Source organism: Zingiber officinale, chromosome 1A (assembly GCF_018446385.1).
Source record: "Zingiber officinale cultivar Zhangliang chromosome 1A, Zo_v1.1, whole genome shotgun sequence".
Lineage (NCBI taxonomy): Eukaryota > Viridiplantae > Streptophyta > Magnoliopsida > Zingiberales > Zingiberaceae > Zingiber > Zingiber officinale.
The window spans coordinates 2,649,575-2,720,734 of record NC_055987.1 but is presented as its reverse complement, the minus strand read 5'-3'; the positions used below and the strand labels follow the sequence as shown (position 1 = coordinate 2,720,734).

General features: G+C 39.1%; 5 protein-coding genes across 5 annotated transcripts; 3 read left to right on the top strand and 2 right to left on the bottom strand.

Moving 5' to 3' along the window:
- Positions 1 to 38,326: 38,326 nt before the first annotated feature.
- Positions 38,327 to 45,561, top strand: LOC122015511 (AT-rich interactive domain-containing protein 2-like). Its single transcript, XM_042572450.1, has 3 exons — positions 38,327 to 39,016; positions 43,294 to 44,079; positions 45,129 to 45,561. The coding sequence occupies exons 1-3, from the start codon at positions 38,405 to 38,407 to the stop codon at positions 45,162 to 45,164; spliced, it is 1,434 nt and encodes a 477-aa protein (XP_042428384.1). The 5' UTR covers positions 38,327 to 38,404; the 3' UTR covers positions 45,165 to 45,561.
- Positions 45,562 to 46,733: 1,172 nt separating this feature from the next.
- On the top strand, positions 46,734 to 54,878 carry LOC122015509 (alpha-glucan phosphorylase, H isozyme-like). The gene is made up of 16 exons (XM_042572434.1): positions 46,734 to 46,962; positions 47,210 to 47,421; positions 47,514 to 47,693; positions 48,253 to 48,429; positions 48,513 to 48,598; positions 49,212 to 49,401; positions 49,862 to 49,954; positions 50,959 to 51,143; positions 51,276 to 51,393; positions 51,466 to 51,597; positions 51,830 to 52,048; positions 52,133 to 52,336; positions 52,701 to 52,859; positions 53,241 to 53,504; positions 53,797 to 53,987; positions 54,489 to 54,878. Exons 2-16 carry the CDS (start codon positions 47,215 to 47,217, stop codon positions 54,613 to 54,615), a joined length of 2,532 nt encoding a protein of 843 aa, XP_042428368.1. The 5' UTR covers positions 46,734 to 46,962; positions 47,210 to 47,214; the 3' UTR covers positions 54,616 to 54,878.
- A 223-nt stretch (positions 54,879 to 55,101) lies between these two features.
- Positions 55,102 to 59,031, bottom strand: LOC122015499 (mitochondrial uncoupling protein 1-like). Its single transcript, XM_042572421.1, has 9 exons — positions 58,773 to 59,031; positions 58,234 to 58,449; positions 58,065 to 58,143; positions 57,797 to 57,930; positions 57,626 to 57,724; positions 57,414 to 57,518; positions 56,321 to 56,395; positions 55,689 to 55,775; positions 55,102 to 55,444 (listed from the first exon to the last, which is right to left on the bottom strand). The coding sequence occupies exons 1-9, from the start codon at positions 58,851 to 58,853 to the stop codon at positions 55,409 to 55,411; spliced, it is 912 nt and encodes a 303-aa protein (XP_042428355.1). The 5' UTR covers positions 58,854 to 59,031; the 3' UTR covers positions 55,102 to 55,408.
- Positions 59,032 to 59,916: 885 nt separating this feature from the next.
- On the bottom strand, positions 59,917 to 61,726 carry LOC122015492 (fructose-1,6-bisphosphatase, chloroplastic-like). Its single transcript, XM_042572410.1, has 4 exons — positions 61,208 to 61,726; positions 60,902 to 61,126; positions 60,298 to 60,804; positions 59,917 to 60,190 (listed from the first exon to the last, which is right to left on the bottom strand). Exons 1-4 carry the CDS (start codon positions 61,640 to 61,642, stop codon positions 60,119 to 60,121), a joined length of 1,239 nt encoding a protein of 412 aa, XP_042428344.1. The 5' UTR covers positions 61,643 to 61,726; the 3' UTR covers positions 59,917 to 60,118.
- Positions 61,727 to 63,200: 1,474 nt separating this feature from the next.
- On the top strand, positions 63,201 to 65,044 carry LOC122015483. Its single transcript, XM_042572396.1, has 3 exons — positions 63,201 to 63,667; positions 63,760 to 64,143; positions 64,238 to 65,044. Exons 1-3 carry the CDS (start codon positions 63,278 to 63,280, stop codon positions 64,886 to 64,888), a joined length of 1,425 nt encoding a protein of 474 aa, XP_042428330.1. The 5' UTR covers positions 63,201 to 63,277; the 3' UTR covers positions 64,889 to 65,044.
- The last annotated feature ends 6,116 nt before the right edge of the window (positions 65,045 to 71,160 follow it).

Below are 71,160 nucleotides of genomic sequence, written 5' to 3'. Positions count from 1 at the left end.
GGAGATAGGGGCCTCATCCAAACCATCATCGATCCCCTGAGTAGTAGTGGCACGTCGACATGCACGACCCCGACCGCGACCACTATCACTATTGCAACCACGGTTGCGACTACGAGCACGGCTACTGCCCCAACTGCGACCACGGGCTCGTGGCATTTCCTATAAAATCAAATGAAATTTTCAATAATCAATTATAATCAAGATAATTAAAACGAAGAATGACCCTTAAATCCTATAGCTCAGAGATACAACTCGACTTGTATAAAAATTCCTTTGCTCGAGAACTACATAAACCGAAAATAAAAATCTCGAAATAAAGCCAAAATCCACGAACAGAAAATGAAAAATCGGGCTCTGATACCAATAAAATTGTCACGCCCTGGGGGTCTAGTTCCCGGTACCCCACTCGGTGACAATATAATATAAGAAACCCTAAAAACCATCTAAACAACATAACCAAGAAATGTATCAACTTTATATCTATGTCATAGTTTTCGTAGACTACAATTATGTTGGACCCCGTGGTAGTTTTGATGTGATCAACCAAGTTGGTTAGGTCCTGCGTTTTATCTGAACCCTGTGTCTGAGTGTGCAGGAACTTAGGAGCGCAGGAAGTCGAGCGGAAGACGCAGCTAGCGAGAAGGGCGGCACGGGAAGGGAGCCGACAGGCTCGGTGCGTCCGAAGGACGAGAGAGCTGCGGAAGAGTATTCCGGTGGAGCGAGAAGAACGTGCACGGCATTCGAGGGACGAGAAGCCGGACGGAAGCCTGCTCGAGGAGAAGGCCGGGAACTGGGTTCGGGTGAGCCCTATTCCGGATGGCCACAATCACCCAAGGAGCCGAACTGGAGCAAGTCAACTAGAAGTTGACTTGTCAACGATTCGGTCGACCGAACCTATTGATCGGTCGACCGAACCCTTCATAACCCAAGACAGCCGTTGGTGACACGTCAGCATCACACTTGCCAGCGGTGAAGTGATCGATCGACCGAACCCAAGTTTATCCAGAGACTGAGTCGAGCGTTTTCATCGGGCCAGCGCAGAGGAAGACCGTTGGCCTATCGGTCGACCGAACACAAGGATCGGTCGACCGAACCTGAGCTCGATCCACAGAGACTGCACCTGGACGGAAAGCTGGGCAGGTACAGCAGGTTCTGTCGACTGAACCTAGGGATCAGTCGACCGATCCCTCTCGAGTCAAAACCTGATCCCGAAGATCAGGTCATCCGATAAGCTCTAGAACCCCTATATAAAGGAGGGTCTCAGGCAGCTTTAGAACAACAACGAATATGAACGAAATTCAACTCTTGTACTCTCTAGTTAAGCAATAGTTCTGTGCTCTGCAAAGTGTAAAAAGTTTCTTCGCCTTTAGAGAAGGAGTTTCTTACTGAGCTTTTCATCGCCCTGGATTAACAACCCTCTTGGTTGTAACCAGGTTAAAATAGCTGAGTCTTTCTTTTCTGTTCATACTTTAGTTCTGTTTAATCTTGTAGCTATTGCATCTATTTGAGTTTGAATTGGTTGAGGAGGGTTGAGTTTGAATTTATTTCATCACGCTAGATTAGTTAGGGTGTGCCAACCTTACTTGAATAGGTAGTTAACCTTATCATGGCAAAAGGTGGCACTTTAGGATTTTTCAAGGTATAATCAAGCCTTGAAAATGAAATTAAAAATTATTCCTAAGGTGATTAGAATGTGCCAATCAAATTTGAGGAGTTTTCTAGAGTCAATCTAATTGGCACATAGTGATCTAAAAATCTTTGGTATAAGATGCTAGGTCTATTACACTTAGGAATATAGAACCTATGGCAAAATGATCAAAATTATCAAAAATGGCAACTAAGGCTAGAATTAGGTATTTACTATACCTTTACATGTTATTTGTCATATATTGTTTGTCATCTGTCATGTCATGATATCATATTTAATTTAGTATCATTTGAAATGTCATGATAATGCTTAGGTTATTTATATGTCATGCCTTAGTTAGAGTTTCACACTTTATGCCATGACATCATGACATTGGCACATGTTCCATTTATGATACTATTTTATGCCATGTCATCATCTCTTGCATTTATAATCAATGAAATTGATTTAAGGACTAAAACACAATTTGATATGGAGATCAAATTGTTGTTTAGAAAATGCATGAGAACCTAGTTAAGATGACCTAAATCCATATCTCACATCAAAATTGACTTGGATGTGTTGATAAACCTTAGATGTGTGTGAAATATTAGGATGATGAGTTAGGATCAAGGTGCATAGTTCTTGTACCTAGATGAGCCTAATTCGAAATTGAGGATCATAGGGAAAGCTTGTGTACAAGTCATGTACATTTAGCCCTAAGATTGTGGTCCTAAATTAAATGGTTTAAAATCATTTCAAAGTTGATTTGAAAAACCTTGATGAAGCTTTTCTAGTGATAGCATTCATCATTGAACAAGGTGATACAAAGATGAGTTAACTTTGAGCTATTTCAAAGACTTGTGAACTTTGTATCAAGATTGAAAAATGGAAGCTATTTTCAAAGAAAAACTATTTTTCCATGATAGTATATGTTATGAGGAATGTATCCTCAAAATTTTACAATTTTTCGAATTTTCTGTGATTTTCTAGAGGTTTCTGAATTTCGGGAAGGAAAAATTCAGAAATCTGTCCATCAGTGTCTGGATCGGTCACTGGACCGATCCAGGGCTTTCCTGATCGGTCACTGGACTGATCCAGAGGGAGCCTGATCGGTCTGGTGACCGATCAGGGCGTGCCAAGTTGCTGAAATTCGACTGGTTGTTTGAAATTTCAGCTCGGGAGTTGGTATTTTGAAGGTTTGAAACTCTCCAAGACATTGTTGGTGCAATGGTCAAGGGGGAGTTGACTTTTAGGGGGAATTTTACCTATTAGTCAAGGGGAGTTGACTTTTAGGGGGAGTTTTTACTCCTAAAAACTTGAGTGATATGGGATTATCACTAAGTTAATTGTTGACCTTAGTATCAAGGGGGAAATTAAGGGTTTCAATGAAAGGTATGGGACCTTCATTAGAAAGAAACTCTTGACCTTGATTCACTCTTTTTGATGTGTGTCAAAAAGGGGGAGAGTGTAGGTTTGGGGAGAATGTTCAAGGAAGAACATTAGAAAATCTAAGTTAGATTATGGTTTTGTCAAACATCAAAAAGGGGGAGATTGTTGGTGCAACCTTAGGTCAAGGTTGACCTGGTTGACCCGACTCGAGTTGACCTGACTCGAGTTGTATTTTGATGTTTGACGAGAACAGAAGAGTTGTATTTTGATGGGAGATTGTTGGTGCAACCTTAGGTCAAGGTTGACCTGACTCGAGTTGACCTGACTCAAGTTGTATCTTGATGTTTGACAAGAACAGAAACTTGGGAGGTTGTGGGTGCAACCCTTGGTCAAGGTTGACCTGGTTGACCCGAGGTGAGTTGACTTGGCACAAAAAAGTCCAAGTATGGAGACTTGGCACGGAGAAGTCCAAGTATGGGAACTTGGCAAGTGGGAGTCGGAGAGGGCTCGGTAGCTCGTTCTCCGGACTAGGTCAGAGAGGGCTCGGTAGCTCGTTCTCTAGATCAGGAAGGCAAATGGAAAATCCTGGTGAGTGAAGCCAGGTGAAAGTCCTGGTGAGTGAAGACAGGCAGATGGAAAGTCCTGGTGAGTGAAGCCAGGCAGACGGAAAAGTCCTGGTGAGTGAAGCCAGGCAGATTGGAAATCCTGGTGAGTGAAGCCAGGTGAAAACCCTAGTGAGTGAAGCTAGGTGAAAGTGAAAGTCCTGGTGAGTGAAGCCAGGCAATTGGTGAAAGTCCTGGTGAGTGAAGCCAGGCAAGGGAAAATCCTGGTGAGTGAAGCCAGGCAGTTGTGAAAGTCCTGGTGAGTGAAGCCGGACAAGGGAAAAATCCAGATGGATCAAGGGTGATCCGACATCTGGTGTTGGAAAGACCAAGTGGGTCAAAGGGATTGACCGGACACTTGGTGGGGAGTCTTAGCAGGTCAAGGGAGTGACCGGATGCTAAGCATGATGTACCAACAGGTCAAGGTTGACCGGATGTTGGTGTAGGAGACTTGGGACTTGGTTTGGGCAAAAACCAAGCTCTGGATCGATCAGTGTATCGATCCAGTGATACACTGGGGATCTGGATCGGTCTGGTGACCGATCAGTAACCAAACAGTAGCCTACTGAGTGTTATCTGATCGGTCTGTAGACCGATCAGGAAACAACGATCAGAAGGCAAGAAGTTCGGGAGAAAAAGGAAGGGACATGCATGCTGATCGGTCCCTGGACCGATCAGAGGAAGCTCTGATCGGTCCCCAGGACCAATCAGGGTCTTCCTGGACCGATTAGGATATGTCCTGATCGGTCCAGGTATATCCGTTGAGATTCAACGGCTATCTCCGTCTTCTTCGCTGTCTACTTTGCAGGTGCAGTTGCAGGTTCAGGCCATATAAAGGAGATCGAGGGCTGCTACAGAACTTCTTCTTCTTCCTCTCCTCAGCTGCTACCTCTTGCTTCTGTAAGAGCTTGCTGTTGCTGAGCTTTGCGGAGCTCTTCTTAGCTGAAGCTTCGCGTGAGCTTCCTCGGCTGGGGTCTCCAACAGTTGCTGCTGTATTTGGCCCGTGAAGTTGCTGCTTCATCAACAGCCAACGAGAAGGCAAGATTGTTTGTTTTTACATTCATATTGTTGCTTCTTCTTGTGTATTCTTGTACTCCTGTTCTTGCTGGTGCAAGAAAGATTGTGGCGAGGTTTCTCCACCCAGAAGGAGTATATATATTAGCCGGTTCTCCGGGGACTCATCCACCGACGGATTGATAGGCTTCGTCCACCTTACAGACACGCCGAGGAGTAGGAGTATATCTCCGAACCTCGTTACATCGACGCGTGTTGAGGTTTGATTTCTCCGCTTTCGTTTCTATTATTTTTATTTCCGCTGCGCTAACCTTGATTTGTAGAAAGAAACGAAGATTTGGGGGCGGCTATTCACACCCCCCTCTCTAGCCGCAATCCATCGATCCTAACAAGTGGTATCAGAGCAAGGTTGCTCTTCATCGGATTAACACCCGAGGGAGCACAAGCTAGAGATGGATCAACTCGGAGAAGACATCACCATTCCACCTTTCTATGACCGCGACGACTTCACGTATTGGAAGGTAAGAATGAGGTATTTTCTTATGACTAACCTTGAAAATTGGAGTTGTGTTCAATTAGGTTTCAAGCCTCCAATGGATAAGGAAGGAAAACCACTCGAGAAGAAGAAGTGGACAAGGGAACAAATCCACCATTCCACAATCAACGATGAGGTAATGAAAGTATTTGAATTCTCATTACCTAATGACATTCTATGTAAGATAGGTGGATACAACAATGCCAAGGAGTTGTGGAACAACTTGGCTAAGTTCCATGAGGGGAACTCCACTTCAAGCCATGAAGAGGAGTCAAGTGAGCCAAGGAGTTCACATCATGGAGGGATGGATTTAGAAGTTGAGGGCTACTCAACATCTAAAGAAGAAGAGGAGGAGAGTTCCTCTTCAAGTTCGGAGCAAGGAGAAGAAGCTTCTATCTCCGGAAGGGATGAAGAAGAGAGCTCACATCCATCCTCAACCCTAGGTAACTCAAGCCATTTAATTTCAAATAAATTACACATAACGTGCTTTGAGTGTAGGGAATTTGGGCATTACAAGAGTAAGTGTCCAAAGAGGGTTAGGAAGACTCCACCGGCGCCAAAGGTCAAGGAAGCCAGAGTCCCGACACGCAAAGGCAAGGAGCACGTGGTGTGCTTCCAATGCAAGCGAAGGGGACACTATAGGAGCCAATGTCCGAGGGGGAGGCAACCTCACAAGGACAAGAAGACGAGCACATCGATAGGGGGAGCTAAGGCAAACCCTAAGGTAATCTCTAAGGCACATTATTGCAATAATAATAAGACACATGCTAGTAGCCTTATTGCTATTGTTAATAATGGTAAGCATGATAACATTAGAAATCGATACACATGCTTAGGTGCCAAACATGTGAGCCTAGATAAGGATAACACTAGGAAAGCCAACCCTAGAATTAACCCATCTAAGGCTAAGGAAAACCTAGGTAGGAATCCCAAATCAACTAGACACATGCCTAGGAATGCCTCAAAGAAAAATGACAAATCAAGTCTTGAGGTATTAAAGAAGGAAAATCAAGTCTTGAGGTCAAGACTTGACATGTTAGAAAAGACCCTTAAAAATTTAAAAAAGTCAAATATAGGGTCTAAGGGGCAAAAACCAAAGCCCAAGGACATGAAAGGTTTGGGTCACAAACCTAAGTCCCAAGTGGTCAAGCCCACTTATCACAATGTTCCATTAGATTATTGAACAAAATCTAGGGCAAGGAAGACCATCACCAAGGTCACAAGGGGAGTCACCCCTAGAGTTGATCTTGATGAGTCCCAAATGGCCAAGGCTTCAAAGCCTAGGAGGGTCATTAGAAGGGTTGCTAGGGAAGTCATCCCTAGTGAATACTTAGTGAACCCAATGAGCTCCAATAGTTATTGGGTTCCTAGGAGCGTGATTTCATCACGCTAGATTAGTTAGGGTGTGCCAACCTTACTTGAATAGGTAGTTAACCTTATCATGGCAAAAGGTGGCACTTTAGGATTTTTCAAGGTATAATCAAGCCTTGAAAATGAAATTAAGAATTATTCCTAAGGTGATTAGAATGTGCCAATCAAATTTGAGGAGTTTTCTAGAGTCAATCTTGTTAGAGTGTATACTAAAAGCCTAGCTTTTGGTATAAACATTTATCTAGAAATAAGAATCACATTGGTCAAATGTCTATATTTATGATAAATGTAGTTGTTCAATTAATTTATATTGTAGATAACATGGTGTGTGGTGTCACACACAGAGGATCATGTTATCAGTATCTTATAAATTATAAACAGTAGCTCACGACCATAATGGAAAGGAACAAACCATTGGAAGGTCGTAGTGTAATTAGGTATCAGTTTATCTTGACTGTATAATTACACTAGTACACTCAGAGTGTATTGAGTAGGACCATTTGAGGTCGTTTCTTTTATACTGACTTTATAAAGAAACAAAGACCTCGGTTATTATGGAAGTGTGTGCTCTTAATCCTAATATAATAACAAGCACATATATTTGATATTTATTTCTTTAATTTATCAATGGGTGAGATTTAGTTCGATAAATCAATAAGCCCGATAAGTTGGGAAATGGTATCACTTATAGTGTGTGTTGTTGATTATAGAAGAAAACTGTGTCCTAGAGATAATAGGTTGATAATGTCCTCAAGAGGAGCTAATAAGGATTGTCATGTTAAACCCTGCAGGTGGACTTAGTCCGACATGATAATAAGGTTGAGTGGTACTACTCTTGGACTAAGATATTAATTAAATGAGTTGTCAGTAACTCACTTAATTAGTGGACATTCGATATCTTAAACACAGGGAGACTAACATGCTCATAATAAGAAGGAGCCCAAAAATGTAATTTGGGATTGGTGCGGTAGTTCAATAATAGTTCTCTAGTGGAATGAATTATTATTGATAAAATTAAGTTGTGTGTTCGGGGCAAACACGGGATGCTTAATTTTATCGGGAGACCAAAACCAATTCCTCCTCTCGGTCCCTATCGTAGCCTCTTATTTATAGAGTTCTATACCCACCTATACCCACCTTCTATACCCACCTATAAGGGGCCGGCCAAGCTAGCTTGGGAACCAAGCTAGGGCCGGCCTAGGTATAAAATTGGGTGGCCGGCCCTAGCTTGAACCCAAGCTAGTGGGGGCCGGCCACATTAAATTAAAAAAAGATTTTAATTTTAATTTTTATTATGTGGAAGAAATAATTTATTAAAGAGAATTAAAATAAAAATATCTCTCTTGTAAAAGATCTACAAAAGATTAAAGAAAGAGATTAAATCTCTTTCCTTATTTGTAGATTGGTGAGATATTTTATTTTCTCTTTAAAATTATCCACATGTTGATAAAATTAAAATTATAGAAATTTCCTTTTATCAACCATGAAGAGATTTTTAAAGAGAAATTTTATTTTTAAAATTTCCGGAAACAAATTAGGAAGTTTTAATTTGTTGATTAAAACTTGTCTAATTTATTTCCTCTTGATGTGGCCGGCCATTAGAGATTAATTGGGGAAATATTATTTTATTTTTCTCAATTAAATCATGTCAAGGGAATTAAGGAAATTTTATTGTAATTAAATTTCCTAATTTGCCTAGGCCAAGGAATATAAAAGAAGGGGTGAGGGTGCCTTCACAAGATACAACCTCTATTATTCTCCCTCTCCTATTCTTTGGTGTGGCCGGCCAACATCTTCTCCTTTTCTTCTTCTTTGTGGTGGCCGAAATTCTCTATTGCTTGGAGCTCTTGTGGAGGCCGGATACTACTTGGAGAAGAAGAAGAAGAAAGAGAGAAAGCTTGCATCTCTTGGAGCTTGGTTGGTGTTTTTCTTCTTCCTTGGTGAAGCTTTATTTTTTTGTGGCCGAACCTAGCTAGGAGGAGAAGAAGGTGCTTGGTGGTTCTCATCTCGGAAGATCGTTGCCCACACAACGTCCGAGGTTAGAAGAGGAATACGGTAGAAGATCAAGAGGTTTTTCTAAAAGGTATAACTAGTACTTTTTTTTTCCGCATCATACTAGTTATTTTTGGAAATAATACTAAATACAAGAGGCATACGATTCTAGAGTTTCGAATTTGTTTTCGATATAGTGTTCTTTTGTTTTTCTTTTTCTTGTGATTTGATTGTTCTTTTCGGTTAACCTAAAGTTATTTTAGGAAATTAAATATTAGCTTTCTATAAAAGGTTTTGTCTAGTCGGTGGTGGTTGCTCCCATATCCAAGAAGGCCATGTGCCTCACCACGTCAGTACTGGGAACCGATTATGGAAATTAATATTTAATGGAATTAATAACTTAAGGTGACTTGGGTCGAACGTGTTAAGTTCCGCAGGAGATCCAAGTCAAAACCTAAAAGAACAAATAGATTAAGTTTTGGATCAAACGTGTTAAGTTCCGCAGGCGATCCAAAATTTAATTTAAAAGAACACATGGTAGCTAGGAAAAGGTTCAGACCTTTGTACAAAATTTTTGTACAGTGGAACCTCTAGGCTTTCCGAGTAGCAACTAACAAATCTAATTGGCACATAGTGATCTAAAAATCTTTGGTATAAGATGCTAGGTCTATTACACTTAGGAATATAGAACCTATGGCAAAATGATCAAAATTATCAAAAATGGCAACTAAGGCTAGAATTAGGTATTTACTATACCTTTACATGTTATTTGCCATATATTGTTTGTCATATGCCATGTCATGACATCATATTTAATTTAGTATCATTTGAAATGTCATGATAATGCTTAGGTTATTTATATGTCATGCCTTAGTTAGAGTTTCACACTTTATGCCATGACATCATGACATTGGCACATGTTCCATTTATGATACTATTTTATGCCATGTCATCATCTCTTGCATTTATAATCAATGAAATTGATTTAAGGACTAAAACACAATTTGATATGGAGATCAAATTGTTGTTTAGAAAATGCATGAGAACCTAGTTAAGATGACCTAAATCCATATCTCACATCAAAATTGACTTGGATGTGTTAATACACCTTAGATGTGTGTGAGATATTAGGATGATGAGTTAGGATCAAAGTGCATAGTTCTTGTACCTAGATGAGCCTAATTCGAAATTGAGGATCATAGGGAAAGCTTGTGTACAAGTCATGTACATTTAGCCCTAAGATTGCGGTCCTAAATTAAATGGTTTAAAATCATTTCAAAGTTGATTTGAAAAACCTTGATGAAGCTTTTCTAGTGATAGCATTCATCATTGAACAAGGTGATACAAAGATGAGTTAACTTTGAGCTATTTCAAAGACTTGTGAACTTTGTATCAAGATTGAAAAATGGAAGCTATTTTCATAGAAAACTATTTATCCATGATAGTATATGTTATGAGAAATGTATCCTCAAAATTTTACAATTTTTCGAATTTTCTGTGATTTTCTAGAGGTTTCTAAATTTCGGGAAGGAAAAATTCAGAAATCTGTCCATCAGTGTCTGGATCGGTCACTGGACGAATCCAGGGCTTTCCTGATCGGTCACTGGACCGATCCAGAGGGAGCCTGATCAGTCTGGTGACCGATCAGGGCGTGTCAAGTTGCTGAAATTCGACTGGTTGTCTGAAATTTCAGCTCGGGAGTTGGTATTTTGAAGGTTTGAAACTCTCCAAGACATTGTTGGTGCAATGGTCAAGGGGGAGTTGACCTTTAGGGGGAATTTTACCTATTAGTCAAGGGGAGTTGACTTTTAGGGGGAGTTTTTACTCCTAAAGACTTGAGTGATATGGGATTATCACTAAGTTAATTGTTGACCTTAGTATCAAGGGGAAAATTAAGGGTTTCAATGAAAGGTATGGGACCTTCATTAGAAAGAAACTCTTGACCTTGATTCACTCTTTTTGATGTGTGTCAAAAAGGGGGAGAGTGTAGGTTTGGGGAGAATGTTCAAGGAAGAACATTAGAAAATCTAAGTTAGGTTATGGTTTTGTCAAACATCAAAAAGGGGGAGATTGTTGGTGCAACCTTAGGTCAAGGTTGACCTGATTGACCCGACTCGAGTTGACCTGACTCGAGTTGTATTTTGATGTTTGACGAGAACAGAAGAGTTGTATTTTGATGGGAGATTGTTGGTGCAACCTTAGGTCAAGGTTGACCTGGTTGACCTGACTCAAGTTGTATCTTGATGTTTGACAAGAACAGAAACTTGGGAGGTTGTGGGTGCAACCCTTGGTCAAGGTTGACCTGGTTGACCCGAGGTGAGTTGACTTGGCACAGAAAAGTCCAAGTATGGAGACTTGGCACGGAGAAGTCCAAGTATGGGAACTTGGCAAGTGGGAGTCGGAGAGGGCTCGGTAGCTCGTTCTCCGGACTAGGTCAGAGAGGGCTCGGTAGCTCGTTCTCTAGATCAGGAAGGCAGATGGAAAATCCTGGTGAGTGAAGCCAGGTGAAAGTCCTGGTGAGTGAAGCCAGGCAGATGGAAAGTCCTGGTGAGTGAAGCCAGGCAGACGGAAAAGTCCTGGTGAGTGAAGCCAGGCAGATTGGAAATCCTGGTGAGTGAAGCCAGGTGAAAACCCTAGTGAGTGAAGCTAGGTGAAAGTGAAAGTCCTGGTGAGTGAAGCCAGGCAATTGGTGAAAGTCCTGGTGAGTGAAGCCAGGCAAGGGAAAGTCCTGGTGAGTGAAGCCAAGCAGTTGTGAAAGTCCTGGTGAGTGAAGCCGGGCAAGGGAAAAATCCAAATGGATCAAGGGTGATCGGACATCTGGTGTTGGAAAGACCAAGTGGGTCAAAGGGATTGACCGGACACTTGGTGGGGAGTCTTAGCAGGTCAAGGGAGTGACCGGATGCTAAGCATGATGTACCAACAGGTCAAGGTTGACCGGATGTTGGTGTGGGAGACTTGGGACTTGGTTTGGGCAAAAACCAAGCTCTGGATCGATCAGTGGATCGATCCAGTGATACACTGGGGATCTGGATCGGTCTGGTGACCGATCAGTAACCAAATAGTAGCTTACTGAGTGTTATCTGATCAGTCTGCATACCGATCAGGAAACAACGATCAGAAGGCAAGAAGTTCGGGAGAAAAAGGAAGGGACATGCATGCTGATCGGTCCCTGGACCGATCAGAGGAAGCTCTGATCGGTCCCCAGGACCGATTAGGGTCTTCCTAGACCGATCAGGATATGTCCTGATCGGTCCAGGTATATCCGTTGAGATTCAACGGCTATCTCCGTCTTCTTCGCTGTCTGCTTTGCAGGTGCAGTTGCAGGTTCAGGCCATATAAAGGAGATCGAGGGCTGCTACAGAACTTCTTCTTCTTCCTCCTCAGCTGCTACCTCTTGCTTCTGTAAGAGCTTGCTGTTACTGAGCTTTGCGGAGCTCTTCTTAGCTGAAGCTTCGCGTGAGCTTCCTCGGCTGGGGTCTCCAACAGTTGCTGCTGTATTTGGCCCGTGAAGTTGCTGCTTCATCAACAGCCGACGAGAAGGCAAGATTGTTTGTTTTTACATTCATATTGTTGCTTCTTCTTGTGTATTCTTGTACTCCTGTTCTTGCTGGTGCAAGAAAGATTGTGGCGAGGTTTCTCCACCCAGAAGGAGTATATATATTAGCCGGTTCTCCGGAGACTCATCCACCGACGGATTGATAGGCTTCGTCCACCTTACGGACACGCCGAGGAGTAGGAGTATATCTCCGAACCTCGTTACATCGACGCGTGTTGAGGTTTGATTTCTCCGCTTTCGTTTCTATTATTTTTATTTCCGCTGCGCTAACCTTGATTTGTAGAAAGAAACGAAGATTTGGGGGCGGCTATTCACACCCCTCTCTCTAGCCGCAATCCATCGATCCTAACACTGATAACGCAACTAACGAACCTTGGAGAAGAAGTAACCAACCGGGATTTCATCCGATACACGCTCAATGCCTTCCCGAGGAATTCAGAATGGGCGTCCTTAGTAGATGCTTACTACATCTCTAAGGACTTTGAGGTATGTAGTTTAGAAAACTTATTTTCAACTTTCGAACTTCACGAGTCTCGACTTGCAGAAAAATCAGTAGAAAAGACGAACCTCAACGTTGCCCTACGAGCTGAAAAGGACAATCCCGACTCTGAAGCGTTAATCGACGAAGACGAAGCTGCGTTAATGGTAAGGCGTTTTAATAAGTTTTTTAAATCTAACAAGTTTAGATCGCAGTCAAGTAAGCGTCATCAAAAAGGAAGGACAGTCCGGTGCTACAATTGCAACGAAGAAGGGCACATCAAGGATGATTGCCCAAAATTGAAGAGCAAACAGAAAGATAAGGAAAGAAGCAAGAAGCCAACTCGACCCAAGCACAAAAATCTGAAGGCAACATGGGACGACTCTTCATCCTCCGAGTCAGAAGTCGAAGAATTCGCAGGATTAGCTCTACTAGCTAACCATCAGCTAGAAGAAGCGTCAAGCTCAGAGATGAGCATCAATGAAGGAGGAGGAACATCAGAAGAGGAAAGTTGCAGTGAAGGGGGAGCCTCTCCAAATCAGGTAAGTCAGGTACGCAATCTTACCCCTACTCAGTCCTTTCGTTTTATTAAAGCACTTTCTAAAGAGTTAGATAAATTTGAAAAGGAAAATGAAAATTTGAAATTAGAAAATGCAAAGTTAAAAAATGGAATTCAATAACTGAAATCTGATGCATGTTTAAAAGTAAATATTTTTTCAAAATAAAAAATAAAGTTATATGGAAAATTAAACTGGTATGTCAAACATCATCAGGGTCAAATTAGGAAAATACCAAGAAACTATGTACCACCTAACTTCCAGATTAATTCAGTAGGAAGGAACCTCTATTGGGTTCCAAAATCTGTGCTAAACTAATCATTTAAAATTAAAAGCTTTATAGAGAGAAAATTAAGCATTTTCTTTATGAAGGCTTTGATTAAGGAAGTGGTTGTTGCTCCAATAACCAAGAAGGCCTAGTGCCTCGCCACGACCTGGAAGCTGAAATATTGAAACAAAAATGTTTAATTAACTTTCTGAAAAAAGTAATTATTTTGCTTAGAAATTTTTGCTATCTTAAGAACTTGCTTCCCTGATTTTTTGCTGTGATCAAAGGGGGAGAGAAAAGTACAAGTTTAGGGGGAATTAGGAAAATTAAAATATATCTGTTTTCTCTCTAAACTATGTTGTAATTTATTTATTGCAAATTTATGCTATATTTGTTAGTTTAGTAATTTTCTTAAAATTATGTTTGTCTATTCTTAACCCTAACTTGAACTTGGGTTGATGCACATCAAAAAGGAGGAGATTGTTGGACCCGTGGTAGTTTTGATGTGATCAACCAAGTTGGTTAGGTCCTGCGTTTTGTCTGAACCCTGTGTCTGAGTGTGCAGGAACTTAGGAGCGCAGGAAGTCGAGCGGAAAACGCAGCTAGCGAAAAGGGTGGCACGGGAAGGGAGTCGACGGGCTCGGTGCGTCCGAAGGACGAGAGAGCTGCGGAAGAGTACTCCGGTGGAGCGAGAAGAACGTGCGCGGCGTTCGAGGGACGAGAAGTCGGACGGAAGCCTGCTCGAGGAGAAGCCCGGGAACTGGGTTCGGGTGAGCCATATTCCGGATGGCCGCAATCACCCAAGGAGCCGAACCGGAGCAAGTCAACTGGAAGTTGACCTGTCTATTGATCGGTCGACCGAACCTATTGATCGGTCGACCGAACCCTTCATTAACCGAAGACAGCCGTTGGTGACACGTCAGAATCACATCTGCCAGCGGTGAAGTGATCGGTCGACCGAACCTCATGATCAGTCGACCAAACCCAAGTTTATCCAGGGACTGAGTCGAGCATTTTCATCGGGCCAGCGCAGAGGAAGACCGTTGGTCGATCGGTCGACCAAACCTGAGCTTGATCCACAGAGACTGCACCTGGACGAAAAGCTGGGCAGGTACAGCAGGTTCGATCGACCGAACCTGGGGATCAGTCGACCGATCCCTCTCGAGTCAAAACCTGATCCCGAAGATCAGGTTATTCGATAAGCTCTAGAACCCCTATATAAAGGAGGGTCTCAGGCAGCTTTAGAACAACAACGAATACGAACAAAATTTGACTCTTGTACTCTCTAATTAAGCAATAGTTCTGTGCTCTTCGAAGTGTAAAAGGCTTCTCTGCCTTTAGAGAAGGAGTTTCTTAATGAGCTTTTCATCGCCCTGGATTAACAACCCTCTTGGTTGTAACCAGGTTAAAATAGCTGAGTCTTTCTTTTCTATTCATACTTTAGTTCTGTTTAATCTTGTAGCTATTGCATCTATTGAGTTTGAATTGGTTGAGGAGGGTTTTGTAAAATATCGGAAATAGGCGAATATTAATAAGGGAATTTTCCGGAATTTTTGGAAATTTTTCGGGAATTTTTCGGAGCTCGTATGGACGAGTTAACGGGGACAAGAATGGGGTTCGGAAAAGCCTATTTAGGCTACCCGATTTAAGCGAGGAAAAGATTATATTTATATATCCTTTTCCTTTTTATTTCTTTATTTCTTTTCCCTTGCTTTTGTCGCCGAACCCGAGCCAACCCCGCACCCTTTCCTTCTTCTCCCCGACGCCGCCGCGCACCTTCACCTTCGGTGCCCTAACCGCCGGCCGAGCAGTTTTCTCCTCCTCTTCTCAACCCTTTCTTTCCTCCCGACGCCACCCCGGTGCCCTAGCATTTTCCCCGACGCCACTGACACCTCTCGGTCACTTCTCTGTGCCGGCGCCCGAGCTCTAGCACCGCCGCCTTCTTTTGCCGACACTGCCGGTCTACCGCAGGCGCCAGCCACGCCCTAGATTCACCGCCGACCACCTCTGCCTTAGCCTCTTCACCGCTGCACACTGCCGGCCCCAGTTGCTGTGTCCTAGGTATTTGTCACGGGCCACTACGAGTTCTAGCCGTTTTCACGGCTGTATTTCCTACCTCTCTGCCGAACTCCAGTGCCAACGCCACCTTGCCTGCTAAGTTTGATCTCTGCCCTTTACCGAGTCTTGGCTCCTCCTCACTGATTTGTGGTGATCTTGAAGGTGAGTGTTGATCTCAGTTATGTTTTGGGCTTGGATATTCCTCTATGCTCACTGTCCTGCACTTGTGCCCTAGATTCTACCTTTGATTCTGATCAAATTCCAGCAAGGTGCTATTCTGTGGATTGATTAGTTCCAGCATCACCAGTGGTTGGATCAAGAGCAGAGGTTTGAATCAAGGTAAGAAGTAGAGTAATTGTTACGTGTTGATGAGTTGGATTCATGTATTGGATTAGGAAAATATTGGATTAATCCATGTTTAGGTATAATCTTGATACCTATTGATAATTTATTCATCATTAGGTAGTGTAGAATCATTATGTTATATGGATTTAGGTTTTTGGATTTTTATCAAAAAGGTTGTTTGGGGTTAAGGTAATTAACCCTAATTAACCGTTAGAAAGGTCGAGGGAAATGGTTTAGGGTTTATCCCTAAATTTCTATTTAGGATTTATTTAGCTGTTTATTTGTATTCTAGCTAAATAAAAGTAAAGGTATTTTTGTTTACACAGGGCTCTGATTCGAGACGGTATCTCGACGTCGGATTTGGACCATTTTGTCGGAGGCGGGTACTTTTGACTTTTTTTGTCTTTGATATGCTTAGTAATGAAATTAACATATTGCATTAATTATGTCCTTTATTTGTTTCGGTTAGTCACTACCCAATATCTGATACATGATTGATTGATTGCTTGATTTGCATCCCATGTATATTTTACCTGTTTATACATGCTTATAGGGGGTAGTGATATACCATGCTTCACCATGTTCAGGACCTAGGTTTTTATACCTTCTGTGTACCTTTGATTCGATATGATTCATTTACCTAGGGTGCACTTTTATATATATATGGATTAGGTCAGGATGTTTATATGGTTATTGCCATGCATCATTTGCATGATTGCATGCTGTGCGATAGTCCGCTCCATTATTGTTGAGCACATCGCCAGTTACATGGATCTGCACACACCACCACTCATGGGTTAGTGGTCGATTCAGGTAGAGTGTGTTGCAGCAGGGACTCTGTTAGGCACCGTTGGTCCGCTCATGGGGAGTGTGACACAACGTGTTATCCGGCAGGGATTCCTCCCCGTCTTTGAGTACAGGGAGATGAGAGCATTGCGCTCCCCCATTTATGATTTGGGGTAGGAGGATAGGTGTACTCCGACAGCATCCCGTCCACTCGGTCATCGGGAGTAGTGACGACAGAGTTGTCACAACCCTACCCACTCGGCCTCACTTTTGTATGAGATGATCGTCAGGCGTGGGTGACCAGGACTCATCATTGGCATCATATGCATGATGCATTTATTGCTTGTGTTTGTGGTTGCTGCATTTATATCTGCATATTGTTTGGATACCTATGTTTGACATGCATCAGATTCCTATACCACTTGTTTGACCTTATACTCGGGACTGGTTAGTCTGACATTCTCCTGTTTACTTGGATGCATTTTATCTTTCTTATCAGGAGACCGCATGATTAGTGCTAGGTGTTGTTTCTTTACTTTGCATATCAATTGTACCTGCTGAGTGTTGGACTCACCCCGCCTCCATTGTTGTTATTTTCAGGTTGATGCTGTCAGGAGGGAGTTCCAGTCGCTGGTCCCCACAGCACGTAGTGCTACTCCTCTGCTGGTTTTTGAGTTGTTGTTTTATTCTAGCTTTTCGCTATCAGACTTTGTTTTAGTTTTGTTTTGGACTTTACATATGGATATTGTATGGAATCTTTCCGTTTGATGGACTTTTGGTATGATTTGGATTTATTCTACTACATGCCTGCCTGGACGGCAGAAGAGGTGAGTTCGTCGGATTTGAGCTTTACGAGTGTAGTGGAGTAGGGTTGATTTCGAGTCAGGGTATAATCTATCTGTTTACTTATATAAACTGCGTGGTGATGCTTTATTTTGTTGTTATTATTCCAGCCGCATGTGGCTGAGGTATATGTGAGATGTAGAAAAGTTTCAGATTGTCCACCGTACAGGGGAGATGCTGCCGAAATTTTCTCGGACAGGGACTCCTCTGGGCGTGACAATTTAATGGTATCAGTGCACAGTTTTACGATCTTTGTTTTTGTATTTTGGATATTTTGGGATAACCTGATACCAATTTATTTACTTGGTATCAGAGCGCCAAGTTTGGCGATACTTGTTGGATTTTTGTATTATGGATTTTTCGAGATTTATCTGATACCAATTTATTGGTATCAGAGCGGGTTATGATACCTGCTTTTGGTGTTCTGGAGATTTATCGGATACCTGTTGTTGGTATTCTGGATATTTGGTTAGCCAGGTTTGCGAGTCAAACTGGGCATTTTCGGATTTTCGATATGGTTATGTTTCGGATTTCCGTTTCGGATTTATTTGGATTTCCGGCGATATTTACGTTCGGAATTTTGAGGTCAGAAGTTGGGGACTGGACAGCGATGGAACATCTCCAGACGGCAAATAGGTATGATGTTTATTTTATGATAGTTAGGACATCTATTAGCACTTTATCTTTACACATATTACATGTGATGGGTTAGCCATTGAGCAGGGTTGACCTTAATAGAGATCAAGGATTATAGTCTCTGATGATTTTTTTTCCATCATACCATAAGTAGTTTTAGCTGCTGTTACTACTAGTAGGTGATGGAGGCACATACCAGCCTCTGCTATTGTTAGCTGGGTAATGGATGATACCTATATATTCCTGTGGACTTAGCCAGTAGAGTTTTTATACTCGTATCTTTTGGATATTAAGGTATCCGATACGATGAAAATTGGTCATTGGAGAGTTATCATGTTTGATCATTGTTGAGAATGATTTGAGGTTGAGGGATATTGGGAGATCAAATATTGTGATGTGTTGATTTCTAATGAATTATGAGAGTAAATGTTATGTGGTTGTTTGATGATCTATTAGTGGATAACTATTTTGATGATCTATTATTTGGGTTGTTGTTGATGGTGACATAGTGAGTGTCATGTATGATATTCACAGGTTTGATGTTTATAGTTGGTGATCAGATTATAAATCGGATGTTAGAGAGTTTATGGTTTAGAGTGCCTATGAGATTTTAATAAATCTGGTTAGTTGTGGTTAGTTAACAGGATGATAAAATTGAGGTTTACTTCCTCTGATATTGGACTATGTTGATAAATAATGATTTGATGTTTAGAATGTTAACTTGCTCTCATGGGGAGTAGAGACTTATTCATCTGATATTATGTGGGCTGATAATTTTGAGGATAAAAAATGAGAGTGTCTTGATGTTCTTGAATTCTGACTTTATCTTTTGGGTCGTATACCTTTATACATATGATTATTGTGGGTTTCTAGTAGATTATACCCTAGTGATTAGATATACATGTCTGATTGTTTATTGGAGGTATTTGTCAATTAAAAACTATGTTGTGAAATGTGCACATATGTTTGAGTGTTTTATTGGATGTATCTTATTGTTTTAATGTGAGTTGTGATATGTGCAGATGTGTTCGGTGTAATATTCGAGGTATTTTATTGATTATATTTGATTTGTGGATGCACTTGTGTCTATTAGGTTTTGTTGGAAGTATTACGTTGATTATACTCTTGGCATAGGTGTATATATGACATGTGAGGTTGTTTGAGGTGTATTGTCGATTATACCTATGTTGATATATGCACATGGGTTCGGTAGGTATTGTTGGAGGTATCATATTGATTTATACCTGTGCTATGAGTGTGTTTGGTGTGTACAAATGGGAGGATTATGTCGATCACACATATGTTGTGTGAGCAAGTGTGTCAGGTGTACTGTTGGTAGCAGCATGATTTTACTTATGTTGAATGCAGGATGTAGAGTGTCTGCATTATGTTATTTGTTGGATTACCCTGTCAACCCATATTCTTATCAGTGAGTGATTCACTACGATGTTGATAGATTTGAGGATGAGTTTGATTTGTTTACTAGGTTGTTTATACCTTTGGCTGCCCACAATGATATGTGGTTGAGTGATCTCGTGCAGCCTCTAGTTGGATAGTTAGGTACCTTGGACACTTATGGATCGTTTGTGGTGGAGCGGAGTTCCCACATATACATATTTCGGATTGCTGGTAGCGGAGCATTGCTCCCATATCTATTGTAGATACATGTTAGAGATTATTTGTAGTGGAGTGTTACTCCTACATATTGAGGATTTCTTGTGGTAGAGCGTTGCTCCCACATATGTGGTATTTTCTGTGATGGAGCGTTGCTCTCACACTGGAGGATCTATGCTTAGATGATTTATATCGTTGGTGATCATATTTCAGACTTATTGTCAGGGATCTTATGGTTAGAAATGTCTGTGATATGGACATTATGGGTCATGATTTTACCACTAGGGTTTGGGAAGCCTTAGAGGTTTTCAGAGACTTGATGATTTTGGTATTCCCAGGATGTTTGGATCGGTTTCCATTGTCTTTGTTGACGGTGTTGTGATCTATTTCGGATCCACGGTGAGTTACGCACTTCATCTTTGTATAGTTCTAGAGATGCTTCGATGGAAACGTCTAGATGTGAAGATCAGTAGTGCGTATTTTGGTTGTCTTCTGTGAGATGTTTGAGACATACGGGCATCAGTAGGAGTATACCGTGGTTCCACAGGAGATCGAGGTTGTTACCGTTGGGAGTAGACGGAGTCTATAGAAGAGGCTCGCAACTTCCTTTGTTTGGCTCGATATTTCCGGAGATACGTTGAGGGTTTCTCTCGGATAGCTATATCACTGACACGTTTGACCTAGAAAGGCGTGAAGTTCACTTGGACTGAAGATGACAAGACCAGCTTCTAGGAGCTGAAGCGGAGACTAGTGTCGGCTCCGATTTTGAATTTTTACCTTCTGGAGAGGACGGATATGTCCTCTACACCGACGCATCTAATCAAGGTTTGAACGCTGTTTTGATGCAGCACGGCAGGGTAGTCTCCTACTTCTCGGTAGTTGAAGGAGCATGAGGAGAACGACCTAGTACATGACTTGTGGCTGGCCGCCATTATTTTTGCCTTGAAGATTTGGTAGTGTTATCTGAACGGTGTTACATTTGAGATTCTCACTGACCATAAGAGTCTCAAATATCTGTTCACTTAGAAAGAAACTTAATCTCCGACTGAGGAGATGGAGGAAGTTCCTGAAGGATTATGATTGTACCATTAGCTATCACCCGGGAGAGCTAATGTGTTGCCGATGCACTTAGCAGGAAGTCTAGAGGGACTTTAGTTTGCCACCGAGTTGTGGTCACAGACTTGATTTAAGGTATCTCCGATTTGGGCCTTGAGGGGTAAGGACAGACAGAGCAGGGTACTCTGGTTACCATGGTTGCTCAGTCGTTGATCAGGACAAGGATACGAGAGTCATAGGCTGCGGATCAGTATTTGCAGTTTATTTGCAGCCAGATAGCTTCCGGCAACAGACTGAGTTCACACGAGACGAGAAAGGTGTTATACACTTCCGAGGCAGATTATGCGTACTTCAGTCTCGTCCGGTCTTTCAGGAGTTACTTCAGGAAGCTCATCGCTCTCGATTTACGATCCACCCAGGCGGGATCCGCATGTATCGAGATTTGAGGTGTTCCTACTGGTGGAACGGTATGAAGAAAGACATCGCGGAATATGTGGTTAGATGTCTTGTCTGTCAGCAGGTGAAGGCTGAGCACTAGAGACCTACCGGCTTACTTCGGCAGATTCCTAATCCTGAGTGGAAATGAGAACACATTACTATGGATTTTGTGGTAGGTTTGCCGAGAACACAACGAGACCATGACGCGATTTGGGTAATCGTTGATCGATTAATCAAATCCGCGTACTCGTTAGCGATCTGGAAGACTGATTTCCTGGATCGATTGGTAGATCTGTTTTGCCGGGAGATTATCAGATTACGTGGTATTCTGTTGACTATTATTTCGGATAGAGACCCTGGTTCATGTCTCATTTTTGACAGAGTCTGCAGCAGGCCTTGGGCACGCAGCTCTGTTTAGTATAGTTTTCCATCCTCAGACAGATGGATAGTCAAAGCGGACCATTCAGACTCTAGAGGACATACTAAGGTCATGTGTATTGGATTTTGGAAGCAGTTGGGAGAACCATTTGCCATTGGTAGAGTTCGCCTACAACAACAGTTTGCATTCGACTATCCAGTTGACACTGTTTGAGGCGTTGTATGGTAGGTCTTGTCGGACACCCCCCTCTGGGATGAGGTTGGGGAGGCCCAATTGTGGGACCTCATAGAGCTCAGCATGACGGAGGATGTCAGAGGCGCAGGACCGCCAAAAGAGTTATGCTGATCGGAGACGCAGACCCCTAGCGTTCTCTATTGGCGACCATGTATTTCTGCAAGTTTCACCCACGAAAGGGGTGAAGGGATTTGACCTCAGATGCAAGCTAGCTCTGCGATATGTTGGACCTTTCCAAATCTTGGAGAGGATTGGAGCGGTAGCTTACTATCTGGCACTACCACCGTTCCTGTCAGGCGTGCATGATGTATTTTACGTATCGATGCTGAGGAGATACGTGCCTGATCCGACACATGTGTTGGCAAATATTCCAGTTCCAGTTCAGCCTGACATTACATATGAGAGGTTCCGGTACGGATTCTCGACCGGAAAGAGCGTCAGTTGCGGAACAAAACTATCCGGCTAGTTAAAGTCGGATGGCAGAATCATTCGGATGAGGAAGCTACTTGGGAGCTCGAGGATACTATCTGAGTTCGATATCCCCATCTTTTCACTTGAGGTATGTGATTTAGTTTACCGTTCAGCATTTATACTTTATGTCTGTTGTTGGTACTTGCTGATGGTAGATAACAAAATTTGGGGACCAAATTTTTATTAGTGGGGGAGAATGTAAAATACCGGAAATAGGCGAATATTAATAAGGGAATTTTCCAGAATTTTTGGAAATTTTTCGGGAATTTTTCGGAGCTCGTATGGACGAGTTAACGGGGACAAGAATGGGGTTCGGAAAAGCCTATTTAGGCTACCCGATTTAAGCGAGGAAAAGATTATATTTATATATCTTTTTCCTTTTTATTTCTTTATTTCTTTTCCCTTGCTTTTGTCGCCGAACCCGAGCCAACCCCGCACCCTTTCCTTCTTCTCCCCGACGCCGCCGCGCACCTTCACCTTCGGTGCCCTAACCGCCGGCCGAGCAGTTTTCTCATCCTCTTCTCAACCCTTTCTTTCCTCCCGACGCCACCCCGGTGCCCCGGCGCCCGAGCTCTAGCACCGCCGCCTTCTTTTGCCGACACTGCCGGTCTACCGCAGGCGCCAGCCACGCCCTAGATTCACCGCCGACCACCTCTGCCTTAGCCTCTTCACCGCTGCACACTGCCGGCCCCAGTTGCTGTGCCCTAGGTATTTGTCACGGGCCACTACGAGTTCTAGCCGTTTTCACGGCTGTATTTCCTTCCTCTCTACCGAACTCCAGTGCCAACGCCACCTTGCCTGCTGAGTTTGATCTCTGCCCTTTACCGAGTCTTGGCTCCTCCTCACTGATTTGTGGTGATCTTGAAGGTGAGTGTTGATCTCAGTTATGTTTTGGGCTTGGATATTCCTCTATGCTCACTGTCCTGCACTTGTGCCCTAGATTCTACCTTTGATTCTGATCAAATTCCAGCAAGGTGCTATTCTGTGGATTGATTGGTTCCAGCATCACCAGTGGTTGGATCAAGAGCAGAGGTTTGAATCAAGGTAAGAAGTAGAGTAATTGTTACGTGTTGATGAGTTGGATTCATGTATTGGATTAGGAAAACATTGGATTAATCCATGTTTAGGTATAATCTTGATACCTATTGATAATTTATTCATCATTAGGTAGTGTAGAATCATTATGTTATATGGATTTAGGTTTTTGGATTTTTATCAAAAAGGTTGTTTGGGGTTAAGGTAATTAACCCTAATTAACCGTTAGAAAGGTCGAGGGAAATGGTTTAGGGTTTATCCCTAAATTTCTATTTAGGATTTATTTAGCTGTTTATTTGTATTCTAGCTAAATAAAAGTAAAGGTATTTTTGTTTACATAGGGCTCTGATTCGAGACGGTATCTCGACGTCGGATTTGGACCATTTTGTCGGAGGCGGGTACTTTTGACTTTTTTTGTCTTTGATATGCTTAGTAATGAAATTAACATATTGCATTAATTATGTCCTTTATTTGTTTCGGTTAGTCACTACCCAATATCTGATACATGATTGATTGATTGCTTGATTTGCATCCCATGTATATTTTACCTGTTTATACATGCTTATAGGGGGTAGTGATATACCATGCTTCACCATGTTCAGGACCTAGGTTTTTATACCTTCTGTGTACCTTTGATTCGATATGATTCATTTACCTAGGGTGCACTTTTCTATATATATGGATTAGGTCAGGATGTTTATATGGTTATTGCCATGCATCATTTGCATGATTGCATGCTGTGCGATAGTCCGCTCCATTATTGTTGAGCACATCGCCAGTTACATGGATCTGCACACACCACCACTCATGGGTTAGTGGTCGATTCAGGCAGAGTGTGTTGCAGCAGGGACTCTGTTAGGCACCGTTGGTCCGCTCATGGGTAGTGTGACACAACGTGTTATCCGGCAGGGATTCCTCCCCGTCTTTGAGTACCGGGAGATGAGAGCATTGCGCTCCCCCATTTATGATTTGGGGTAGGAGGATAGGTGTACTCCGACAGCATCCCGTCCACTCGGTCACTCATCAGGAGTAGTGACGACAGAGTGCACGGTTGTCACAGCCCTACCCACTCGGCCTCACTTTTGTATGAGATGATCGACTGGCGTCAGGGGTGACCAGGACGCATCATTGGCATCATATGCATGATGCATTTATTGCTTGTGTTTGTGGTTGCTGCATTTATATGCTGCATATTGTTTGGATACCTATGTTTGACATGCATACAGGATTCCTATACCACTCGGACTGTTTGACCTTATACTCAGGACCTGGTTAGTACAGCATTCTCCTGTTTACTTCAGATGCATTTTTATCTTTCTTATATCAGGAGACTGTTATTTCTTTACTTTGCATATCAATTGTACCTGCTGAGTGTTGGACTCACCCCGCCTCCATTGTTGTTATTTTCAGGTTGATGCTGTCAAGAGGGAGTTCCAGTCGCTGGTCCCCACAGCACGTAGTGCTACTCCTCTGCTGGTTTTTGAGTTGTTGTTTTATTCTAGCTTTTCGCTATCAGACTTTGTTTTAGTTTTGTTTTGGACTTTACATATGGATATTGTATGGAATCTTTCCGTTTGATGGACTTTTGGTATGATTTGGATTTATTCTACTACATGCCTGCCTGGACGGTAGAAGAGGTGAGTTCGTCGGATTTGAGCTTTACGAGTGTAGTGGAGTAGGGTTGATTTCGAGTCAGGGTATAATCTATCTGTTTACTTATATAAACTGCGTGGTGATGCTTTATTTTGTTGTTATTATTCCAGCCGCCTGTGGCTGAGGTATATGTGAGATGTAGAAAAGTTTCAGATTGTCCACCGTACAGGGGAGATGCTGCCGAAATTTTCTCGGACAGGGACTCCTCTGGGGCGTGACAGGTTTGGTTTTTACTTGCAGGCAATTCACCCCCCTCTTGCCGGTCCCCGCTACACCAACAAAAAAATACAGAACCAGAAAAAATTAACCCTATTGGTTTTTATTTGCTATTAGTTTGAATTAGTTAATCCTATGGGGTATTGTTAGTTAATCCTATACAGATAAACGACATCTGTAACAAAATTCCAAAATGTAAATACAACGAAACAAAAGTAAAACAAACCAGAAAATCAGCACGTCGAAATCTCTGAGCAACTCTATGAAAGTGCAAAATCAACTATAATATCAAAAGGATTCCGGTGTCTGCAAAACTGGAGACCAAGTGTTGGTTAGTCCTAGGAAAACGTACCGGTTCCACTGTACAAAATTTTTGTACAAGTGTCGAACCTTTCCTTAAATAACCTATTGTGTTCTTTAGAAGTTAAATTAGGAATCGCAGATGGAACTTAACATCATTGATTCCAAATTTAACTTATCCGTTCTTAATGGTTTATATTTGAATCACAAGCGGAACTAAACACTATTGATTCAAATCCACCTATGTTATTAATTTCATTAAATATTAATTTCCAAAATTGGCTTCCAGGACTGCATGGTGAGGCACATGACCTTCTTGGATATGGGAGCAACCACCACCGCCTAGTCAAAGCCTTTTAAGGAAAGCTAATATTTAATTTCCTTAAATAACTCTAGGTTAACCAAAAAGAACAATCAAATCACAAATTCGAAAAAGAAGAAAACACAAACTCGAAAAACTAGATCTAATGTCTCTTGTGTTTGGAATTCTTACAAAGAAAAATAACTAGCATGATGCGGAAAACAATTGCTAATTATACTTTCTCTTTGTAAACTAATGACCTCGAGATCTTCTGTCGTATTCCTCGCCTCGCCTTGGACGTCGTGTGGGCGACGAATCTCCAAGATGATCACCACCCAAAAGCTTCCTTCCTCTTCCTCTAAAAACCGGCCACCACCACCACCAAGGAGAAGAGAGCAAAAGAGAAAAGAGAGGGGAGAGGGAGAGCCGACCACTTGAGGTTCTCCAAGCAAGAGAATAAGAATTGTGTCTCATGAAGCCTCCTCATTCCTTCTTTTATATTACTTGCCCAAGGCAAATAAGGAAAAACTTTTTACAAAAAATAAAATCATCCTCTAGTTTTTCCTTTTTCCTTTTTATTTTTCCTTTTCTTTCCTCTTGATTGAATAAATCACCAATTTTAATTTTGTGATTAATTTTAATTATGGCCGACCCCTTGCTTGGGCACCAAGCAAGGTGGTCGACCACCTCATCAAAAGAAAAAAGGAAAATATATTTTTAAAATTTTACAAGAAAAAAATCTTCTTATAAAATTTACAAGCTCTTTTTCCTAAAGTAGGAGTTAAAAAAAAAGAAAGTTCTAAAAATTAAAACCATGTTTTAAAATTTAAAACTTCTCTTATAAAATTTTCTTTTTTAACAGGATGATAGAAAATTTTAATTTTAAAACTTATTTTCCTTTTTTTCTTAAACCATGAGGATGATTAAAAAAGGAAAGTTTTAAAACTTTTAAAACTCTCTATTAAAACATGTGGCCAAATTCAAATAAGGAAAGTTTTTAAAATTAAAATCTCTCTTTTAAAACTTATAGTTTTCTACAAAGAGAAGATTTTAAAAATTCAAAAACAACCCTCATTGTTTGAATATTGTGGTCGGCCCCTTCATGCTTGGTCACCAAGCAAAGGGCCGGCCCCTATAGAAGAGGATGTGGTCGGCCCTTGCTTGGTCACCAAACATTGGACAGGCCCACTTCTTGGACATCAAGAAGAGCCTTACATTTGGATGGACTTGATGGTATAATGAGGCTACGACAGGGACCTAGAGGAGAAATTGGTTTTGGCCTTTCGATGAGCTTGAGTATCCCGTGCTCACCCCTAACACACAACTCAAGTTCATCGATAATAACTCATTCCACTAGAAAGTTATTATCACACTACCGCACCAATCCCAAATTACATTATGGGCTCCTTCTTATCATGAGTGTGTTAGTCTCCCTGTGTTTAAGATTACAAATGTCCACTAATTAAGTAAGTTACTGACAACTCACTTAATTAATATCTAGCTCCAAGAGTAGTACCACTCAACTTCATTGTCATGTCGGACTAAGTCCACCTGCAGGGTTTAACATGACAATCCTTATGAGTTCCTCTTGGGGACATTCTCAACCTAGATAACTAGGACACAGATTCCTTCTATAATCAACAACACGTACTATAAGTAATATTATTTCTCAACTTATCGGGCATATTGATTTATCGAGCTAAATCTCACCCTTTGATAAGTCAAAGAAATAAATATTAAATATATGTGCTTGTTATTATATTAGGATTAAGAGCACATACTTCCATAATAAATAAGGTCTAGTTCTTTTATTAAGTCAGTATAAAAAGAACTTACCTAAATGGTCCTACTCAATACACTTAGAGTGTACCAGTGTAATTTATTAATTAAGATAAACTAATACTTAATTACACTACGACTATTCCGATGGTTTGTTCCTTTCCATCTTAGTCGTGAGCAACTGTTTATAATTTATAAAGAACTGATAACATGATCTTCTGAGTGTGACACCACATTCCATGTTATCTACTATATAAATTAATTGAACAATTACATTTAACAAATAAATATAGATATTGATAAAAAATGATTCTTTTATTTCAAAATAAATGTTTACAAAAGTTAGGCTTTTAGTATACATTCCAACACCAAGGAATGTAGAAAGTTAGCCAAATGACTAAGTGGATACTCAAGAAAGATGTGCATGAATTTAATCTTGTTTAAGAAGTCAAAGAAGTAGAGTAATTCACAATCTTTTGTTACAATTTTAGGTTATCCTTAAAGTTCTACATTTATACATATATATGTATAATCATCTTCTTATTATCTATAATCAAGTAAAATTTTTATATTAGAGTTTAGGATCTTCACCTTATCATCATTTGTCATCATCAATTAAAATCAATTCTTCAATCTTATTATTTAATCAATCGGTATACAAGTTATCATAGTAATATCAACATGTATATCCATAGTATAAATCTGATAGATCAACTAAAAAGTGAATCACTTGAGCCAATATCATCAGAGTGTAATATCACATGGATAGGCTAAAAGCCTCCTCAGAGTATAAGACTGTCGCATACGTCATCTGACGTACGGGCTATCAGCCCTCACCGATGGAAGACATAATAAACACTGACCGAGGGCTACATCACGCCACCACGCCTCAGGTGTACGGTCAAGTACTCTGGACCGCGGCCACCGCGCTACCACAATAACATGTGGGTGATCCAGTACTCTAATATAGAGCTCTGGTATAAAGCTAGGCTCATAGTCTTCATTTTTTTTTATTCTTCATTACCATCTTTATTATTTCACTTTAAAGATTTTATTTTTATCCATTTATCATAATTATTCTCTTTTCATAACAAATGGTCAATTAAGTTAATATTTTTATATAAAGTCGGTAAATTTATCATTATATGGTTCACGGATTATATGGTTCACGGATAAAAATCTACAAGTCTCAACAAATAGAATATCAAAAGCATGGGAGCATAAAAGGTCAAGCAAGTCAAAAGACAAAGCAATAGAAAAGTAATTCAAGATATTTCTTTGATTTTAAAGACAACTCTTCCTATATAAATCCCAGTATAAACCCACATGTGAACAGCAATAATATCAATTATTTATCCCCCAATGATTTAATTATTTAATACTCATTTCACTATTTTAAGTATCATTTTAATTCCCTTTTGAAAATAATTATATAAATATATATAATTTCATTATTACTTTATTCATGCACAAGGATAAATATATGAGTCAAAAAGAAAGGTACCCACTTTATATATAGCAAAATCTGCGAGTGTCGGTAGGTCACCGTGCTCCATTCGAGCTCGTATCTACAAAATATAATAACTCAAATAATTAAAATGATAATAAAATCATGACACAAAATCTGAACATGATCTACAACTTGAAACCACTAGATCATTATTTTTGATCTCGCTATCTCGTACCACTTCGCATTCCTACCTGAAACCGTTGTTCTAATCTAGATACCCTCCTAACTACACATTAATTAACACAAAGCATAAAATATACCTTCTAAGGAGTTTGTGTGGCTGTTGGAAATGAGGACAACAACTAGGGTTATTTTCCCTTCGTCGTTGGCCGCCTCAACTAGCTACGGTGAACTCCGGCGGTGCTGCCAAGAAAAGGACAGCGGCTAGGGCTACTGTTGGAGGAAACAAAAGGTGACTAGGACAGTTAGGGAAGGTTGAAAATAAGGAAAGCTACTGGGATAGTGAAGGGGCAAGGAAAAACCTTTTCCCCTTTTTCACCGGTGGTCTCGGCGAGCTCCGGCGAAGGCCATAGCTAGCTCCGATGGCTGCTGTGTTTGGCTAGAAAAGAGGGCAGCAACTAGGGCTTTGCTTTCCCCTCTTTTCTGGTGGTCCGGCGGGCTCCGACACACTCCGAGGAGCTCCGACGATGCTGCCGAGAAGCAGAGAAGAGGAAGCAAAGGAGAAAACAGTGCTCTGCCCTTGCTGGAGGAGGAGAAGAGGTGCGGGGGGAGGAAACGAGGGCTGCTTGAGAAGAAGAACGGGAGAGAAATCTGCCGTTCGTCGCCGCTAGAGAAGGGAAAGAAGAAGATGAGAAGGGGTTGCAATCGTCGGTGGGGAAGAGAAGAAAAGAGGGAGAAAAAGGAGGAGGTATGGGGGAGGGTGTGTGCACGTGGGGGTGTGTGGTTGTATTTGTGTTTTTTTTTTTTCATACTTAACAAGGATCGCATGCCTTGGAGTAGGAGTCGACCTAGGCTTCGAACCAAGTAACCGAACCTATTCTTTATTTTTCGTTGCACGACTTTGATTTTAACAAGTAAAAGAAAAATTATTAAAGAGTGTGATATTCACCCTACACTGAGAACTGGTGGAGTTGGAGAAAGAATATCACAATCCGCGACTATGTTAGAAACTAGAGAGAATAATAAGTTCGATCTCATGAATCCCGAGTACAAGTGAAGTCAGAGAGAGAATAGTTTAATCTACGACTATGTCCATGTCAGGAGAGAATAATAAGCTTGATCTCACAACTCTCGAATACTCGTGGAGTCAGAAAGAGAATAACTCGATCCATGATTATATCCGAGTCAGGGGAGAATAATAAATTTGATCTTATGACTCCTGAGTATCGAGAGAGTCAGAGAGAGAATAGCTCGATCCGCAACTATGTCTGAGTCGGGAAAGAATAATAATCTCGATCTTACGACTCTCAAATACTAGTGGAGTCAGAGAGAGAATAGCTTGATCTGCGATTATGTTCGAGTTAAGAGAGAATAATAAGTTAGATCTCACGACTACCGAATACCCATGGAGTCGGAGAGAGAATAACTCGATCCACGACTATGTCTTAGTAGAGAGAGAATATGAAGCTCAATCTCACGACTCCTGAATACCCATGGAGTCAAAGAGAGAATAACTCTCGATCTCACGACTCTCGAATACCAATGGAGTCGAAGAGAGAATAGCTTGATCTGCGATTATGTTTGAGTTAAGAGAGAATAATAAGTTAGATCTCATAACTCCCGAATACCCATAGAGTCGGAGAGAGAATAACTCGATCTGCGACTATATCCGAGTAGGGAGAGAATATGAAGCTCGATCTCACGACTCCCGAATACCCATGAAGTTGGAGAGAGAATAGCTCGAGATCCAACTATGCCTGAGTTGGAGATAAATAAGCTCGATCTCATGACTACCAAGTACCCATAGAGTCAGAGAGAAAATAGCTTAAGCCCTGACTATGTCTGAATCTGGACAAAATAATAAGCTCGATATCATGATTTCTAAGTACTAGTGGAGTCAGAGAGAATAGCTTGATCCACGACTATGTTTGAGTAGTGAGAGAATAATAAGTTTGATGTCACGATTCCCAGATACCTATAGAGTCGAAGAGAGAATAACTCGATCTATGATTTTGTCCGAGTTAGGAGAGAATAATAAGCTCGATCTCTCAACTCCCAAATACCAGTAGAGTCAGAGAGAGAATAGCTCGATCTGTGACTATGTTCGAGTTGGGAGAGAATAATAAGCTCAATCTCATGACTACCGAATACCCATGGAGTTAGAGAGAGAATAGCTTGATCCTCGATTATGTCTGAGTTGGGAGAAAATAGCTTGATCTCACGACTCTCGAATACCCGTGGAGAGAGAGAGAGAGAGAGAGAGAAATTCAGCTAAGCATCATGCTCAATCCACAACTCCCGAATGTACGCGGAGTCAGGGAGAGGCTTACCGGTATCGTGCTCTAGGGGAGACTTATCGGCATGATAATAGCCCGATCATAATATATCTAAGTTGGGAGAGATTGAGCCACAAAAAGGGCATTAGTGATACGATATGCATTTGACTCTTGTACAACAGAGAGGTTAATATCGCAGCCTAGATCTTGACCCCGCTATGTCCGAGACGGGGGAGTTCAAGCCTTGAAAAGGACATTAGCGATATGATATGCACTCAACCCTTGTACGACGGGGAGATTGATATTACAACTTAGATCTCGATCTCGACTATGTCCTAGTCGAGGGAGTTTGAGTCCTGAAAGGACATTGGTAATACGATATGCGCTCTACCCTTGTGCGAAAAAGAGGTTGATATTATAACTTAGATCTCGACCCCGACTATGTCCAAATCAGGAGAGTTTGGGTCCTAAAAAGGATATAGACAATACGATATGTGCTCACCCCTTGTATAAAGGGGACTATATCTGAATCAGGAGTTTGTGCCCTTAAAAGGACATTTGCTGACGGAGATCGCTAGTCTGAGAGTAAGAGAAATAATCAGCTACCTATGAAATATATTCATGTAAAACTATAAGGACGAGTTACAATTTATATTCAAAATATAGAGATAAATGTGTTGGAACTTGATGTGTAAGTTTGAGGTGACCCCGCCACTATATGAAAGATAATAGCTCAATCTTCGACTACTGAATATCGATAGAGTCAGGAGAAATATAATGATAGGTTAGATATCAAAATTTTGGAATGCTTGCAAAATCGGGGAGAGAACACCCGAGTTAACTCCTTAATGTAAAGGAGGAATAATTGTGTGATTCCAAGACCGTACTACGTCGGGAAAACATAAATGTCAATGAAAGTTCCAAGTTGTTCAAGGAAAAAAAAGTTTTAGTCAACAACATGGTCCAATGAACTATTAGCTACATCAAAACTATCCAAGTGAAGGGGATTTAATAGTTGCTTGGTTCTCAATGGTCCTGTGTATATCAATATCAGTATTAGCAGTTGACAAAATAGATAGAGTTAGTTGTCTTCATGGGATTCATCATTATTATTGAAAATATATGATCTCCATTGCTAAAATAGAAGACACAGAAGGAAAGTTAAATCAAGTAGGGATAAGTGTTGCATCTTTAAAGGAGTTAAAGCATATGATTCACCGACCCATTCATTAGAAATGGATTTGGAACTCTGTATGTTGTAGAATATCCCATCCTTCCTTTAATCTAAAGGTTATGATCATCCTCTATGAACAATTAACACAATAACAAGAGAAGAATTTACAACAGCTTTATAATAGAAGGAATATACAGAGGTTTGTCTTGGTAAATGATCAGAGGGCCTAACATTCGCTATTAACAAAATATCTTAATCTTAATTTCAGATAGATTCATCTAAATAATCTTCTACCGCGTGAATAAGAGGAAGGAGACTTACCTCATAAAAAAAACTCCTTGAGACTACCAACATAGGCTCCAAGTTATTCACCAAGAGACAATTTCTGACCAATAACCTAAAGCTAACAATTTCTTGAACCGAGAGACAAGTGTGGTGACTAATATGATGGAGCAACCTATGAAAGTTTAGTTCAGACATTGCATCAAACATCTTCCTCACATCCTTCTATAGCTCTTCATCTTTGTATCATGAGACTGCAGACTGCAAATTACAATATATCTTGCTATTATTTGTTTGGAAACAGTACGAACAACCCACTCCCATTGAAGGGGAGAGGAGGAAGTCAAACAGTGTTGTCATTGGTCAAAAGATGCGCAACAAACATCATCGATAAAGATTGATGGACGAGAGCATGGCTCGGGAAGAGGCAGCACAATAGGTTGTTTGTGGCAACTGTTCGCATCAATGTGGGCGACTTCTAGGCATGTGATTGGTGACGACGATGATGATGAGGGTTGGGTCGCAAGGGAAAAAGAGAATGAGTTGGCGTTGACGACAAAATGGAAGGTTCAAGTAGGAATGACTTCTCACGCTCCATAGATTGTAGTCGGAAGTTAGAGTAGACTCGGCAAAACTTCTCAATTCCCTTCTAGTGATACAGCCCCATAGGCAGACTGCTGAAGCGCCAAAGAGTTGCTTGGAGGAGTGGAGATCATTCTTCCGATGTGACCTAACTCATGCATCCAAAGGCTTTTGGGCCTGTCCTTCTCCCTCTTTTCTTTGTTCACAACTGAGAGATGGAGAGAGCTTGTGATTGAGAGCGGCAACTAGCCTTTGGAGGAGACATTCTCTTGGCGTTGAACTTATTCTAAAGTAGATTAATCATCAACAAATGAGAACAAATTCTTTAAAAAAATCAAAACTCCTTATATACTCGCCAATCCATCCCAGGTCAACATAAAGGAGGTGAATCATGGACAACTACTAGTCTTTGGAATAATGACTAGCACATAAAGGAGACATTTACTTCCGCTATGCCGAGATTCGAACCCTAGACCTCATGGTGGCAATACCTCATATACTAACCACTAGACCGTCCCGAGAGGACAAAATTCTTTAGAACCTAGAAGCATAGTTGTTAGTTTCATGAAGTAATGAGTGAGATTTTCTAGAAATATGGTGTGATGAAAGAAACACAAATCTGTCCAGAGGATGTTTGGATTGAACGATTTGAAAAAAAATCATGGGAGTAGTTGTTCAACGTCTTTCACTCACGTTTCTCATAGATGGCGTCAATTTGTTCCGATTTGAAAGTCTCACCACAGTGATAGCATTGTAGTTATCTACATAGAGTAATAAACATCAAAAGGTTCTGTAGAGAATAACAAGCCCCGGTGAGAATACTCTGATGCCTAAGTTAGCATAAAAGTTTGATAGTAATAGGAAGAAGTTAAAAAATGAAATGCGTCCTTACCCAAAGAGAGAGAGAGAGCCTCCGAAAGAAGAAAACTTCATTAATGCCCCTTTAATACATCATGAATATCTCTTGAATACCTTATTAAATAATATTGTTTGTAACCGTTGCATCCCGAGAACTTAGAAGGTTTAGAGGTTGGCAGCTTGGTGGGTCGAGAAGTCGTAGAGTTGGCAACTCAGGAGATCGGACAAACTCAGAAAGTCGGATACTGCCACATAAACCCCACGTTAACCAATTCCTAGAGGATGCCATCCAGACTCCCTGTTGACCCAGTCAAGAGCCCATCATATGGACCCTTACTTACCATGTGCATCAAATATAATAAATAGAGATATTGATGTATCAATTTTTTGAACCAACTAATTCTGGAGAGATAATCAATTTGATTCCATAAAAAAATTTTATCGGTTACTAGAATAAATCCGAAAGTACAAGTGGCAGAGAGGAAAATGCACTGCAATGCATCTTAACTGAGAATCAAACCGTGGATATTTGGGAGATTATATGGGCACCCTACAAGTGCACCATAACTCGAGGTTTTTTTTTATCTAATTTTATTAGTTAGCACAAAGTATCCTATTTACACTAAATAATCCTAGGATAACTGATCCGATCACATAAAAATTTTCTATCTACTATCCAGATAAATTAAAAATCAATTACCATGAAAACAACTCATTAACCCAATATTCTCACGCAAATCGTCCATTAAAAAAAACTTGATCCGTTAATTTATCAAAACGAATACTCAATTTTTTTAGATAACTGATAAATTTGGAAGGCATCTCACCGCTGTACCATTACCTAGGGATGGCAATTTCATCCGAATCCAATGGAGGATCCGACATCCGACCCAAATGGAGGAGGGTATGGAGGGACTATCAATACCCGATACCCGACCCGAATACACGGTTAAATAATATATATACATATATTAAAGAAAAATTCTTTTTCTAAAATCAACTTACTATTTTTGTTGACATTAGGAGGAGACTATATAGATGTTTAATCTATTTTTTTAATTATATATATATTTTTTAATAGGTTGTTAATTTTAATATATTTTTGTTGAATGATAATAGTTGGATAGAAAGAAGAAAAATTATAACTATAGAAGATATCCGATCATTTAATGGGTATGTGTATACCCATTGGAGATCCTATACCCGATGGGTATGGGGACGGAGAATATAGAATTCGACCCGAACCCGACCCATTGCCATCCCTACAGGCATTACCTCGGATTTTTATTTTTTTTATCTGTTTTTGTCTTCTTGTGTGGTGGCTCAAATTGTACCAATTATGAATGTGCAACGTTATGGAAGAGTTGCCCATCGTTTTGTTGTGTTATTAAATTAAATAGTGTCATGTCAAATATCACATTGGATTAATACTTTTGCTCTATATCGCCTTTTTAGAAGGCCCAGTTTATTGAAAGAGGAACAACAATATCTTAGCTTGCCCACTGAATCCTGCCTCAATCGATAATTACAAATTAAACATGGTATTTTAATTAGATTTTTAAGAGTATAAGCTGCGTTCAAATCAGTTTTTTATGTCAAAAATATTGTTTTCTCAACGCTAATATAGCCGCTATTGAGTAGTTTTCATTAAAAAAAAAAATAGTCCAAAATTTCTATCGGGCTCCTTGGAAAGATCCATTGTAGACAGTCTTATTTTATTTTTTATAAAAGACTATTTCTAGGATTCGAACACGTGATCTTTTTGTCACAATGATAACAACTTTACCATTACACCAAGGCTCCCCTTGATAGTTTTCACAATGTGACGATCAGGGGCGTAGCTATATAAGGCTCAAGGGGTACGGTCGCACCCCTTGGAATTCAAAGAAAATATTAATACGATAAGAAAAATATTAAAAAAATATATATAGTCATAAATTTTGAAACTTTCTATCTTTTTAAATAAAAATTTCAATTAAAATCCTTCCAGCTAAACTCATTTTCCTCTTTTCCCTAATTAATTTTTTTTTCTCTGTCCATTTTTTCCTTCCTCCTCTAATCCCGAAGTTTTATTTTCCCCTTTTCATTTTTTTTCTTCCTCTAATTTCTTTCCTATTATTTTTCCTAACTCTAATTTTACCCACAAGATCTTCCGCGACATGTCACTGCCATTATAGCAAGCCACTATCGTCGCACACCGATTGCTACTATCGTCGCTATCATTTATTGCATGTCTGTCGTCTTCACTTGGCTAACGCAATCTCTTCTCCGGAACACCTTTTAATTTGAGGTGAAATTTTCTTGATTGATTTCTTTTGTTTAGTTGACGTCGTTATTTTTCGCCAACATCACCGTCATCAATCAACTCCGTCACTTTGCTCCTCCTGAATGAAAATCCTAGCTAAGCCACTAGTGATGATCTTAGTATTTTATTTTAATAAAAAATTAATATACATAAAATATTATTTATCAATTTAATGCTTAAACTTTATCAAAATCATTTAAACTTTATCAAAATTACTTTAAAATAATTATAATAGCTAAATAAGTGTTACATATTGGTAATTGAATCTTAAATTTTAAATCTTAAATATTATTATATTAAAATATTTAAGTGTTATCAAAATAATTTTAAATTGATCAAAATCACTTTACAATTAGCATCTACTAATTAGTTTCTATAATATTATAACAATTAATCGTAAGTATTACAACAGTAATAGTATTGAAAATAACATACAATGTAACAATTATTCTAATAACACTAAAAATAAAAATACTTTGGAGATAAACATACGATGAACGTCTATTTAATAAAGGCACATTAGTTCACGTGGGATGCCCTTTTAAGTTTTTATCCAAAATTAAAAGCATTGAAATTAGTATTATTCTTTTCACTTTCCTCTTTGCAGACACCTTTTATTCTCACAAAATAACAACACTATTTTTGGGTCAATGTAATTCTTAGGTTTAAAATTAATTTATATAGGCCTGTTGTTAGAAAGATCACTTAAAATATAAGTTTCTGAAATCAATAAATTTCTAAAAAAAAAAAGTAAATTTAAAATAATTTGCATCAATTATGATTTTTTTTTTAGACATTTGAATTAGGTTATTGTCACTGTCATAGTTTTCAAGTTGTTGTGTAAACTCAGTTATTTGGTATTGACAACGTGTTGACATAACCTTTAATTAATATTTCTTGTTACTAAAGCTATATATAGCTCAATTTAATTTTTATTTAATATTAATAATCTTGTTAATTGTATTATTAATATTAATAATTGAGGGTTAATCAAAGTTTAATGATTAATTAAGAAGGGTATAATTGTCACTTAACGATGATAAAATAATGCGTGCTATTCTCATTCCACCTAAGGAAACAACTCAACAAAATAATTAATTGAGACAACTCCACAAATAATTATTATGTTCTCCTTCTACTTTTTCATTTATCAAATCTATCCTTAATTCTCCCAATCTCTCTGAGAAATTTAAATTAGAGTCTCAAGTCCGGATTCAATGTAATGTACTTCTACGCTACTATTATTATTATTATTATTAAAGCCACAGTTTTCTTAGAAATAAAAAAAATTGAAAAAGTAAGAAATATTCAGAAATGGCATTCAAGTCTATGGACGAGGCTAATGGGGGTATTTAATATTATAATGCAATCTGACTCAATTGAAAATATAAGAAATTAAGAATTGAAAGATAAATGTTTTTGAGTAATTTTTTGGCAACTTAAATGGTATTATCAAAAAGATTATATAATAGATAGTTTTATTTTTATTTAAAGAAATAAAAATAAAAAATCATATTTTTTTTCCTTCGGGATTTAAAGATTGATTTTTCTGAGTTTAACTATTTTGTACCGATTTAAATTAATTAAGGATCGAGCATTTAAATGAGGAATTCAAAACTAAAGGAAAATGTCCAAACACCACTTAAAAGAGGTAGATATCATTTTACCCTATTTTATTAATTAATTTTCCTCGTTTCTTCCTCCTCTGCCTTGGCCTGTGCCTGTGTGCCTGTGCTTCTCCCTCTCTTCTCCACCCTCACCATGCTTCCCTTCCCCTCGCGCTTGACCTCCTCTCTCACTCCGTCCTCTTGTCGCAGCGGGGGCTCGATGGGCGGCGTCTACATCTGTGAAGACGGAGTCGCGCTGGACCCGCTACTGATCTCCGGCTGCGCCGCCCACGAGGGGGAGGAGTACAAGGAAAAGGAGAAGGAAGTGGTCGGTGGGCTTTTTTTCCATCGCATCCCCTCGGCCTCCCCCCTCTCCGGCCGTCCCTCCACGCCGCAGTTCCACCAGTTCTTCCCCGCCCCTTCCCCCGAGCCGCTCGTCCCCGACGCGCCGGATCCGAGCTTGTTAACTCCGGGCGACGACGGGATGCGCTGCGACGCCGTTCGAGTGCCGGAAGAGAGGGTGGCCGGCTGCGAGGCGGAGAAGCGGGACTCGGACGCGGGCCCATCCGGGTCCAGAACGATGACGAGGGCGGAACTGGCGAGCTTGGTGACGTGGTTGAGAGGCACGGCGATTGATCCCCGCGACCGCACGCGGGCGGTGGAGAAGGAAGAGTTGGTGGGGGCGCAGGTGCTGAGAGCCCGGGAGACGCTGTTTCGGACTCTGGACGATGCTACTAAGCTGAGGGAGTTCCCGCTTCCTCCTGAGGTAATCTAGAGTCGCCTCCCTGATTTTTCTTCTGTTTGTCAATTACTTAATTGGATTTGATCTATAATGAACGAGATCGAAAGAAAGGTGTTGTGTGCCTCACAGAGGCTTAATTTAGGTTTTTAGGTTACTTGATCCACACTTTTGTGATGCTTTCTCCTCTTCCATTCTTTTTACTGGCCACTCAGATATAGTACAGAATACCTGCAATGGACAGAAGACCCTGTTTTGAAGAAATTCTATACGATTATTCTCCAGGAACGACTAGCAAAACCTGAAATAGTGATTCATTAACATGATTATAGGATGATTAGACAAATTTAATGCAATTAACAGCCATGTTTTACTGGTAATGGCTATATCGTCTAGAAACTGGGTAGCCAATGACAATTACGTTATCTAAACTGTTGGTACTAATTTTTGACTCCAACGCAATAATAGATAAGAATTATTGACATCTTGTTTAGAACCATTCCCGTTGGATATGAATTTAAATTTTGCATCAGAAAAAAGTTTCAAAGAACTCTAATTCTAATTTTTAATTTTCCATTTATGCAAGAAAGTGAGAATTCCATTTCTTGTGTTTGAAGTCGTAGTTATGGATAATTTTGGTATTATATGTTTTTTTTTTGGTATCATAAATTTCCAGTAATTATACACATTGATCAGTTTTTAAGAGATTTCCAAATCCTTTTTCCTGCTTGGAATACTATATCTTAATTCTCATTGTTCTGTTAACCGAATTTAGGATGGATCTGAAGATATTAGAAATTGAATTCCAACTCAATTGTTAGAAATGGTAATCAAAAAATAATATCAAATCATTGTATTAAAAAAAATATTGATTAATTATTATTTTTAGCCCTTTGATTATATATTGATAACTTTATAATATTGTATCATTAATTTTTAATTAAAGAGTTTGATTTTATTAACTAATATCCTGATATATCGTATGTATTTAAATTAAAATAATATTACAGTTAAAATAAACATAATATTTTTAAATTTTACTTGAAAGTTTGCTCTAGTTTATTATCTATTTAAATAAGTAAACATAAAGATTAAAATAAAGTAAGTTTAATATCATGAAATTGCGAAATGTATATTTTAACATCATGAATTTGCAAAGCAGCTTCATGTTGGAGCAACTTCAACAACGCTAGGCAAGGGTACCTTCAAAATATGGGGCGCCCTTTGAATATTTTTTTTCAAAATGGCGCGGCTTTGATGATAATGAAAGTAAGGGCCGCTCCTTTGATTTTTGCCCAATCTAGTTCATACTCAAATTTTAATTAATTTTTTATTTGAATGCTAATCATCATATAAAGAAAATATATTTAGGATCATAAATTTGGAAAAGAAAGCTTAATTTATTGGGAAATTGACAATAATTAACATTTTCTTAATTGTAATCTTGACATAATCACTATTTTAGAGAGGTCTTTCATATACAGACGAATCTTATATTTTTTGGAATTCATACATAATACTTGAAATATTGTATATATGTGCCTTATATTTTTAAATTTATATCGCCAATTATAATTATTTTAACATTCAATTGAAATCAATACTAAAGGAAATAAAATGAAAAAAAAAGGGCAGCTCGGTGCACGAAGCTCCCACCATGCGGGGTCCCAGGGAAGAATCCATTGTACGCAGCCTTACCCTGCTTTTTGCAAAAGGCTGTTTCCAGGATTCGAACCCGTGACCTTTACTGAAGGAAATAAAATGAAGACATATTAATTTTTCATAGATTAAAATTGGTTGCCAAAGTCCAATTCCTGAGAGAGTTTAGACTGAAACATTTTTGTAACTTATTACTCTTTTGACTATTGAAACTATTTAGATAATTAAATTAAATTCTTTATCTATTAAACAAAAAAAAAACAACAACCATGATCTATCATCTATCACACTATTTGATCTATTGTTTTAACTGCATGTTTGATCTATGAACGTTAAACTAAAAATTATAAAACTCATTTATCTAAGATCAAATATACCTAAATCAAAGATACATATAGCAAGAAGAATTTCTGAAAAATTTTCTTAATCAGAAATACTTGATTATCAAAGATATACTACTTCATGCACATAAAACTGAATAGACAATGAAATAAAATTGGATTCAATGCTTATTGACTAGTTAAAACATAACCAGAAGAAAGAAAACTGATTTGATGTGATTTAACAATTCCCATCTAATATTTGAGTTTATAAACCAAGAACCCACCAAATGATAATCCCCAGCAAAGAATTAACCAAATGCAGAAGCAGAAGATACATCACTCACATCTAATCATGCTTGATGAAGGAATTTTTATTTGTTGGGAAGACATCATGCATTTTCCAGTCAATGATCTTTGATAACTTCCAAAATGCGGAATGCATGCGATGTGGTGAGAAGCTAGGGGCATTATGGAACACACTTTGCAACCATACACTTGGTAATTGCTGTGCAATTGAAAAGGTGGAATTGGAATTAGGTAGGTGTGCCATGGATCAATGACTTCAACAATGATTTAGCCGGCAAGCTAGTGAACTCCGAGTAGCTTGCAAAATAAAATTTTATTTGATTATGATCCAGAAAAGGCTTCAAAATCGATTATGATTTCAAATAATATATAATTAAAATATTTGAATTCGTATCATGTGTTATAATTACAAATAATATAACCGAAATCAATGTTAATATACAATTGAAATAATTATTGAAAAATTAAAAAGCTAATATTTATATGTAATGCACTAATGTCTACCTGCTTGTTCAGCAATGATGTGAGCAGTATATCAAAAAGACCCACTAACTCATGCTGCCTTTTGTACTTGGTCAATACTTGTTATGAAGATGCGCCAAAACCACAAGTGAGAATATTGCTATTAGAAATAATGAAATATTTAGAATATGGTATAAGGGGGAAAGGCATGGGGGTTAAGGAGAACGGATTATTCGTCATTAAACTTGCTTGATGTTTAATGATGCCAACACTATATGTAGGGCCCTTATAAATTGGTCTAATTACTATGTCTTTGGAATATGAGAAATTGGGAGAGGGGTTAAGTAGAAGACCTGTTGGAGGTAGGGAGGTTGATCTTCTATATGTTGTTCCTACTTTGATAATATTGAATGATAGTAAGGAACTCCATGAATGAGATAAGGACAGACTTTACAAACACTTGCTATAGAAGTTGCAATAAGATCTAAATGTAGATCCAGGATGTCAATGTAAGGGTGTCAATCTAAGGTTTAGGTGTTTTGAACATATTGGTCCAATTGACAATCTAAGTGACTGAACTAGGATCTGACTCAGCTATTCTTTTATCAACTTTTATTGTCTTATATCCAATAAAAGAATGACTAGTGGTATAACTTTGCATATAGTTTGATAGAGGAAAAATCCATATAGCTGACCCCTACTAGTTGAGATTAACACTGTTTATGTTGGTGTTGATATAACAAAAGAACTTACATTTGTATACTTCAAAAGTTTCTGTGACAATGATTATATTACTGCTTTAATTTGTGCTCATTGAAGTTACCTCAAATTTATGAGATGATTTATCTTTGCATGGCATTCTTTTTCAGTTTATTTATTTATTTTAAATTTTTATTTTTATTTCTTTTTTGTCCTGATTAAAAGTTTTTATTTATGAAGACTTGTATTATATTGATTCAAAATGTATAGAATTGTATATCATAAATTAAATTCATTACCTTGCAGTTTTGCTTTTGAGCTTTAATGTTCATGATACTCATTATTTCGACCTGGGTCTGACCAAACATGTTATCATATAAAATTGGTACTTTCAAGTTTAAGACTCTGGCATGAATAAAGAAAGGTATTTTTATGGACCTCCTTTAACAAGAAAAGACGTTGTCAAAATCTTAATTGCATCATATGTTTATGGTTGTTACTGCATATGGTCCTAGGTTATCTTGCTCATCTTTGTTCGTAGGTTGGCATTCCTAAATCAGAAAGGAAATGTATCAGAAGTGAATGGTTTATGTTAAAGATATTTTTTTATATGAGGAGAAAAACTAGTGTCTGAAAGAGATTTCAAGTGCCACTATGTTTACCCCTGAACATTCCTGCTCAAACATGAATCTTTACCACTCTCATCTCCATGATATTTTCAGTGTTCTTCTTGTTATTGCAATAAAACCTAGCCCATATTCTGGAATATCTACTATCATTAGGGATCGTACATACTTTTTTGGGAATTTGTCTTGCTTTGTTTGTGATGTTACTAACTGAATGATATATTTCCAGAAAAAGCAAAAGGTTAGGAGACACTCAGTAGGATTACAGAAGAAAGGGAAGGTTGGTTCTGTTGAAAAACTGATTCAGCCAAAACGGAGGTCTGAAAGGATTGCTCAAAATGAGAATGAAAATATTCGGCATCTTCGCACCCGCAGAAAGCGCATTGGACTTGGATCGAATTTCCAAGCTGATGTGCCTGCTTGGATGGGTCCACCCAGTGAAACGAGCATTTCTAGTTATAACGAGGATTCCGATATAAATAAGTGGGTTGGCTTTCTAACTTGGCCAGCACAAGAGATTGACAGGGAAGAATTTGACAAAAAATTTCAAGGAGAAACAAATTGTTGTGCTTGCCCCTCCCCAGGATCAATAGTCTGCATCAGATCTCATGTGAGTGAAGCCAGATTTAAACTGAAGGCTGAGCTAGGTCAAGCTTTCTTTGATTGGGGCTTTGATAACACGGGTGAAGAAGTTTCCGAGTCATGGACAAGTGAGGAACAAGCTTGGTTTGATGCTCTCAAGAGACGAGAAAATGAGTCAGGAACTAGTGTTTGGCAAGCTATTCCAACTCACTTTAGCTCCAAAAGTAGACGAGACTTGATAAACTATTACTTCAATGTTTATCTCTTGCGACGAATGAGCATTGACAGTAGATTAACACCTGAGTACATCAACTCAGATGAAGAGAATCACGATGATGAGCAAGAAGAGGATCCCAAAAAGAAGAGAGTTGCAGTAAAGAAAAAGGCCAAGTTCTTAAAGACTCATGCTTCAGATTGCGTGGATGTTGATAGGGTAAAGTCCTTACCTTTGTTGAACACAGCTGTAAATATAGAATAGCATAGGAGTTTGAAGTTTAATCGACTTTATTGGGACTCAACTTAAATCTCTAAAACTCATGATATGTTTAATTTCCATTTGTTTTTCCATTAACTTAGTTGAAGTCTAACTTAAGGTCTAATGTATCGGAGTCAGAACAATAGAGTTTCAGTACCATACTAACCATACTCTGTTAAAAGGTAGATCCGCTACCTTAACGGCTCCCCTAGAGCCGGCCCCACGGATATGGAGGGAGATTCATATAGGTACACAGGCGTTGAGCGCATGGTGGGATCGACCATGTCGGCCATCACCCCGGGGGATCAACCCCTGGCCATTACGCCAAAGTTGCCATGCGCCTACCGTCTGTGCTACGCCCTGGGGGCAACCATACTCTGTTAAAACTTTCGCAAGCTTTGAAGCATGTCAATGTCCTATAATTCCTTCTACTTTATTTCAAATGTAAAGCTATTGTAATTAGTTAGACAATTAAATTAAAAATTTAGAGCAACAAGTAATAAAAATATAACTTTTTGACATATTGGAGCAACAAGTAACAAAAATATAACTTCTTGGCTTCTACTTTTCTACAGGGGCATTTGGTTTCGTCAGCTTCAACATCACTCCTCTTTAATAGTTGGTGCTTCAATTAATACTTCACCTCTTGTTTTTTTTAAATAGGGTTGTATTTTTTCTTGTGACTGATTAGATAGAATCAGATGATGATTTACAGAAACTGAATCTTCTTATTTTGGACGATACGACTGAATTCATGAGTGTCATAATTACATTTACATGTGCCGACATTGTATTGATATTGACTAGCATCTAGAACACTAATGTTTTGATCATTATGTTGATTGATACACTTGAAACCATATTCTTAATTATGCCTTGAATAAACATGAAACTTCAAGGGAATTTCAGATGCCAATATTCAAATTGCCAATCAAATTAGTATTTGATGAGAGATCTCACAATTTTTCTTTGTTCTAAGACTGCTTGTTTCTGATTTTGGTTTTCAGGTCACAGAAGTTGAAGAAGCATTAAGATCACCTTAGCACATGAGAATTTCCCCAAATACCAATGGGGTCGACCTACAAAAAGTTTATTTTCATTGAAAAAGAGAACCCTCAAGTGCCTAAGGCTCAGATGACAAAATCAAAAGATGATTTGCAAATTGAGTTTGCACATCTAAAAGTAGAGTTCCACTGATCAAAAAAACAGGAACAGGCGTATTCAACTCCACTATTCTCGTTTTTTTGTTTTATATATTTTTTTTTCTACATCTAAGATCAAGCAATTTTATAACTATTGTTAGGTTTGCAATCATTTGTAACATTTGTGCATACTTTAGAAGCATGACTACTTTTCTGCCTCTTGCTTAATGGATCATGATTAAAATTTAGGGTGGTGATTGTATGTAGCCTAAGTTTATATGATCTCCCATTTTTCCTAGTTGTGTACTTATAATTTATAATCAATAATTGGCTGACACCTATGACTTGTTTTACCATAAGCACATGACTTGGCATCATCTCAAATTGCATACAAAAAATGTGCTGACTTGATTTGCTATATCAGCAATATTTTTGACACTTGCAAAGTTGTCTCCTATTTTTAGATGGCAGGGTTCTTAATTTTGATTATTATCAACATTATGTTAGCATTTCTAACACATTTATTGTATTTCTTTTGAGTTAGTTAAGAGTGGACAATTTTATTGATATATCATTGTAATTTTACAAATACATGTAGCAACCCTGAAGGCTGTTGTCTCAGCGAAGTTATTCCTGATTTACCTATCTATATCTGTGAGACTTGTAAATTATCTATTAGTATCTTATCTGGAGGCTGATGATATTCAACCGGAGAACTATATAGCCTTTTGCCACATATATTTTGCCCTAATCAACCTTGAAGAGGAAATCATATCTCTTGATCTTTTCCTTATTTTTTTATAATTTGTACGTCGGATTATGATCAAAATTGACTGTGATCTTCTTTGGGTTCATATTTCCATCTAAATTATAGTTTTGAGTTGAGTCAGGTAATCAGAGGATGCCGACAGCGGACAAATTATATATAACTGAGCATAGGGTGGTCCACTCACCTTAGTGGCCTCTGGCCGTCCAGTCCGAAAGATAAATTCAAAGGAGATCGTAGTCAATTTTAATTAGATTTCGATCATAATTTACTATAATCTAAGTGGAAAGATAAACTTAAGAAAAATTATAATAATTTTAATCAGATTTTGATCATAATCCAATATATAAATCATGGAATAGATCAGAAGTCGGGGTGTAAATTCTCGGTCCGTGTAACTTACCTCACCTGTCACATGCTCGTTCAGGATGTTATGATTTATCTTCTTCATGATGGCCTTGGGTCGGGTGCGGCGGGGACACTGAGAGCGAGCGATTTCACTTTTTGCCACGTGGAATAATCCGAAGTAACCAGAGATTAGAGACTAGAGAACCAGGACCGTCGGGAGAGGGCTCTTAATTTTATACTATTTTACGACAATTTTTATTATTATTTTATTTTCCCCGAGCCCATCAATTTTTGACCTCTTCTCAGCCCGACCGTTCGTTCCCTCGCCGCTTCAACTGGCGGCTTCACGCTCTGTCACGGATGCTGCCGCGCAAAAATATCTCCCCTGATGTTCCATTTTACCCGTCGATGCTTACTTTTTTTCGGATCTCCCGCTTCCCGTCACGTGGTGACTCCACCGTCTTCGAAGCTATATCAACCCATTGAAGGCTTCGTTTCTAAAGGAGGCGAAAGGCGCATCAGGAAGCCCCTGTTTGTGGTTTTCGTGACTTCAGCCAGCGCCTGCCACCCGTAGCAGACAGTTTGGTAGCTTCTAACCTAGTTTTCTTTATTAAAATTTTTGACAATTTTTTTTGGTATCGAACTCATGACATCAGATTGTTGGCAAATTGATCTTATCGCATTTTTGATGTTTAATGCTAGAAAAATGTTAACTTTTTCCTCTGTGGGTGATTTTGGGATGCCGGTAGCTTCTGAAGTTTTGAACTTGGTGATTTTACATCATAATTTGCTGTCATCGGCTTATCGCATGGTTTGGTTGTGTATTCTTCAGGGAGCATGCCCATGGCGCATAACAAAGAAACTACCGATGGCAGTGCTGCCAAAGTTCCAGCTATTGCTCAACCTTTGGCTGAAAAGCCATCGGATATTGCATCCAACATCGCCTTCCATGCCCGCTACAGTCCTCACTTTTCCCCTCTTAAGTTTGATCCGGAGCAAGCCTATTATGCCACTGCAGACAGTGTTCGTGATCTCCTGATTCACGTGAGACTTGTGCAACCAGCATGCGCATCTTTATTTGTTGACTCTTCTATTTTACATGGTTGTTGATCGCATGTTGGTGTGGTATATTTCAGAGGTGGAATGAGACTTTCCTGCATTTTCACAAAGTTGATCCCAAACAGACTTACTACCTGTCAATGGAGTACCTACAGGGCCGTGCTCTGACCAATGCTATCGGTAACCTTGGACTCTCTGGGGCATATGCAGATGCTTTGAAAAAATTGGGATATGAACTTGAAGAAATTGCAGAGAAGGTAATGGATTTCACAAGCTCAACTATGTGTAGATTCTCCAATCGCTTGCTCATTTCAATAATTACAGAGACAACAAAGACATAAAAAGGAGAGAGTGAGTCAGGATCGGAAAATACAGTAGATAAACAAGGAGTGCTATTGGACTACGGTTTAGATTCTTTGGGGGCCTTCATGAAGTGACAAAATAATTTTTCCCTCCTAATAGGGGAGCTTATAGAGGTGACTGAGAAAGACAAACATGTAAGGATGTAATCGAAGTATTGAACCATTATGCTCTCTGTCACATACTATATATACATCAACTTAATGTTGATTGTCTCTAGGCATCCCTTTAGGCTTAAAGCATGACATTATTATTGAAGCATTTCTTGAATTAATTGAGTAATGCAATAACTACTGTGAATGTTCTGTACATTTATGACGACTTTTGTTCAGCGCATGTCATCCACAGGAAGTCATATTTTTGAACAAAAATTTCAGAATAATGTTTTAAATGGGATAATTGCCTGTAATCACCAGTAACTTTCCTGCAAAGTTAACAAAGGAGATTCCTTAACAGGAAAAAGATGCAGCCTTGGGAAATGGAGGTTTGGGGAGGCTAGCATCTTGCTTTCTAGATTCAATGGCAACACTAAACTTACCTGCTTGGGGTTATGGCTTACGATATAGATATGGCTTATTTAAGCAACTGATCTCTAAGGAGGGACAAGAAGAGGTAGCTGAAGATTGGCTCGAGGTACTTTCTACTCTATATTTCCTGATTTTTTTAACTGAACTCTCTTAAGAAGAGCTCATGTCTCTTGATATTAAATACGACAGAAGTTCAGTCCATGGGAGGTCGTGAGGCATGATATCTTGTACCCTGTTAGATTTTTTGGCCATGTCGAGGTCTCTCCTACAGGATCGTAAGTGTTTCTGACTTATCAAATTTACTCTAAATTAAGGAACTATTATTTAATTGTTAGAATGCTTGTTTGACTTTTATGTGTCTGGTACGTAATAGATATTGAGGCATCTATTACTGGATCAATTGTTTTGTTAATCAGAAATAGAACAATGATGGTGTTCAGTGACCAAATGTACATACATTTAGAAATACATGGAAGTGTAATTTTTGATTAATAATGGTTATATGATATATTTTATGAAAGAGAGATGGATAAGATGTTTTACCTGGTATGTGTTACTGCTATGTACAGGAATTGGTTTGGATATCTACCTCTTCTGCTAGCATAACAGTAAACAAGTAGAGTGACAAGTGCCACTTGCTAGTTTTATATATTCCTTAATTGATCTTAATCATCTGCAAAGTCAGTTTGAATCCATATCTTCTTCAACTTTTTGGTGCAGAAAAAGTAAAATGTGTTCCAGGTTCATTAAGGATCATATTGATACAACTGCATGACTGGACTTGCATCAAATGTCAGAATCACACGTGCACACATACACATGTTTATTTGTTTTGTGATGATTCATATCTTAGACTGATGCTTCTCTATTGCTGTTTCTACTTCAAAGTCGGAAATGGGTTGGAGGAGAGGTAATACAGGCATTGGCATATGATGTACCGATCCCAGGATACAACACCAAAAATACTATCAGCCTCCGCCTATGGGAAGCAAAATCCAGTGCTAAAGATTTCAATTTGTTCGAATTTAATGAGGGGAAGTATGAATCTGCTTCTCAGCTCCATTCAAAAGCTCAGCAGGTATAAATATACCTGTTCACAAGTCATGAATACAGAACAGATAAAGCGAGCTCATTGTATATTTAACTAATCTGAGATCAACATCCTCTTGGCTTGTTTATTAAAAATACATTTTTCGTATGCTCCTTTATTCTTCTTTAATTTCAACCCATATGATAATAAGATGTTTGTGGCTTTGAGCCATTTCAAGACATTTTGTCTGAACTTGTTTAGATATTCAAGATATTTAGAGGATGCCTACATCTCCTGGGTATTCAATAATTTCAAAATATACCCTTTTCTTAGTATCTCAACTTACACTTGGCACTTTTTATGAGACTTTCCATTCAATTGAAGCGGCTGGAACTGTCCATCATTTTTTTATTATTATTACTTTTTTTCTTCTCTTTGCTTCTCTTTTTTCTGCAGTTATATAATTGTGTTGTTTGCTTATGCTGATTGTATTAAATATTAACTTCAGATATGTGCAGTCTTATACCCTGGTGATGCTACAGAAGATGGCAAAATTTTGCGATTGAAACAACAGTTTTTCCTCTGTAGTGCTTCACTGCAGGTATGTTGGATCCTTACAGGTTGAGGCACAATACTCTTTGGTTCAAAGCCATCTAATATAAATCAATGAGGTTGAAGTATATTTGGTGTTTCACATACCTCTACATTATGAGAGCACTTGCCCTTGGTTTGGTAGCTTAAGAACTCCTTGCGTCAATATAACTTGGTGGTATCTAGTGTATAGATGTACTCTCGCTTGTCAGTGTACATCAATGGAAAATAACTGGAGTAGTGTAATCTCTGGAAGAAAATTTCCATTTTCATTGTCATGAAAAGTCAGTTTCATAAGGACTTTAAGAAATAGATTTCAAATGTGTCTTTTTTGACTGGCTAACTATAGGTGTTGTTCTCTTCCTTCTACCTTCTCTTATTCATGATATGCAATTCCTTGAGATAGATGGACAAAAGAAATTGCAAGAGGAATTGGGGATACATCATCAATAGGATGAAAAGTGAATGCTTAAATGGATAATAGCTTTTGGAGTTGTATGATATTTGTATATCTTTAGGCAAAAATAAAAAATTAATATGACTGTGTAGTGAACCATATTTTATTACCAAGTAGTTAGGAATGAATGCGTATATGAGTTAGTTGCATAGCTTAAAATGCTAAGAAAGATGTGTAGAGTTAATATAAAAGTTAAAATAAGAAATACTAATACTAGGGAGAAGTTGGTGTAGCTCTAGACTTCTTGTTAATGCTAAAATAAGAGAAAATAAGCCGATGGATATAGATGATCAAACATGACCAATAAATTATTTGTTAGGCAAATTAATCATTAAAAAAAAGCATGAAAGGTAGAAGTAGAAAATTTTGTTTAACATAATAAAAGTGATTTAAAATATCTAAACATTATTAGCAATATTGTATTATAACATAGTTCAATGACAGGATTCATGTAGCTATCCTCAACTAATTGGGACTTGTAACTTCTTGTTGTTTATCATATCCAAGATGTCTATTGTTCTAACATTAATATGGTGCTATACTGACATAATTTGCAGGACATTATAATGAGATTCAAGGAGAGGAGGGAAGGGAACATGGCTTGGAACTGGTCTGACTTTCCTAGCAAGGTTGCTGTTCAACTCAATGATACTCACCCAACACTTGCAATACCAGAACTAATGCGATTGTTGATGGATGGTGAGGAACTTGGTTGGGATGAAGCTTGGGATGTGACAACTAGGTGCATTCAGTAGTATTTTCATGGTCTTGTAAATACTAATAATTGAATTTCTATCTCTTCTCTAATAATGATAGTTTTTTTTTTTTTTGTACTTCTCTTTGGGGATTGATTTTCTTGAAAATCTTACTGCAGGACTGTTGCTTATACGAATCACACTGTTCTTCCTGAGGCACTAGAAAAATGGCCACAAGCTGTTATGTATAAGCTTCTTCCAAGGCATATGGAAATCATTGAAGAGATTGATAAGAGGGTAAACCATTTGTCTTTCTAATTTATCTTAGTAAGTTATAGATTTACTTTTTGCAGTATTCTGGTTTTTCAGTTTATGGCCATGATTCGTTCCACCTTCAGTAGCATGGAGAGCAAGCTTTCCGATATGCAGATCTTAGATAGCTCTAATCCTCAAAAACCTGTGGTGCGAATGGCTAATTTATGTGTAGTGTCTTCTCACAAGGTATGAATTCATTTGTAATTAGTGCATATTCCAGTGCGCTACCATTTTACAACTAGAATCTATCATCTTACAACGATAACCTCGAATGTAACTTTTCTTGGGATGGAAAGCATAAGAACTTCTAGTTCATAAGCTACAACATATTTTTCTCTTCCCATCTCTAGTGCATTTCAGGTATAGTTCTCTTTTATAGTAAGATATTCTCAAGGACGTACGGTTATTACATTTGCAGGTGAATGGAGTAGCAGAGCTACACAGTGATATTCTGAAGGCAGACTTATTTGCTAATTACTTCTCAATATGGCCTGCCAAGTTTCAGAATAAAACGAATGGTGTTACACCTCGTCGTTGGATCAAATTTTGTAGCCCTGAACTGAGTGATATCATCACCAAATGGCTCAAAACAGATGGATGGATCACAAATCTTGACCTTCTTTCTGGTCTTCGTCAAGTATGTATGGTGGAACATATATTTTTACTAATGTGCTGCACAATTTGAATTGTTATGTGACCTTGGTGACCATATCTTGAACAGTTTGCTGACAATGATAAGTTGCATGCTGAGTGGGCTTCGGCCAAGATGGCTAACAAGCATCGGTTGGCACAGTATGTATTGCATGTTACAGGTGTGTCTATTGACCCCAACAGCCTCTTTGACATACAGATTAAACGGATTCATGAATACAAAAGACAGCTTCTGAATATTCTGGGAACAGTCTATAGATACAAGAAACTAAAGGTACACTTACGAAAATGAGTTCACTCCATTTTGGAAATTTTAAATTATATAATTAAAGTGCACCAAGCATGCAAAGTTTGTTTTAGGCTAGCTAACTGAATTTTTAGTACAGCCCTACCTTATTTCATTATTGTTTACCGTTTCAAGTTATGCTATTACATTATGAACCTATTGGCTAGGATTGGTAAATTTTGAAATGACAAAATATTGAACAAAATTTGTTGCTTCAACATGAATATGAAATCATCAAATCAGTCAATCGCTCTAGCTTTCACTAGTTCATTATGGGGCCCATTAATATTATATATGGACTTTTTTGCAGATTCTGTCTTATGAGTTATGACTGTTGTCTCCAACAATGTAGGAAATGTCCATTGAAGAGAGAAAGAAAACAACACCGCGAACTGTCATGCTTGGTGGAAAAGCATTTGCAACCTATACAAATGCTAAAAGAATTGTCAAGCTGGTCAATGATGTTGGTTCTGTTGTCAACAATGATCCAGAAATCAACAACTATTTGAAGGTAGGATTTGCGTATCATATGTTTTCTGCATACTTGGCTCACTAGATTGTGCAACAAGAAAGAGCAGATAAAATATTTCCATCAAACACTTAACGAACAATCAGTTAACAAAAGAACTATTGCTGTTTAATTCAGGTATCTATCATTATTTCATGTTATGTTTTAAAGTCGTGTTTGCCATATTTCTCTTAAAACCAAGAATACATAAACTTCCTTATCTCTTTCTTCCACTGGAGGATAGTAATTCTAAGTTTACTCTAAATATGATTTGTAAAATCTTCATCTCGGTAGATAACTTCCATCTAATGTTATGAGCAGTGATAAGTTTTTTGCTGATATTTGCATTTATTGAATATTTACAATTAGTTTGTGATTCTCCAGGTTATTTTCATACCAAATTACAATGTCTCTGTGGCTGAGTTGCTTATTCCTGGGAGTGAGTTATCCCAACACATCAGCACAGCAGGAATGGAAGCTAGTGGGACAAGCAACATGAAATTTTCCCTGAATGGTTGCCTCATAATCGGTACTCTAGATGGTGCAAATGTGGAAATCAGACAAGAAATAGGAGAAGACAATTTCTTCCTTTTTGGTGCCAAAGCTGATGAAGTTGCAAAGCTTCGGAAAGATAGAGAAAACGGATTGGTACTTCTCTTTGTTATTCATCGTCAATTAAATATTTTTGAATGACATGTTTATAATTGCAATAATTACTTTATCTCCATGATCATGTTTTTATCAAACAATACTTGCAAAATGAAATTAAGCCACACTCTTTAATGAGAAGCCATCATGATTGGATTTGCTTTAACTGAGATTCTGGGTTTCATTCCACCTTATATTTCATTCACATTTTCTGCCACAGTTAATCAAATGGATCATCTTAATGTTTACTAAAAGCTTTTGATTGTTAAACATCTCCTGTAAATGCTTACAGTTCAAACCAGATCCTCGGTTTGAAGAGGCCAAACAATTTATTAGGAGCGGTGCATTCGGCAGCTATGACTACACTGCTCTTCTAGATTCCTTGGAAGGAAATTCTGGCTATGGTCGTGCTGACTATTTTCTTGTTGGTTATGACTTCCCAAGTTATATCGAGGCCCAGTCTCGTGTGGATGAAGCATACAAGTAAGGAAACTATCTTCAAAATGTAATTATTTCATTTTTTAGATGCTTTTTGGTGACTATTTAATGTAGCTAAACTAATTAATTTGAAACTAAGGATTTTGCTTGATGGCTGTATGATATCAACATATGCCATGCAAATGATTTCACATATAGAATATGTTCTCATCTTTATTTATCAGTTAGACTCCCCATTTGACATGATAATTTACTTCTGTAAAATGCCATTGTGTTAACTTCATGTTTTTGACTTGTTACCAACACAGAAAACATAGATTTTGCTAATCATGAACCAACACCTATTAGAAATTATGGTATTAGCTTTTGAAATTGGTGTTCAGACAACATTTCGTTCTTCTGTGGGGGTTGAAAACACTCAAGTGCCACCTAGAAATTGTTTACCATGTGGTTTGTTTGTGTTGTTCAATGTCCAAATTTAAAGACCACACTAAAAATGTTATTCCACCTCCAGTTAATTTCTCTACATCTTCTCTCCCTCTTCAGGGACCGAAAAAGATGGCTAAAGATGTCGATATTGAGCACGGCTGGAAGCGGCAAATTTAGCAGCGATCGAACCATCTCCCAGTATGCAAATGAAATATGGGACATTAAAGCCTGCCCCGTGCCATGAGGAGCCACTGGATTCAACATGAACGTAGTGCTCCATATGAGATAATGAATAAGTTTGGGTGCCATTAGTTGTTTTTGGCACCGATTTTCCTATCAATGTTATGTTCGTGTAGAAGAACAGTAGTTGTGCCATTTCAAGCTTTAGGAAAATAAGAGAGAAACTGTTTAACATGTAGTCCATTATGGACATAAGCTGGAAAAAACATAGCTGAAAATTTTCTAAAATAAAGCCGACCAACTGCTGAAGTTGGCATGCTGTGGAAATTAAATGTATCCGATCTTTAAATTTTAAAAATATTTCATACTTCTATAAATATTGCCCAAAGCTTTATTAGCTTGCATTATAAAATTGCAGATCCTATATTGAGTTTCTAAAAAAACCCGAGTTAGTTTACCAGTTTAATTATTTTTTTCAAAATTCATTTGTAGTTCATGTATGTTTTGACTTTAAATTTTATTGCAAATTGATTTACACAATTAGTTTAGCTCGAGATATAACACATTTTAATAAATATTGCAGCTAAAACAATCTTGTCTCAAGACAAGGATATTATGGGGAATATATATAAGCACATTTTTTTTTATAAATAGTGCAATTTTTTTTTGTAAAAAAAAGCCGAAATTCTTTTGCTACGTCGGAACAAGAAACTAGTTCAAATGTATTATGTAAATTGATGGAGCTCCCTGGAACTCCTCAAGTTTAGTTTTCTTCTCACCCCATCCATCAGTTATTTGAAACTTTGCGCAAAACAATCATCATTTTATTCACCCATAAAATGAGCAGAATGTCAGTGTTAAAGGGGAACTTCCTTTGCAAATAGCTTTTTGACCTGTCCACAAAAGATATGAAATGTAGAAACATATTGTCAGAAGAGAACTTAGCCGGCGCAAAGCAAATATCTGTCAAGTAACCAAGGTTTTGTGTACGCTACTTGAAAAATGTAGCTTAGCTTGCTATATTCCTACTATGGAATTGGATCAGTATCATTCTCATATCTACATGTTTTTTTTTCTGAAAATGGAGAACTGTTTAAGAACATCTATTGCAAATGGAAGATTGACAGTCGTTATTACCTGCTCGAGTGTTAGGAACATTATCACATTCCATGATCCAAGACGACCAAAGTTTGGAAGGAAACCTTTATAAAAAGCCAAAGGTCCCTGAAGAACAGAAAGAAATTTTAATTTTCATGTCAGTTTTCCTTGGTGTATAGTAACCATGTTATCGACATGACAAACTGAAATAGTGGCATTCAAAATTCGGAAAATATGTAAAAAGAGAGGATATTCTCTTTAGTTCAACCTGGTTCACAGAACTTGTTCTTTCAGATCATTCTTACTGACAAAACAAATTAGTATAAGAGGACCTAAATGGGGACGGTGATATATGGTATAGAGCTCGCTTGAGGAAAAGAAAGGGACGTACCATCCTTCACAACCAAACCTATTATTACATATTATTAATTCTAACTTGCCATGTTTTTGAAAGGAAGTATTTAGCTTGACAAAGCTAGAACCAGTCCAGCTTGATTTTGTAGAGATAAATTAATCATTAATTCCATATTAATTATTCCTTTAACTAATCTTCCTAATCAATAGATGCAACTGAGTAATCGGCAATTGCTACAATAGACGGAACAATAGAAAAGGTGCATACAATAAAGATCAATAAAATTAGGAAAAAAATCATGGGAAATTCAACATACTTCATTTTTCATTGTCTTAACAAAGCAATCAAGAGTGCTTTTGTATGCAGAATCTCCCATCATTCTAGATTTAACCTGCAAAAATACAGTTTCCATGATATCAATTGGCTCATTTATACATAAAAGGCAGAAGAAATTGGGCGATCAAAAAGTAACAAGGGCAAACAAGAGAAAATGCGAGTAACTTTAAGCTTTCAATTTGATGTGTTGTTTGTATCTATTAGAGGGCCCAAAAAATAATTTTTAAGATGTTCATAGATAGGAAAATTAAAATCAAATGGGAAAAGAGACATTAAAAAGTCAAGAGAATGTATGATGAATTCCGAAACACTGTTATTTGACATAATTGCAAAAGGGCACAAAGTATCAAAAGAATAGCTCTAAGGTTCTATAGTGTAGGGAAAGACAAGGAAAACTAGGATACATAGAAAATGAATTATATGAATGCTGCCAGCAATAATGCACTTATTTTAAAACCACTCTGTGTACTGCACTTGCAGTAATTTCAATTTCAACTGATCATGAGAAAGATATATGTTAAATGTAGAGCAATATCAAGAACTCTTCCATGAATGTTATCTTTAGTTTCATCTAATACAGTTAACCAAGGAGAAAGTATCTAAAAGAACACTTCCGCTGAATAAATTCCAAGACTCTCAAATTTGCCAAAAGCACTTCAATTAGAGAGTGACATAAATATCATAAATGCCAAAATGATGTTCCACACCTTCAGCATTTCATTACTGTCCCTTTAAACACATTATTCACCGAGAGTTAAAGGTTTTTTAAAGTTCATAACCTGATCTACATCTTCTCTATATCTTGATCTAGGTTATAGAATTTGCACTCTGCAAATTCAGATTTTTCAAAGGGATAAAAAAAATCAATTTAACATGCATTGATATTGATGTGCCCAATCTTTTTCAGGCCTTATTCTAACAATGAATTAAGGCACACTGAGTCTAGTTAATAAAAAATATTAGTGAGCAAGGAAATTGATGCCAACTCCTTATCCACCTGTTTATCCAAAACACTTGCATTCTTAATGGAACTAGCTAACATAAGATGGAATGCAATTGATCTAGAAGCTCACCACGTCAACAGGAGAACCAATACAAACAGCAACGAATCCAGCACCCAGACCAGATAAAAGATGAGTAAATACATTATCTGAGAATCCAGGGATTTTCAGAATTGTCTGCATCAAACAAAAAATGATTTATATGTTGGTGAAATCAAATTAAAGAATAGGGAAAGACTTAAAACAAAAAAAAAATGGCAAGACATAGAAATGAGAAATTTTACCTGTTTGACTTGATCATAACTAGCCAATTCAGCAGCATTTATAATGGCATTCCGTGCAATATTAGGACCAAGACCAGTCCAGAGAGCCCCAAGTCCTTCCTATATTGTAATATTGAAATAATCGCCACCAAATATTTGAGGTAACTGAGCAATAATCTTTTGCATGATTACCTGTCTAAAGATTGTGGAGTAAGCATTCAGTGCACCTGAATAACGTTTTGGTACACCCGGTGGAAGTTTGCCTTCAGCTTGGAGCCTCACTTTTACAAGGTCAGTGGGATTTGCAACAGTTATCCCAATGGCACCTAATTGAGTCGTTCTATACAAGTTAGTTGTCTAGATGACAATCAATTGACTAATCGAGTAATATGACATATTGCTACTGGATAAATAGGACTAGACTAGCTCAAGAGAAGCTATCATGTTCACACAAACCCACCAGTTGTGAGTCCAGCAAGAATTTTCTTGGACAAAGGAACATCTCCGACATGATTCTCACCAACATAGAAATTTTTGACCTGCAAATCAAGCCAGGCAAGTACAATGTTACAGAATTATGAGAACGAGTTGCCAACCAGCAACCAACTAATGAACGACTTTGAGATTACAGGCTCATATAACCCAATACGCAGCCCTCCAAAAACACATTGACGATGCAAACCAGGGACTATGCCTTTCCAGAGCGCTGCAGCTCCTTCTTCCCTTGCAATGGTTGCAACAGTGCCCAACATACCTCTGTACTTCAGCTTGGCTGTGGCATCTGCAGACGCTTGCTTCTGCAGCTGAAGCCTCACTTTCGCTGTGTCCAGAGGGATAGTGCAGATCTACAATAGATATAAAAGAAATGCAAAATATGATCCAGGAAACTATTTAACCTCATCTAAAATTAACAACAATTTCAATGCAAATTACGTGTATATACGGCCCAAAATATACTGTAACATCTCTTAAAAAAGGATTAAAAAAGACAGATACTCAGACCTAAATCAAAGATAATAAAATCCGTACTCCGCTATCTACTCTACCATCATGATTCACGAACTATCTTCGAGAGAGAAACGATCTTAGCGATTCATACAAGAGCAAAAACACTTCAAGAAGGAACTAAAAGGGCAACGGAAGGAGCAGGCGATCATTTCGAGGTTACCTCGGCGAAGCAGGCGGCGATGGCGCTGCTGGCGAACCTCCCGGCGAAGGAGATCTCCGTCTTGGACCCATGATCGCCCATGGCTGGCCGCCGCCGCTCACCACGCGGAAAGGCGGAGAGACAGGACCCGGAGCCGACAGAAGAGGAAGAAGAATGGATCGGGAGCGGAGACTGGAGAGGCAGCGAGGGATTTAATAGAGAAAAAAAACTGAATGAAACGAGGGATTCGGCGCCGGAAGTGGCATCGATGTCAAAAAGGAGTAAGCAACTACGCCACTTTGCCTGACGCGAATCCCTGTCATAGTTAGAACTCTTCGCTAGGTGCACTCATTGATAAATACTCAAGATATTACCCGGTTTGTCGTTGCAGAAGGCGTGAGGGAACGTGGGAGGGCTTCTCTGGGCAAACAAGGAGTAAAAAAACTGAGTATCTGGTTTTAATGTGGCTGAGTCAGAGTCCAGCTGATGAAACTTTGGCAAATTGCTAAACGACCAGCTCAAGTTTCGAAATTCCTAAATACACAGATTAAATTATTTTCAAGAGACCGCTTTAGTATTTATACTCTTTTTTTTTTTACAAAGATTAAATTATTTAATTTTTTTCAACAGCTTAAATATTATTATTACTCGTGAAAATCAGAAGTATTTGGAAAAGATTTGTTTGTTGAAATAAATTGTTTTTTTCAACACCTTACGATTGTTCTAAGGCAAGTTTTTTTGCATTGGGTGATTTGAATTAAATCGCTTTGGTATTTAATGATTTTATTTTAATTATGTTTTTACTTTTATTTGACATATTAATCGTTTAAATAATTTTTTCACATAAAATTTAAACAATTTATAGTAAAACAATCTGTAATTAATTTCACTGTCCTGATACATAAAATGAACCCAATTGAAGGAATCGTAAGGGGGCTTGGCCCACACTATTTGTCCAATTGATGCAAGCTTAATCCTGACGCCTGTCCCTTTATAGTGCAATTTGACGGTACCTTTTGGTATTTTTCAAGGATAATAACCAAATTGCCCTAGAGAATCGAGATGGCAAGATAGAGGGCGAACTCATACGCAACGAGGATCAATTTTTATATAAAAAATTTCAATCAAATTTTTAAAATTTTATATAAAAATCTAAAAGCCAACGTTACTCTAAAGAAGATGATTATATGATCTATCACTCGTAAAATTCATGTTTAAAAAAAAACTGAATGGAAATATACAGGTTCTCCTTGTTTATGATCTACAGATTCTCCTTGTTTTTCAAAACATGAACCTTGCAATCACAAAGTAATTCGTCCTTTAAACAAATCTATACTTTCATGGTGATTTAAGCAGTTCAAGCATTCTCATGCCAGGTACTTCTCGAGCTTCTCCACTTCTTCCACGCTACCGATGAACAGAGGCACGCGCTGATGAATCTGTCACATTGGAGAAAAAAAAAAGAAGGAAGAAATTAGAAGAAATCAAGAATTTGCAAGTTGAAAGGAGGAAAATTTGAAAGTTAAACCGATAATTAAGCTCGTACCTCCGTCGGTTGGATGTCAAGGATCCTCTGGTGGCCGTCGGAGCCTTTGCCGCCGGCTTGCTCGACGATGAAGCTCATGGGCGCGCACTCGTAGAGCAGCCTGAGCTTTCCGTTCTTGCTCTTCTTGTCCCTGGGGTAGCCGTAGATGCCGCCGTAGAGCAGCGTCCGGTGGAAGTCGCCGACGAGGCTGCCGATGTAGCGGGCGGAGTAGGGCTTGCCGCTGGGCCCGGGGTCCTTGAGCGAGTCCATATAGGCGCGTAGCTTGTCGTCCCACAGGAGGTAGTTCCCCTCGTTGAAGGCGTAGATCTGCCCTGCTTTGGGGATCTGTAACTGCTCCTGGGTGAGCACGAACTCGCCGTACATGGGGTCGAGCGTGAAGACGTAGACGCCATTCCCGACGGTGACCACGAAGATGACCGAGCTCGAGTACATGCAGTAGCCGGCGGCGAGCAGGTTGCTCCCCGGCTGGCACACGTTCACCACGCACGTCTGCTCCACTTGATCCAGCTGCAATAATGCGTTAATGGTCTGTTCCATTAGTCTCGAAGCAGAGTAATCACGGAGAGATGGAGATGGAAGAATTCATTAGTTCGAATGAGCTTACGGTGGCGTCGTCGCCGTGCTCTGCGAAGCACTCGTCGTTAGGGCTGTAGATACCGAAGATGGAGCCGGTGGAAACGGCGGCGTCGATGTTGGAAGAGCCGTCGAGTGGGTCAAATACGACGATGTAGTTTCCGGAGTAGCTCTCCTCCACGGCCACCGGCACGTCCTCTTCTTCCGACGCTATGATGCCCGTTCGCCCGCTCGACCTCAGGCAATTTGAGAACACCTGTTGTTCAATCAAATCGAAGTTTGATCTTTAGCTTTGATTCAGTTTTATGGAATTGGGAGAGATGGTTTAATTAATTACCTCGTTGGAGACGACGTCGAGCTTCTTCTGGTCCTCGCCTTGGACGTTGACGGCGCCCTGGATCCCGGTGAGGTTGGAGATGGAGGCGCGCTGCACCAGAGACGCGATCTGCTTGCAGGCCATTGAGATGCTGGCGAGCACGATGGTCATCTCGGCGTCGATGATGCCGGCATGCTCCTGCTTCAGCAGCCATGTGGTGAGGGTCTGAAGCTCGAAGCTGCTCTTCTTCTTCTTCTTGGATTCAATCACCGCGGCGGCCGCATCCACGGCGGCGCACACGACGGAGCGGCCGCCACTGATGCCATCTCCGGCGGCTCGTCGAGCTGGAGCTGGAGCTGGGGAAAGACGGGCAAGCGAGAGACGAGCGCAGGAGCGGGCGATCGACGGGCAAAAGAGCAGACGGTGGGAGGCGGGGATCAAGGTGGCCGATGCCATGGCCGCTCACTCTCCGCGCTGCTGCTTCTCTGGTGTGCGCTCGATTGCTGGGCCAATGGATAGCCTTTGGCTGCGGATTGGGTTTCGCTGCTTGTGAGGCCGGTGTTGCTTACTCATCTCGTGCCTCTCATCTGCAGTAGATATTGGCTAGTTGACTATTACTGACTCGAATTCGATTGGACTAACAAAGACTAACCAGACCAGTGTGACAGGGAGATCATGACCAGACCTCTTAGGGCATCTCCAACTATAACGGCCCGATAACAGAAATAATAATACTTTGAGGAAGAAATTAATCTATTCTTAATTAATGAATTAAATATAAACTTTTCATAATGATTGATTGAGGTCTAATACATGCATTGTTTTTTAGTTTAAAAAGCGAGATCCCTGAAAGCACGCTTGGGACGGTGGCGAGATGGCTCCGGAAAGCAAAGCCAACAATGCCACATTAATAAGACACATACACATTAGTGTACAATTTAATCTTGGTTATGTTTGCATTAATTACAATTTTTTTAATTATTTATTCATGCATACAAGACAAGATCACAAAGAAGCACTTCTTGTCGGCTCTCAATTTAAGCCACATATTTCTCTAAATAAGTAAACTAATGTGGAGGGTTAAGTTCATGCTGGCCATGTTCATCTTTTTAATGTTTCCCTATGATTACATTAGGTCCTGGTTGAAGGTTCTTAATTGATGATCATATGGTTTTGGGGAAGCAAAATCGAAGAAGATAATTTAATCCCTTCTCTTTTTTAGTTTTTTCTTCTTCTTGTTTTACTTCTCATCAAACCATTTGTAGTTTTTTTTTTAGCAATAGCATTCTATATATATATATATATATATATATATATATATATATATATCCAAATTAATGGTTTGACAAATTATACATATCCAAATTTAGTAGTTAAGCAATTATTATATTACTTAACTTTAAAAATTTTAAACTATGTCTAGTTTCTTCCCAGGAGAACGTGCATGGCTTAAACATAGTACTTAAGAAATGATTTAACAATAAATTTGATAGGATTAGCTTGAGTTCTTTATGGTGACTTTAATCCCTCTTCAAAGGATTCCTTCCATGAAGATTAACATCATCAAAGAGTGCTGTTAGCATTAAAGTCTTAAATCATGCTCACTAGTCAAATTTGTCTTTGATCTCTAATATCTGAGATATGAATGTTTGGCACACTCATTTCTTAATCTTATAGATGAAAAAGATTCCTCAACAAGATAGATAATCAAAAGAACTACAACAATGGTCGGTCGGAGTAATGCCGGTGGCATGTCTTCAGACATGAATTGTCCCATTTGGAATTGGTGGGTGGTGCAGATCCCAACAACCATGGCGGCATGTTTAATTCTGTTCTTCTTCTTATCTTTAGACAATTAGACTTTTGCAAATCTTATCATTATTCTCTCGCTTTCTGAGTGGAAGTGAAGCTAACCATCTTTTATCGAAAGTACGGCGGGGAAACTGGGAAAACAGTGCGTGCGCCCACGATGACTTTAAAGCTCCAAGACATGGCGTCCTTAAAATAAGAATTTGCTCTGCGGCCTGCGCCAGCTGCATCAAACAACGACCCTTCTTTGTTAGAGTCCAAGTCGAATTCCAGTACTAATCTATGAAGCAGAGACGAGGACGAGCGGGAGGCATCAAGTTTGGAGCGGCAAGGTTGGAGCTTGACAAGAGCGGTTGGTTTCCTCCGCTGCTTCTTCCGCCCATGAGGAAGCTGTGGCCGAACCTGGAGCGGGAGGATGGGCTGGACACGGTGCTGGAAGTGCCCATGCCGGAGGAGACGTTCCTCACCGGCGATGGCTCCCACAGCGGCAAGACGTTCTGCACCAACGTGAAGGCGTGGATGCGGCCGCACGTTGACCGCGCGCCGCTGTCGCCCATCGGCAGAGGCGCGGAGCTCCAGCTAATGCTTGGTGTCATAGGGGCGCCCCTCGTCCCGCTTCCGGTGCACGCTCACAACTCCACGCTCATCAAGGACATGAAGGAGGACCCGATTGTGAGACCGCCGTTTCTCTTGACCAATTGATCGAGCAGTTGGTGTGCGTTGCTGCTCTGATTTGAAAGCGTAATCTTTGTTATGGATTGCAGGAAGTATCGATGGCGAGGTACATTGTGCAGCAGTATATCGCGGCTTCTGGGGGAGATGAGGCGCTGAAAGCGATCAATAGCATGTACGCCATGGGGAAGGTCCGGATGACGGCGACGGAGATGCCCAAGGGCAACGGCGGCGGGAGCGGAGACGGCGCAGCGGCTGGTAATGGCAGGAAGGCGAGGAAGGGCCTCGGCAACGTAGGGGAGATCGGGGGCTTCGTGCTGTGGCAGAAAAAACCCGACTTGTGGTGCCTGGAGCTCATGGTCGCCGGAAGCAAGATCAGCGCCGGGAGCGACGGCAAGGTGGCCTGGCGGCAGACGCCGTGGAACCAGTCGCACGCCTCCCGTGGACCTCCTCGCCCCCTTCGCCGCTCTCTACAAGTAGCCAACTCACAAGCACTCAGTTCCCAATGTTTTTTCTTCTCCCAAACATTTCATCTAACCTATCGCGCTCATCAAAATCGCAATTTTTCAGGGGCTCGATCCGAGATCGACGGCGAACTTGTTCGCTAATTCGGTGTGCCTCGGGGAGAAGGCCGTCGACGGCGAGGAATGCTTCGTGCTGCGCCTGGATACGGAGGCGACAACCCTCCGAGCGCGCAGCAGCAGCAGCGTCGAGATCATCCGCCACACAGTTTGGGGCTACTTCAGCCAACGCACAGGCCTACTCGTCCAGCTCGAGGACTCCCACCTCCTCCGCATCAAATCGGCGTCGGCGAAGGACTGCGTGTACTGGGAGACCACCATGGAGTCGCACATCGAGGACTACCGCACCATCGACGGCGTCAACATCGCCCACGCCGGCCGCACCAACGTCTCGCTCTTCCGGTTCGGGGAGACCAACGACGGGCACACGAGGACGCGGATGGAGGAGACGTGGACGGTGGAGGAGGTGGACTTCAACATTTGGGGACTCTCAATGGAGTGCTTCCTCCCGCCCGGCGATCTCAAGGAGGAGAGGGATGGCGTTGACATCAGCAATGGTGCTCCGGCAGAGAAGGTTACGCGTCTACCAGTAAGAATATCTCCAATGTCCACCGGTAGGATAGGACCGTCGCAGGTCGCCGCCGTCGACATAGACGAGTCGGACTCAGCAGGGACACAGGAGGAAGAGGGCAGCACATGACACGAGCATGTCACGTGCGTTACCATTAACCATTTAACTTCCTGTGTAAATAGAGGCCAAAAATGTAAAAATTTTGGGGTTATTAGCGTAAATTCAATCCAAATGGGCCAAAGCTGGGCCTCATGTTCGGAGCTCAATTTCGGAAATCCTTTCTATAACCATTTAGAGATATCATTTCGTCATTAATGTGGTTCTTCATTGTTTGCATTTTAAATTTATTTGCATTTGCTACATCAAATGTTATGCAATCACAATTAAATTTTAGCCAATATTTCATCTTCACTCTTTTTGGATGAAGGTAAACATTTATTGAGCATATCAAAATTTTATAAAAGAATTACTTAGAAATTTAAATACATGCATTTAAACTTCTTTAAACAATCTCTCAATATCTGGTTCCTCTCCATAATGTTTTTGGTTCTTAAATTGCTAAATAAAGTATAGCAAACAAGTTAGACCGAGTAGTCTAGTTTTGTTTAGTTGAGTATCATTAAAGAATTGTAACATAAAGTTGCCCATCATCTCCACCATGGTGCTAAATGTGATATTTATCACATGTGTCCAAGTCTTCATTATGCATCTTAGTTTCATATAATCATAAGCCTCCTTTAGACCATGGTTCCACCCATTTTTTTGTATCAAATCAAGATGGTAGAAGACATCTAGCCTATTGTGTAGAGCCTGTTGAAATTCTGATCTGATCATGAATTTGGCTCAATTACTTAAGAAGAGGGTTGTTTGTCGACTTCACCATTCATTCGCACACACTAAGACTTTGAAAGTATTGATGATGAACCCACTTCACCCACATTGAGTCTTTCTTTCTATCAATGTTCCTTAAAGATTTAGAAACAGCAAATCCTTCAATTCGTGGCCCCCTTCCTCCTTTGTTAAGCACATTGTTGCCCAAGAGATAGGTGGGTGCTTAGATGACCAAACAAACGAGCGACATATTGTATAGATTTTCTCTATTAGTGCACATGGGATTGGTAATATTGACAACAAAAAATATTCAATACCCCTATGAAAACAACTCCTTTCATCTTCACTTATATTTATAATGTTCGCACCTTACCCCATGGGTTGGCACACTTTGTATCCCAATAGATGGTTGCTCTAATAAGTCTTAGGATCAATTTCCAATAGGTGCAAAAGACCTTACTAGGTGTTTGATCTCCCTCGTATAAAGGGATACTATATTAGGGCATATGCCCCTTTCAGAGAGTGTGGGGTGCTTTATTTTTTGCTCTAATAACTTTTGCATTTCAGTTGAACGTTCTTCCATCAATCATCTATCAAAAAAAATTATCTATTAATTTATCGAAATTGATACTCAATCTTTAAATACTTAAAAAATTAAAAAGATGTCCTACCATTATACCATTATCCTCACTTAATTTATCATGCTCAATATTAGATTTCTCCTAGCATGATTAAAACGGTTGTACCATAGATAATCTAAGACTTGTTATATTCACTATTGTTCTTTTGTTATGCTATTGTATTATTATTTCTTTTCACACAATCTAAGAATTAAAATATAATAAACTTTCCTATATTAACTTTATTATAATGAGACCATCAATGAATATTGCACACTAATCTTGAATAAAAAAAATTAAATGAATAAAAAAATCAATGAATAACATTGTAACAAGTTAATGTTGGAAAAATAAAAATATGAATGGAAATATAACTTGTGGGTATTAGTCTCACATCGGTTTAGTGGTATTACGACTGATCGATAGTGTATAAGGAGGTGTGAATCCAGGGTCCGGATTGCACCAACCAAAGGGTTCTTGCGTCAACACTACTGCATGAAGTGGACCACGGTTGGGGCATAGTGTGTCCACCTATATCAGTTCAAAGTTGCCACGAGTCTCTTTTGCATGTGCATACTCAACCTATGTGGCTCAACATGCGACCCTTAGCGTGCCACCTATTGTTCCATGCTTTATGTCACATGAACGAGCCACGTTTTGTGACTTACAACACTTGCCTTAGTACATGTGAAGCACAAGTGGCATCCGCGCATGAACACACATGTATGACAAGGTGTTAAGCAGTGAAACACAAGTATCATACATGCATGAACACATGTGCATGACAAACTTCTTTATAAGAAGAAGCAAGAAGCCAGGAGTAAAAACATAGAGCTTGTGAAACAAGGTGCTCAAGCAACAGAGAGTAGAATTTTGTGAAGAATTCATAGAAAAGAAAGAAAAAGAGAAGAGTGATTCCCTTATTTCATCCTCCTTTCGTTCTGTCGTGCAATTCTTCGCTCGGTAGACACTCGTGATAATGTTTAAGTATACGCTCAGTTCGCCACGTCAACCTATGCTAGGTTGTGTCATGGTCTCACTATTTTATTCTGGGAAACAAACGTCTAAGTGTGACCTCTTAGCACCGTCAGAGGGGACAAATCTGTTTTAAGGAAACTGTCTCGTTGTAGGACTTGATGTCTTTGTTCCTCAGGCGACGCTCCTCACGCAACTTGAACTCATGCTCCGTATTTGTTTGGTGTCCGTCTCAAGCGGTCGGCATGAGTATCCTCGACTCGGCACTCAGAGAACTCATCGATGTAGCAACTTGGTGATCAGCCTACTAGGATGATAGGTTGAGATTATCAGTTCAAGTCATCTTGACAGATAAGTACGTACTATCCCTCCGACAGTGTGTGGATAAAGATCCAACAGTCTTAAAACAGATTCATTCTGTTGAGATGGCGGTAGAAGATGTTGAGATGCAACAGGCTCAACATGTGCCAATCTCCTCCGCCCCTATTGGAAATGCTCCAATCACACATGGAGAAAAGCTAGAGAAGTTCACTGGGTTGAACTTCAAGTGATAACAGCAGAAGATGTTCTTTTACCTGACCACGCTGAACTTGGCACGGATCCTGATTGAGGAACCTCCCAAATTTGCTGAGGGTATAAATGATGTGAAAACCATCAGTACAGTTGACAAATGGAACGAGTCTGAGTTTCTATGTCAAAATTATATCCTCAACAGTCTTATTGACTTGTTGTATATGGTGTACTGTGAGAAGAAAATGACAAAGGAATTGTGGGAATCCTTGGACAAAAAATACAAATCGAAGGATGCTGGGGCTAAAAAGTTCATTGTTGACCGCTTCTTGGATTACAAGATGGTTGACTCTAAGTCAATGATTATCCAAGTCCAAGAACTTTAGGTGATCTTGCAAAAGATTCACTCAAAAGGTATGGCGCTGAGTGAAACCTTCTAAGTGGTTGTAATAATTGAGAAACTGTCTTCTGGCTGGAAGAACTTCAAGAATTACTTGATGCATAAGCAGAAGCAGATGACTATAGAAGAACTCATTGTAAGATTTCAAATTAAAGAAGACAACAAGAGTTCAGAGAAGAAATTATTCTTTCAAGCAACTGTAAAAGCCAACGTAGTAGAGCATGGTCAAACCTCGAAACAGAAGAATCCCAAATCTTCTAAGATGGCACCTAGAGGAGAAAGTTTCAAGAAAAATTTCTCTGGTAATCGAGTTGGTCACAAAGCTTCGAAGTATAAAAAGCCAAAGAAGAAGCAGGAGACCAACTTGATTGAGGAATCAGACATGGACCTCTGTATCATGGTCTCTGAAGTGAATTTGATAGGTTCCAACCCTTGATAATGGTGGATCGATACTGATACCACCAGATATGTGTGTTGCAACAAGGAGCTACTCCATAATTTTGAAAAAGTCAAAGAGGGGGACAAGCTATTCATAGGCAATTTAACAACCTCGGATATTTAGGGTTAAGGGAAATGGTGCTGAAGCTGACTTTTGGCAAGGAGCTCACTCTGAACAAGGTGTTGTATACCCCAAAGATTTGAAAGAACCTAGTATCTGGATCGCTTCTCTACAAGCATGGGTTTCAGATTGTGTTTGAGTTAGACAAGATTGTGTTGTTCAAACATGGAATGTTTATAGAAAGAGACTATTTAAATGATGGACTCTTTAAGTTTATGTAATGGTCATTCGGTCTAAGATCAATAAAGATGAAAGCTCTTCTGTGTATATGCTTGAGTCTTCCAGATTATGGTATGATAGATTAGGACATGTGAACTATGATGTATTATGTAGATTAAGTAACATGCAGAGCATATCTACATTCCACCTTGACTCAGAACATAAGTGTGAGACTTGTGTTGAAGTACAATTGACAAGGTCATCCTTTCAACATATTGAAAGGAGTACTGAACCACTCGGCCTAATTCACACTGATGTGTGCGACCTTAAAGTACACCAACACGTGATGGGAATAAGTGCTTCATCACTTTTATAAATGACCACACAAAATACAGTTGTGTGTATCTTCTTCATAGTAAGGATGAAGCTATAGAGAAATTTATTCTCTATAAGAGTGAGATTGAAAGTCAACTTAATAAGAAAATTAAGGTGTTTTGCAGTGATCGAGGCATTGAATATGTATCACCATTCACTGAGTTATGTGCTGAACATGGGATCAGATATGAAACAATAGCTCCCTATTCTCCTGAGCAAAATAGTATTGTTGAACGAAAGAATCGTACTCTGAAAGAGATGATGAATACTCTTCTATTGAGTTCTAGATTGCTAGAGCAAATGTGGGAGGAAGTTATACTCACGGCTAATTACCTATTAAATAAGGTGTCTTAAAAGAAAATAGAAAAGAGCTTGTATAAGTTGTGGACTGGTAGACCACCATTCTACACATATTTGTGAATATGAGGGTATCTTGCCAAAGTATTGGTTCCTAATCTGAAAATGATTAAGATATGACCAAAAATTATTGATTATATATTTCTTGATATGCTCATAACAGTAGTGCTTATAGGTTCATTGTGTTTGAATCACAAATATCAGAGATACACAAGAACTCAATTATTGAATCGAGACATGTCTCGTTCTTTGAACATATGTTTCCGTATAAAACTCAAGAGAAAGCTAGCTTCTCAAAACGGACTTCTAAAACACAAAGAAAAGAAGAAGTCAATGAACTGATTGAGGTTGAGCTCAGACGAAATAAAAGAGTTCAAGTAGAAAAATCTTTCAGAATGAATTTAATCATTTTCATGTTGGAAAGTGATCCCCAAAGTTATACAGAAGCAGTATGCTGTTCTGAGGGACCTCAATGGAAAGAGGTAATTACATCTGAAATTAACTCAATCTTGTAAAACCACACTTGGGAACTTATGACTCTTTCTCCGAGAAATAAACCAGTTGGTTACAAGTGGATTTTCAATAAGAAAAGAAAATCAGATGACACAATTGATAAGTACAGGGTTAGATTGGTAATTAAAGATTATCGACAACAAGAAGACCTTGATTACTTTGATATGTATTCTCTGGTAGCAAGAATAACCTCCATCAGAGTATTGTTGGTTATCGCCGCTTTATGAAATTTGGAGATACATCAAATGGATATAAAAATTATCTTTCTAAATAGAGATTTAGAAGAGAAAATCTACATAGAACAACCTGAAGGGTTTTCTGCACCAGGGCAGAAAAATAAGATTTGTAGATTGGTCAAGTCCCTATATAGCTTGAAATAAGCTCCGAAGCAGTGGCATGCAAAGTTTGATGCTGCCATGAAGGAATGTCGATTCACAATCAATGAATATGACAAATGTATCTACATGAAAGACACAGAACATGACTATATCATCTTGTACCGTTATGTAGATGATATACTTATCATTGGGAGTAATGAAATGATAATCAAATCTACAAAAGCTATGTTGAATTCAAGGTTTGACATGAAAGATATGGGTCGTGCTGATGTGATTTTCGGAATGAAAATTCTAAGAACATCAGAAGGATTTGTTATGATTAGTTTCATTATGTGGACAAAATTTTGAAGAGATTCAACAAAGTTGATGTCGCGTTGGCACGAATGTCGATAGATATGAGTCTATATCTATCGAAAAATCACAAAGAAAATATCTCTCAAGTGGAGTATTCATGAATGATTGGAAGTCTGATGTTCCTGATGAGTTGTATAGACTAGACTTGACCTATCTACTTAATAAACCGAGTAGATACACGAATAATCACGATGTTGAACACTGGAAAGGGATAACTCGAGTACTGAGGTACTTGAAGTATACTCGTGGATATAGCATGCACTATACCTAATATCCTACTATGATCGAAGGATGCAGTGATGCCAATTGGATATCTGGTATGAATGAGTCTAAGGCCACAAGTGGATATGTCTTCATTGTGAATGTGGTGAAGAGGTTGAATGGTTACAACAATTCTTAGAAAATATTCC

Bases quoted from the DNA above. Each gene is read 5' to 3' on its own strand.
- LOC122015499 (XM_042572421.1), bottom strand. From the start codon at position 58,853: ATGGGCGATCATGGGTCCAAGACGGAGATCTCCTTCGCCGGGAGGTTC. The intron at 57,725-57,796 runs GTAATCATGCAA...ATTACAATATAG, and splicing joins ACTCCACAATCTTTAGACAG to GAAGGACTTGGGGCTCTCTG. The intron at 55,445-55,688 runs GTAATAACGACT...TTTTGTGGACAG, and splicing joins TGTTCCTAACACTCGAGCAG to GTCAAAAAGCTATTTGCAAA.
- LOC122015492 (XM_042572410.1), bottom strand. From the start codon at position 61,642: ATGGCATCGGCCACCTTGATCCCCGCCTCCCACCGTCTGCTCTTTTGC. The intron at 61,127-61,207 runs GTAATTAATTAA...ATTGAACAACAG, and splicing joins TCGACGTCGTCTCCAACGAG to GTGTTCTCAAATTGCCTGAG. The intron at 60,805-60,901 runs GTAAGCTCATTC...GCATTATTGCAG, and splicing joins AGCACGGCGACGACGCCACC to CTGGATCAAGTGGAGCAGAC.
- LOC122015511 (XM_042572450.1), top strand. From the start codon at position 38,405: ATGCTTCCCTTCCCCTCGCGCTTGACCTCCTCTCTCACTCCGTCCTCT. The intron at 39,017-43,293 runs GTAATCTAGAGT...ATATATTTCCAG, and splicing joins AGTTCCCGCTTCCTCCTGAG to AAAAAGCAAAAGGTTAGGAG. The intron at 44,080-45,128 runs GTAAAGTCCTTA...TTTGGTTTTCAG, and splicing joins ATTGCGTGGATGTTGATAGG to GTCACAGAAGTTGAAGAAGC.
- LOC122015483 (XM_042572396.1), top strand. From the start codon at position 63,278: ATGAAGCAGAGACGAGGACGAGCGGGAGGCATCAAGTTTGGAGCGGCA. The intron at 63,668-63,759 runs GTGAGACCGCCG...TATGGATTGCAG, and splicing joins ACATGAAGGAGGACCCGATT to GAAGTATCGATGGCGAGGTA. The intron at 64,144-64,237 runs GTAGCCAACTCA...GCAATTTTTCAG, and splicing joins CCCTTCGCCGCTCTCTACAA to GGGCTCGATCCGAGATCGAC.
- LOC122015509 (XM_042572434.1), top strand. From the start codon at position 47,215: ATGCCCATGGCGCATAACAAAGAAACTACCGATGGCAGTGCTGCCAAA. The intron at 49,955-50,958 runs GTATGTTGGATC...CATAATTTGCAG, and splicing joins TCTGTAGTGCTTCACTGCAG to GACATTATAATGAGATTCAA. The intron at 53,988-54,488 runs GTAAGGAAACTA...CTCCCTCTTCAG, and splicing joins CGTGTGGATGAAGCATACAA to GGACCGAAAAAGATGGCTAA.